The sequence below is a fragment of the Macaca fascicularis genome, chromosome 7 (genome assembly GCF_037993035.2).
Source record: "Macaca fascicularis isolate 582-1 chromosome 7, T2T-MFA8v1.1".
Lineage (NCBI taxonomy): Eukaryota > Metazoa > Chordata > Mammalia > Primates > Cercopithecidae > Macaca > Macaca fascicularis.
In genome coordinates this window covers 168,328,873-168,399,236 of record NC_088381.1, presented here as the reverse complement: position 1 = coordinate 168,399,236, position 70,364 = coordinate 168,328,873, and the positions used below count along the sequence as shown (strand labels likewise).

At 49.9% G+C, this 70,364-nt stretch overlaps 2 protein-coding genes across 22 annotated transcripts; one reads left to right on the top strand and one right to left on the bottom strand.

The window, feature by feature from the left end:
- Positions 1 to 666: 666 nt before the first annotated feature.
- On the top strand, positions 667 to 14,745 carry SLC25A29 (solute carrier family 25 member 29). 21 transcript variants are annotated; one of them, XM_065518459.1, is made up of 7 exons: positions 667 to 973; positions 6,980 to 7,023; positions 10,141 to 10,212; positions 10,816 to 10,911; positions 11,664 to 11,704; positions 12,477 to 12,560; positions 12,822 to 14,745. In XM_065518459.1, exons 3-7 carry the CDS (start codon positions 10,182 to 10,184, stop codon positions 13,578 to 13,580), a joined length of 1,011 nt encoding a protein of 336 aa, XP_065374531.1. In that variant the 5' UTR covers positions 667 to 973; positions 6,980 to 7,023; positions 10,141 to 10,181; the 3' UTR covers positions 13,581 to 14,745. The 21 variants fall into 21 exon arrangements, with proteins under 21 accessions (XP_065374531.1, XP_045252918.2, XP_073854307.1 ...); XM_045396983.2 differs by having other exon boundaries at positions 10,137 to 10,212; XM_073998210.1 differs by lacking the exons at positions 667 to 973; positions 11,664 to 11,704 and adding exons at positions 1,373 to 1,505; positions 3,470 to 3,658.
- Positions 14,746 to 23,903: 9,158 nt separating this feature from the next.
- YY1 (YY1 transcription factor) lies at positions 23,904 to 68,958 on the bottom strand. The gene is made up of 5 exons (XM_065518456.2): positions 67,870 to 68,958; positions 43,730 to 43,892; positions 31,777 to 31,837; positions 29,884 to 30,042; positions 23,904 to 29,087 (listed from the first exon to the last, which is right to left on the bottom strand). The coding sequence occupies exons 1-5, from the start codon at positions 68,546 to 68,548 to the stop codon at positions 28,905 to 28,907; spliced, it is 1,245 nt and encodes a 414-aa protein (XP_065374528.1). The 5' UTR covers positions 68,549 to 68,958; the 3' UTR covers positions 23,904 to 28,904.
- Between the last annotated feature and the right edge of the window lie 1,406 nt (positions 68,959 to 70,364).

The window sequence follows — 70,364 nt, the reverse complement described above, 5'->3', positions numbered from 1 at the left end:
AGCGGTCGCCCGAAAGCCTGGCTGCACCCTTTGCCCCACGGCCCCTTTCCCTTTTAAGGTTCCCTGCTCTCCGCCCAAATCCCAGCCTCAGGCCCCGCCGGAAGCGCCTGTGCGCGTCCGACCCTCAGAACGCGGCAGGTTCGGCCAGGAGGCCAGAAGCCCCGGAGGCCACCGCCGCCTCGGGCGCGCAGGCGGGACGGGCGGAGGCTCCACAGGGGCGATTCCCGCTCGCGGAGTTTCACAACTAGCGGCGTCCCAGCCTGCGGGCCTCGAAGGGTCCAGGCTCTCCACTGCCGTTATCGCGGCAGTGTCCGCACGGCACAGGCCAGGGCGCTGAGGTTCTGCGGCGGCGCCGGACTCCGAACCCAGGGTCCAGTTCCCGGCCCGATCCGGGCCAGCACCGCCCCGCGCACTCCGGGGGGTCCTCGGGGCAACCCCGCAGGCCTGCGCGTCCCCTCCCGCCGGACCAGCGCACCCATCGCGCTCTTTGTCTGAGGCGCCCCCGCGCCCCGCCCGCGCGCCCGCCACGTCCCCCGCGCCCCGCCCGCCCGCGCACGACCGGCCAATGAGGCGCGGCGGCGAAGCGCGGTGCCCGGGGTGTTGTCCGCGCCGCGCCCGCCCATTGGCTTCGCTCGGCGCCCCTGCCGGGGCCCTGCCGGCAGGAGCGAGGGGCGGGGCGCGCGGCCCGAGGTGAGGGACCGCCGGCCGGAGGGTATTCAGCGAGTCCGCCGCCGCCGAGGGACCAGTGCGGGCCCCGCCGCTGCCGCCGTCCCCACCGTCCCCACCGTCCCCGACCGCGCCTGCCCTGGCTCCGCGCCAGGAGGGGCGGCCAGGCCCAGCCTCGGCACCGTGAGCTCCGGGACCCCGACGGCGCCCAGCCCGGCAAGAGGCCTCAGGAGGAGTACGAGGAGGAAGGGCTGCCTCGCCGGGGACCCGGCCATGGCGCTGGACTTCCTGGCTGGATGCGCTGGGGGTAAGGAGGCGGCGGGCCTGGGTCCGGGGAGGGAGGCCGGCCCACCAACACGCCCTGGCCTCGCGCCTTCCCGCTGGCGGGGGTCTCCGCGTCTGTGAATGGGGACCACAGTGCTCTTGCCTCGGGCGGCTCTCGTGGGCGTAAATTGACTTCAGGCCCGGGCTATCCACGGTGGCAGGTGTCTTTATTCTCTCCGGGCACGCTCGGACGGGAGGGCTGGGGCGCCGGGGCAGCACCGTGGCTGGGCGGAGGCCAGGACTGCCGGGAGGATGCCCCACTGCCCCCCGCGCCGAGGTCCCGGACTCATCTCTCCCCTCCCCCATCCCCGTCCGGCGCGCACTGGAAACAGGGTCCCCTCCCCCGGCTGTATATTTGGGGGCTGACTCCACCCCGTCCCTCGCAACTGTCCAGCGGGGTTCGAGCTACGGGGCCGACCCCTTACTCGGCTGGCCATGGAGGGCACTGAACCGCTCTAGCCAGACCCTAGGCGCCGAGTCACGCCTTGGAACGCCGCCCCTTCCTACGCGGTTTTGTGAGCTACTGGGGGCGGAAGGGGGGTGGTAGGTGGGCCGGGCGAGCCGGTGTGGGGCACCTTCTCCGAGGCCCGGCCGCGGCCCTGGGGTTTCTCCCATGCCGTTGTCCCCGGGAGGGCGTGCAGTCCCGGCTCTCCCGTACTCCAGCCGTGGGCGTCGGGCACGGTACTTCTCTGTTGGGCCTCTGGCTTCTCTGCTTTTACCCTGAGGGTTAATTTATTCACCAGGATTCATCGGGAGGCTAGGTTAGATATCGCGGGGCGGGGAGGGGGGGGTGGGGAAGGGTGGTTGGCGGCGGGAGTTGCAGAGAGGACCGGCCGGTTGCCCTTGTTTGGTCCCACTTCTCTCCCCAGCACCTGCCCTTGTTCGCTCTTCATCTACTTGAATTTGGCTTGAATAAAGCCTCAGCTCCCGGCCAGCGCTGAGAGCCCTGGCGGGAGTGGCTAGCGGTGGCCTTAAGTATTTAAACCTGTGGCGTCGGAGCCTGCTTCTTCTTGGGCGAGAGACTCGTTGAAAAGGGAGTGTGTTGGGGAAGTGATGTGCGTTGAAGGGAGTTAGAACTTCCCAGTCGGTCACCCAGTCAGAAGCTGCGGGGCACAAAGCCCAGAGTTTGCTGTTAATCGCTGGAGAGTTTCTCCCTAGCGCCGGGTGCCCTGGAGACAGAGGGGGCGTGTCCTCTGCGGATTCCATTCTCACCTTCCCCTCCCGCTTCCGATCTCGCTGTTTGCTCCACCCTTGCTCCCCACCCACTTCCAGCTCCAGTGGGTGGGGGGTGAGGGGCTGTCCCCAGGCCAACACCTCCTTCCAGCCTTTGGGGAGTGGGGATTCTTTCCCCGGAGGGACAGAGTTCCTTCTGCAGTTGCGCTACCGTCGGTGCTGCTCTCCTGGAAACACCAGGGTTTGGGGCAGGAACACTTTCCCTGAAGGCAGGCCTGCTTGACGCCTCCAGGCACACCTGTGGTCTCCTCTGCCCTTCCTTGCCTGGCCTGCCCTTCCTCTGCCTCCTTGCCTGGAGTGTCCTTCGCTGTCCATCCTGATGGGCCCACCTGGGAGAGATCATATCCATGCCCCCTGCCCCAGGTTTGTGGGTGAGGTCAAGGACTGGCACTGTTTGGTGCTGTAGCACTGGGGCACAGGCCACCCCTCCGCCCTCAGGCCCTACTTTTCGTGCAGGCCCCAGGCACATAATGGCCACCCAGCTAAGGCTCTACAAGCATAAGCCTGAGCCTCCCAGGTGGACAAGGACAGAAGTCACCTGGGGGCTCACTCCTGGTCTCATCAGAGAAACCTAGGCCCAGGGAGGTGGAGGGACTAGAGCAAAGTCACACCACGTGCTCTGCTGATGGCCAGGATGGGCCCTCAGGACAGTGAACTGACCGTGTCCCAGGCTCCAGGTCCCTGGCACAGCCGGGGTCACACTGACAGCCTGCCCAGAGGCACCCCACCTTGGGAACTGCAGGCTCAGGGCAGATGATACCAGTGCTTCTCCTTGGTGGCTGGGGAGGGGGACTATCCACTCCCTACTATTCACCTAGTGTGGGTCATGTGTTTTAACTTCTCAGGGAGGCGGGGCCAGCATCTTGACTGACAGCATCCTTGACGCCTCGCATGGTGGAAGGTTTCGAATGCCTCCCCCCTCTCCCCTGTTGGGGGATCATCCCAAATCTTGAGGCCACATAAACACTGGGCTCTGGATGGGGCATGGACAGAAGCAGGCACAGAGAGAAAAGCTCAGCCAGGGGTGGGAGAACCTGGGAGGAGAGGGAAACCCCGAGAAGGCAGCCACCTCTGCTGCCAGCCATCCCCAGGACAGTGGTTCCTCCCCACCCGCCCCAGCCCTTGAGGACCATTGGGTGGGGATTGCCCCTGGAGCCAAGCTTAGGGAGGACAGTAGACAGTGGCTTTGGAGTTGGGAGATAGGGTTCTGCTTCTGGTGTGACTGGAGGCCTCCTCGTGCGCTCAGGAAGGTGGTGAGGAGGCTGGTCCAATGGAGGCCGGCCCCACAACCCACGCCGTTCCTGAGGATGGGTTCTTCTGGGTGAAGGAGACCAAGCCCCTTGCCGAAGGGTGCTGAAACAAGTCAGAAGAGAAACTGGGAACCAGTGCCTGTCCTGGGAGACCTGAGTGGGGCCTCCCAACAGAGACAAGTGGGGTAAGGGTCTTTCTGCTCTCTCCGTCCTTTGCCCTGTTGCTGTTGCTGTCACCTGGGCAGGTCTGGGGCCAGAGGCGTGACCATGCACCCACAGGAAGGGGACCCCACAGCTGGACCTAGCTTCAGGGGACATGGAGGGGCCTCGAGACGCCCCCCGCTGGAGGGAGAAGTAAAGTCCAGCGGCACATCCTGGGCAAGTGTTCAGTTTCCAAAACCCAGAGAAACCCAGATACTGCCCAAGAAAAGAGGTTCTAGAACTAGGATTTTCAAATTTAGAAAATTAAAAAGCTGAAGTGGGAAACAGGATGGATTTCCTGTTTCCAGGATACAAAGGCCTCCTAGAAAACCAGAAACCCAGATGGAAGTCACGAAAGAAAAGATAGGCTTGGTGGTTGCTTCTTCATCCGCCTGTGAATGTTAGAGGCTCTGGAAGAAGACGGAGCAGGTCTGGAGATGATGAATATGATGAATAAATAATAGTGGAAATTTTCTGCACAGTGAAAGTGTTAGTATTGTTCCAGGAAGGGTTACTTTAAAGGAAAAGACACACCTTTGGCATCTCCTGGTGACATTCTTGAAATCCACAGATAAAATGTCAGTGACCTCCCCACAGAATTGAAAAACACCACCACCACCACATTGGCAGCAGATTTCTCATCGGTAGCACTGAAAGCCAGAGGACCAAGGCTGGCCTGGGCCCAGGATTCTCCACCAGAGTGTTCATACTGTTCCCCAACCAGATTAAGAAAGAGATTTTGAGCCGGGCTCGGTGGCTTATGCCTGTAATTCCAGCACTTTGGGAGGCTGAGGTGGGTGGATCACGAGGTCAAGAGATCGAGACCCTCCTGGCCAACATGGTGAAACCCTGTCTCTAAAAATACAAAAATTAACTGGGCGTGGTGGCATGCGCCTGTAGTCCCAGCTACACAGGAGGCTGAGGCAGGAGAATTGCTTAAACCCGGGAGGCAGAGGTTGCATGAGCCGAGATCGCGCCACTGCACTCCAGCCTGGGTGACAGAGGAAGACTCTATCTCAAAAAGAGAAAGGGAATGAATAGTAATTTTCCCAAACCATCAAAAATATGGAAAAAGGAGTAAAATAAACCATTCACATAAAATAAAGTGGCATAAAAATGTCGGATCCCTCAGTTGTTCCAGCAAAATCAGACTGCTTTAGACAAAATCCAGTTATAGTTGCTTACAAAAAACATCTAAAACAAGATAGTAAGAAAAGGTTCAAAATTACACATTGGGCACGGTGACTCACGTCTGTAATCGCAGCACTTGGGGAGGCTTGGGTTTTCTTGAACCCAGGAGTTTGAGTTTTCTTTTTTTTTTTTTTTTTTTTTTTTTTTTGAGACGGAGTCTCGCTCTGTCGCCCAGGCTGGAGTGCAGTGGCGCGATCTCGGCTCACTGCAAGCTCCGCCTCCCGGGTTCACGCCATTCTCCTGCCTCAGCCTCCCGAGTAGCTGGGACTACAGGCGCCCACAACCGCGCCCGGCTAATTTTTTGTATTTTTAGTAGAGACGGGGTTTCACCGTGGTCTCGATCTCCTGACCTTGTGATCCGCCCGCCTCGGCCTCCCAAAGTGCTGGGATTACAGGCGTGAGCCACCGCGCCCGGCGAGTTTGAGTTTTCTTGAACCCAGCCTGGGCAGCATGGCAAGACCTGTCTCTGCCAAAATTACAAAAATTAGCTGGGTGTGGTGGCTCGTGCCTGTTGTCTCAGCTACTTGGGAGGCTAAGACAGGATGGTCGCTTGAGCCCAGAAGATGGAGGTTGCAGTGAGCCGAGATTATGCCACTGTACACTCCAGTCTGGGTGACAGAGTGAGATCTTGTCTCAACAAAGACACCAAAATTACAAGTTGGACAAAATCATACCAGTCACATGTAACCAAAGAGAAAGCAGAATTGGCAAAGTTAAAGTTAATATCAAGTGGGTTTTAGGGTCCAAGGTTTTTTTTTTTTTTTTTTTTTTGACACGGAGTCTCGCTCTGTGGGTCACCTAGGCTGGAGTGCAGTAGCGCCATCTCAGCTCACTGCAATCTCTGCCTCTTGCGTTGAAGCGATTCTCCCACCTCAGCCTCCTGAGCAGCTGGGATTACAGGCATCCGCCACCACACCTGCTAATTTTTGTATTTTTAGTAGAGACGGGGTTTCACCATGTTGGCCAGTCTGGTCTTGAACTCCTGACCTCAAGTGATCTGCCTGCCTTGGCCTCCCAAAGTGCTGGGATTACAGGCATGAGTCACCACACCTGGCCAGATCCAAAATATTAAAGGATGCAGAGGATGTTAGGTAAAGATACAAAGTTCAATTTGTGGAGATGCATAGTAACTTCCACAGGCATTAAGTGGAAAAGTGAGAATGGGTTGTAATGTTAGTTTGTTACTCAACAGATGCTAGCTGTTTAATTATACATAAACACTACTGGCAGTAAAAGGAGAGCTTGAACAGATGTCCAGGTGAAACTCCAGGGAGAGGAGCAAGGGAGTCAGAGTCAGTTCACTGAGCCTGTTTCTCCTGTGAAATGGATAATGAGGTTGCCTTACTCACAGTGGTGGCAAGACTCAGAGATGATTGCCACCTACACAGTGTTTAGGACTCTGAGAAGTGTTAGTGAGCCGTTTTGGAGGGGTGAACCTTTGTCCTTCAAGAGGGGCTGGATTTTTGGCAGGACCTGAAATAATAACTAAGGATGACCGCACAGTCACAAGCTGTCTCCCTGGGCTCGAGGTGGCTCCCACCCAGGGAAGGGGACGGGGGTGTCAGCCACTGCATCACGACCTGGGGTCGTCACTCCCTGGGGGAGGGAGGTAAACCTTTACAGGTAAGGAAAGTGAGACCCAGAGACAGAGTCATTTGTGAGCACGCCAGGCTGATGCGTGGCAGGGGGAAAATTCAAATCTGGGGAGGGTCTGACCCCAAAGTCCAGCATCCCTGGAGCCTCCTGCTCATGTCAGGTGTTTGGATTAATGGGACCTCCCAGAAATAGTGTGTGCAGCCTCCCAGGGGACAGCTTCCCCTGTCAGGCACCCAGACCAGTCCGCCGTGGAGAGCAGCAGCCTGCAGATGGGTCACCAGCGCTCAATGGGACAGATGCTGGCATGGCATTGGGATGTCACATGCATACCCCCCCACTGGACATGAGGATTCCAGGGGCTCACGGGATCTGCCTGCTGCACCCACAGGTGCTTGGGCAATGCCCCTTTCCCCTGCAGGAGCTCCTGCCAGTCCTCCTTGCCAGCACCCCCTCATGCCCAGTGCCCTGCACTGCGTTTCTGAGGTATGTGGGTCACAAGTCCCCCTCTCCTCCTCCAGGTGTGGCAGGCGTGCTTGTGGGACACCCGTTTGACACAGTCAAGGTGAGTCTCATCGCTGCTTTTTTTTCTCGGCGCGTACATTGGAAAGAGGCTCGCAGGGTTGGGGTGGCTGGAAGCCCGTTTCCGTGGACAGCCCCAGGTGGGCAGCTGCTTTTACACCGCGCCGGGCTGAACCTTCCTGCTGCTTCGTCCTGGCATCTCCCAGCTGGGGCTGATCCACATTCTGGGTTCATGGCCAAGTCCATCCTGGGCTTGGCCAGCTGGGACCGAGGTGCTGAGGTTTCCTCCCACCCAGAGCAAGGGCACCCACATTGTTCCCATGCAGAACTCCCCCAAACACTTCCTTGAAAGAAAGAAAAGTTCAGAGAGAAAATACAAAAAAGCCAAAACTCGTACCTCCCATGAACATGATCTTCACGGAGTGGTGATCATCCTTACGGAGAGTCCGAGTGATAGTTTCCCACGTGCCAGAGGCGTGAGGAAGGGCTCTGTTAGCCGGTTCCTTGACAACACCCCACACCTCCATAAACCGGAGTTCCAGGTTCTCAGACCCCCCTGAACGGAAACCAAGGAAATCTGTGTCCTCCAGCTGGCAATTCCCAAATAAATCCCCCACCCTCCGCTTGTGGTTGGGCTGTATGTTCTGAAAGTAGCGCAGTGGGGCCCTTCCTCACGCTTTTTCCTGGGCCCCAGGGCAAGCTGTGAGTGGCGGGCACCAGACCAGCCTTGTGCTTGCCGGCAGCACTACACGTGGCCCCTCTTCCCACTGAGGGAAGGCAAGGCAGGATGCACATCCTGAGCTGGGTTGGCAGGAGACTTCCGGTCTCCTTTTCTAGTGAGCCCAGGTGTTTGTTGGCAGAGACAGTGACTGCTTACCATAAGGCTGGATTGCATCCAGCACAAGAGTGAGGGCCCGGCCTTATGCATTGGCTGTGACCTTAAAAAGCTCTGTCCCTGGGCCTTGTGCAGGTCCAGGCCCCTCTGCCAGCTGGTTTTCTGCATGACCTTGGGCAGGTCCCTGTATCTTTGGGCTCAAACGTTGTCATCGTGCCAGTGCTCACCAGCATAATTTATGTTGGATTAAATGCTGGCTCTGAAAAGCACAACTCTTCCATCCAATTTGTGGAGGCGGCTGAAGGGCCAGGCTTTCTTGGCAGGCAGCGGCCCCACGTTTCCTGCACCAGCCTGCCGAGAGGGAGGCTGTGCAGAGCCTGCCCACACAGCCCCCGGCCCCAGCCGTGCCCACGCGCTGCCTGGCCAGGCCACCCGTGAACCCTCCCCCAGGCCAGAGCAGCCCAGGACAGCCTGGCAGTGTCCACGTTGCACTGTGTTTATATCTCATCGTCATGTGTTGTGAATGCCTCTCGCAACCAAGAAGTGCCTCGCATTCACTTCCTCTTTCCAGCTCCGTGGAGGCCTAGGCTCTCTGAGCTATGAATCGGCCAGACCTGCTGGGCTCCTGCCCGGCCCCCTCAGGCAGCCCCTGGCAGGCCGGGGAGCACTTTCGTTCTGGTGCTCCGCCGTCCTGAGCCACTGAGCCCGCGAGCAGCATCCCTGGTGTGACTCAGGGACAGGAGTTTCTCCAGCCCATGAAATTTTACTCCCCAGACCCTACTTCACTGTCTGGAGGGTGGTCTTTGAGAAGATCTATTTGTGATCCTTTTTTTTTTTTTTGCCACTGTGTCGCCCCAGCATCACATCTGGACATACCTACCTTAAAAAGCTGAACTTTTTTTTTTCTTTGAGACGGAGTCTGTGTCTGTCACTCAGGTTGGAGTGCAGTTGTGCGACCTTGGCTCACTGCAACTTCCTCCTCCTGGGTTCAAGTGATTCTCCTGCCTCAGACCTCCCCAACCCCCCAAGTAGCTGGGATTACAGGCACGTGCCACCACCCCTGGCTACTGTTTGTTTTTAGTTGAGGTCCAGCACATGTAGAAAGTGCACACATCCGGCCGTGCGCAGTGGTTCATGCCTGTAATCCCAGCACTTCTGGAGGCTGAGGTGGGCGGATCACAAGGTCAGGAGATCAAGACCATCCTGGCTAACAGTGAAACCCTGTCTCTACTAAACATACAAAAAATTAGCTTGGCGTGGTGGCGGGCACCTGTAGTCCAGCTACTCGGGAGGCTGAGGCAGGAGAATGGCGTGAACCTGGGAGGCAGAGCTTGCAGTGAGCTGAGATTGCGCCACTGCACTCCAGCCTAGGTGACAGAGCGAGACTCCGTCTCAAAAAAAAAAAGAAAGTGCACACATCCTAGGTGTACAAGTCATCGCAAAGCACAGGCGTGGGGAGCCGCCACCCAGGAGAAACAGAACATGGCCAGCCCTCTGGAAGTCTTCACTCCTGCTCCTATCAACTCCTCCCGCCCCTTCTTCCGAGGCTTCCACTGGCCTAACTTCCCCCTTTTTTTTGAGACACGGGTTTTGCTCTGTCACCCCAGGTGGAGTACAGTAGCCCACTGTAGCTTTGATTTCCCAGGCTCAAGCAGTCCTCCCACCGCAGCCTCTCAAGTAGCTGAAACTACAGGCAGACACCACCATGTCTAGCTAATTTTTTTAAAGTTATTAGTAGAGATGGGGTCTTGATACATTGTCCAGCTGGTCTCAAGCTCCCAGGCTCAAGTGATCCTCCTGCCTTGGCCTCCCAAAATGCTGGGATGACAGGCCTGGCCCACTGTCCTCACTTCCAACACCACGGGCCCCTTTTGCCTGGTTTGAACTTAATATAATTGCAGCTGTACCCTAGAATCATCAGGGGCGATCTGAGTCCATGTCAGTCTGTACTGTCACATGGCCACAGACAATCTCATGGCTGGGACAGTCACAGTTTATTCCCCCAGACCCTTGGGACTGAAAGAATCCAAGATCTAGATCTCCTCTATAGCGTCCAGAACCACAGCCCCCGTCCTGAAGCACATGGGCCTTCACACGTGGTTCTGCACGAAGGGAATTTTCTGTCCTGCTTCCTTGGACACAACAATAATAAGGAAACAGTCACTTTCATCAGGGAGCAGTCATCTTGACCTGTGATGAGGGGGTGACCGGCTATCCCTGGGCAGGGGATGGGGAGGGTGGGTGGGGGCTGGCTGTGGGGGCTCCGTGCCTGGATGTGATGTTGAAATTTTGTGTTGCTTTAACCGCCTTTACTTTCTGAGCTAGGGGCTGTCTCCATCCATAGCAAAAGTGTAACTTTGTTGTAGATGGGCGTAAGCCTCACCCTGGAGAGCGCTAGTAAGTACAGACCAGGTGAACCAGACCCCAGCCTGGACCCCACCCTGTCGTGCCCATCTCCCCAACCCCAGAGTTCCCTCCGTAGCAGGCACAGGGAGGGTGTGAGACAAGCTTGGGCCCAGCACAGATCCTGGGGTGGGGGCTCGGGCTGGTCGAAAAAAATCAGCCCCCTCTGGATTGGGGGTCCTCATGTGGGGGTCTCTCAGCCCTATGGGGAGCTGGGAGCTTCCTAAACTTGTGTCCAAATGACTAGTTTCCCAGGGGTGGGTCCATTCCCATCAATCCTCAAAGGAGAGCCTGTCATCCCAAGATTTTAAAAGCCTGAGCTGTAGATGACAAGACTTGGGATGCTGGGCCACAGTTCCTCTCCCAGAGAGTGAGGGCTTGTCACAGACTGAGGGGTCAGAAACAAAGTAGGGAGAGACCTCTGCCCACATTGGTGGGAAAAGCTGAGTTGACCTGAGCCTGACATTCCCGAGCTGCTGGACTTGGGCGTTCACCAGTGTATGTGACCTGCAAAGACTTCACAACACTACCCAGGTGGCATTGAGTATCCAACCTGGGAAGGGATAGCTCCACGTCACATCGGTTCTATTCACACAGCCCTCTTAGTCCCAGTGTTGGGCCTGCAGGAGGAACAGAGAGATCCCCCCAGAGACCACAGAACATTGAAGGGAAAGCAGCAAACCTCACATCAAGGTGCTGGCCAAGAACTGGGCCTCCAGGGTGGGAGGGGTGCTTCGGGCCAATCTTGAAGCATTGGCTTCCAGCTGTTGAGGTCCTGGGCGTACTGAGATGGTACTTGTTTCCTAACAAAACATTTTTTGTAAGTGCATTCACCAATAGAGGGCCCACCTATTCTGGTGGAGAGAATTGGAAAAGGTTCCAGAATCTGGGCAGAAGCCTGGCTGTTCCCGGTGAGGGCTCTCCCTTGCCAGCACTCCCTCCCACCCTCACTCTGACCAACACAGCTACTCATATCACTGGAGAAGACAGCTTTGGCCAAGTTGTAAAACATCTCTGAGCCTCAGTCTTCCCATCTTGGAAATGGGGGCAGTTGTCCCAATGCCAAGATAATTGAGTGTGAAGCCCTCCCCTGTCCCGTGCTGCCTAGTACCGAAGGCACTTGCTTTGTGGCCCTGGCTGTATGAATGATCATTCCTGAGTCAGACCTAGGGAATCAGCCCCTGAGAATGTGACTTGACCTAGTTTACTCCCACCCCCCCCCCCCCCCCCCCGCTCTGCAAGTCTGAGCCTCCTGTCGAGCAGAGATAAGCTCATAGGCAACAAAGAGCGCTTTGACATGGAAGAGGTTCTGGGCCACTGGGCTCGGAGGCGGTGGGGCCTGAGCAGTGTCCCGGGCCCCAGAGCTGCTGATGTGGGTCCCCAAGGAGGTTGTTGGCTGTTCTCTTGCCACTGCTCTGTTAACTCGTAACTGCTGTTCTCACTAGAGGCTACTGGCAGAGACCAGGCAGGAGCTCCTGGAGCCAAGGTCATTGCTTATATTATTTATTTATCTATTTATTTATTTATTTATTGAGACGGAGTGTTGCTTTCTCGCCCAGGCTGGAGTACAGTGGCGTGACCTCACTACATCCTCTGCCTCCCCGGTTCAAACAATTCTCCCACCTGAGCCTCCTGAGTAGCTGGGATTACAGGCGTGTGCCTCCACGCTAGGCTAATTTTTTTTACAGACATGATTTCGCCATGTTGGCCAGGCTGGTCTCGAACTCCTGACCTCAAGTGATCCACCCACCTCGGCCACCCAAAGTGTTGGGATTACAGATGTAGCCACTGCACCCGGCCAGGCTCATCACTTTTTGCACCTATTGCCTCGAAGCCAGTCTGATGGGACATTAGGGCAGGGGACCTTCAGCCTGGTCTGGGACATGGGCTGCCCACTCAGCAGTATGACAAGCATCACCTGGAGAATGGGCCGGTCTCAGTAGGTCGTTCATGCCCCACCGGCAGTGCACTGTGCAGCCATAGTGTAAACAAGAGGCTTAACCTCAACTGGTCTGAGATCTTGGGGACCCCCTACCCTGTCTCCAGCAGCCTGTCCCTGTAGCTGTTTGCCCACCGGCACCCCATCCTGAAAAGGCATAGGTACCCGGTCCGCCCTGCCCTGGAATTACAAAAGTCTTAGACTGTGCCTGAGTGCCCAGCCTCCTTAGGAGACCCTCCCAGGCAGCCTGAGTGCCAGACCCGGGAGCTGGGTGCTCTGGCCCTGCCTGCCTGCCTCTCACTGGACCCTCTTCTTCCAGGTGCGGCTTCAGGTCCAGAGCATGGAGAAGCCTCAGTACCGTGGGACGTTGCACTGCTTCAAGTCCATCATCAAGCAAGAGAGTGTGAGTGGCCTGGGCTGGTAGGGCTCGGGAGGCACAGGATGGGGAACCAGTCTCCGGGCTGCCACCACCCCAGACCAGAGAGCCAGGAAGGAAGGTGTCAGGATGGCCAGGAGGCCAATCAGGACCTAGGTTCCAAAGAAATTCTGCTTGGTCCTCAGGAGCCCCTGGGGTGGGCTGGGGCTGCCATCCTCCGACCCCTCTCCGCGTGGAGGGCCCAGGAGGTGCGTGTTGCCGGCTCTGATGGCGTCTCTGCCCCCGCAGGTGCTGGGTCTGTACAAGGGCCTGGGCTCGCCGCTCATGGGGCTCACCTTCATCAACGCGCTGGTGTTCGGGGTACAGGGCAACACCCTCCGGGCCCTGGGCCACGACTCGCCTCTCAACCAGTTCCTGGCAGGCGCGGCGGCGGGCGCCATCCAGTGCGTCATCTGCTGCCCCATGGAGCTGGCCAAGACGCGGCTGCAGCTGCAGGACGCGGGCCCGGCACGCACCTACAAGGGCTCGCTGGACTGCCTCGTGCAGATCTACGGGCACGAGGGTCTGCGTGGCGTCAACCGGGGCATGGTGTCCACGCTGCTGCGAGAGACGCCCAGCTTCGGCGTCTACTTCCTAACCTACGACGCGCTCACGCGGGCGCTGGGCTGCGAGCCGGGCGACCGCCTGCTGGTGCCCAAGCTGCTGCTGGCAGGTGGCACGTCGGGTATCATGTCCTGGCTCTCCACCTACCCTGTGGACGTGGTCAAGTCACGGCTGCAGGCCGACGGGCTGCGGGGAGCCCCGCGCTACCGCGGCATCCTGGACTGCGTGCGCCAGAGCTACCGCGCCGAGGGCTGGCGCGTCTTCACACGGGGACTGGCGTCCACGCTGCTGCGCGCCTTCCCCGTCAACGCCGCCACCTTCGCCACGGTCACCGTGGTGCTCACCTACGCGCGCGGCGAAGAGGCCGGGCCCGAGGGCGAGGCTGTGCCCGCCGCCTCCGCCGCCCCTGCGGGGCCCGCTCTGGCGCAGCCCTCCAGCCTGTGACACTCACCCCGCCCTCCTTCCCCAGGGCCCCTTCTCAGAAACCTGAGACATAAATTGGCCCCTGAGTCGATTGCCGTGCTCCTGCTCGGATGCCGGGGGCGGTGGACTCTCTCAGACCTGGGCTGAATTTTGCTGATCAGCCGGGTGGCTTTGGCCGAGAACTTCACTTGCCTCAGTATTCTCATCTGTGAAATAAGGACCCTCATACCCACATTGTAGAGTCACGAAGGTCAGAGATTATTCTGAGTGGCAGCCAGCACCTGGCCTGGCTGAGGACATTGCACCATTCATTATCCTGGAAATTGAGGCAGACACTCCAGGCCCTTTCTGGGATCCTGGCCACGCCACTGTGCTCCTGCCGTGCAGGCTGGCTCCCAGGGGTCTCTGATGGCCCACCAAGGGGCTGCCCAGGGACCTGACTCCATATACCCTCCACCCGGGAGGCTGGTGGGCCACCTCTGGTCTGTGTTAGGGACAGAGGAAAACTTGGTGTGCCTCCTGGTGTCGCAGAACTGGATCCTCTGCATACCCCAGCTTCTCCACATGCCACTGCTAGGGGTACCCCAGCTGCTGCCACTCCTGCTGGAGGGTGAACTGGGGACCCTCCACCCTCCGGGAAGCCATGGAGTCCGCTGGAGGCACCATATCAGCGAACGGGACTAGCGTGGGGAGCAGACAGACCAGTGGGTGGAGGTCTCGACAGTTCAAGTGTGATGCAGCTGTGGCAAGAGGAAATCCACCTCTGGGCCTCAGGCTGCCTGTCCATAAAATGGAGACATGGCCAGCTGATGGACAACTGAGTCTCTGGTCCACCCATCCCCGCCAGCCAGGATCCCCCAAGGTGTGCAGAGGGCTCAGCAGAGAACAATATGGGATCCCCCTCACCAGGGCTGGATCACCTCCAGCCACAAAGAAGCCAAAGGTCAGTTCCTCTTGCTCCCCAGCAAACGGTGCCTCCTAGGCATTCTCAGAGCCAGGGCTTCATCCCTGTGAAGGCACAGGGTCCGATAGTGGGCACAGGGGTGGCTAGTTGGGGCCTGGGGCAGGAGAAGGCCGTCCCAGGCATCCTGGGGAATGTGCTTGATGAAGATGACACTGGGCTTTTCACAGCCTGGTGTCACTGCACAGAAACTGTCAAGGGAATAAAGTTTTCTTTGTTTTTTAAGTGGTGAAGCTGCCTTTGCATATGGTGGAGGAAAGGGCTTCATTCAACATCCTTGCCCTGGAGTCGAAGGGGCCAGCTCAGAGGTGTGTGTGCCCTCGGATCCTGACAGCGGCCTTGGCCATGTGACCTGGGCAGTTGCGGATACATCTGAGAACCTGTTTTCTCGTCTGTAAGGCAAGCTAATGAAGGGCGAGAGGATTGGAATGTAAAGCTTATGAATACGCTGGTGCAGCCTGGCCATTCAGCAGAAGTGCCTCTGCTATCATCCCAGCAATGAGACGCCTGTGGTGAGGGACACTGGTGGGCGGGGCAGCAGGGACAGGGGGTGTCCCAAAAACAGCTTCCTGGAGGAGGGGAGGTCTGAGCGGAGCTGACCATTTCAGCCACCCGGGCAACTTGGGCACAACTGTACCTAACCTGACCTAGGAGGTCAGAGAGCGCTTCCTGGAGCTTTGCCAAAGGTGTGGTGTGGGGGTCTCAGTCTCACTGCACACCTCACCTGCAGTTCTGTTCAGCCTCCTGGAGTTAGCCCTCGGCATCCTGAGCCTCTGCAACCACCAGCCCTGGAGGCTGTCCCTCCCAGCTGCTGAGCCAAGAAGCTCTGCCCACTGACAAGGGAGAGTCGGGGAGGGGCCCCAGTTCCTGTGCCTGTTTAATCCTAGTGCCTTCCAGGGAGGCAGGAGGCTTCGAGGAAGCTGGCTGTTGACCCCCGGGGTCTCCTTGCCTCTCACTTCTCTTTACTGTGAAATAAACCAGGGGAAGCTCCCAGGGGTGAGGGACACACCCTGGCCATGGGCACAGAGAGGGGCCCCTTCCCTGGCTCCTCCATGTCCAGTTTGGCAGCCCCTTTGCCTCTGTAGGCCTGGGTGGCTGAATCTCTCAGGGCAGCTTTGGTCCGCCTGTGGCTGTGGTCCTCATCACCCTGGATCTCTCCACACATCTGCACTCTCTGGAAAGGCCCCAACGTGACCCTTGTCAGGAACTGATTTGAGCACAAAGCTTTCTCCAGCCCTGCTCACCCTGGGGCTTCTCCACGACCCCTGCTGCTGCCTGCCATCTGGGGACAGCACACAGACAGGCCAGCCATTCGGAAGTGAGGGGTGGTGCGGCAAGGAGCAAGGTGAAGGGGCGGGGGGCTTCCAGCTGCCTCACACTTCCCAGTCCAGCCGCCTCACACGACCAACACATCTGCCAGGCAGGCAGCGGAGCTGCTGCTGTTTTTAATGAATTTCTTTTACATTTTCTTTTCTCCCTGATTTGAACTTTTTTTTTTTTTTTTTTTTGAGACGGAGTCTTGCTCTGCCGCCCAGGCTGGAGTGCAGTGGCCCGATCTCAGCTCACTGCAGGCTCCGCCTCCCGGGTTTACGCCATTCTCCTGCCTCAGCCTCCTGAGTAGCTGGGACTACAGGCGCCCGCCACCTCGCCCGGCTAGTTTTTTGTATTTTTTAGTAGAGACAGGGTTTCACCGTGTTAGCCAGGATGGTCTTGATCTCCTGACCTCGTGATCCGCCCGTCTCGGCCTCCCAAAGTGCTGGGATTACAGGCTTGAGCCACCGCGCCCGGCCTGATTTGAACTTTTTTAAAATTTTGAGATGAAGTCTCGCTCTGATGCCCAGGCTGGAGTGCAGTGGCGCTCTCAGCTCACTGCAACCTCCACCTACTGGGTTCAAGTGATTCTCCTGCCTCAGCCTCCGAGTAACTGGGATTACAGGTGCCCGCCACCACACCTGGCTAATTTTTGTATTTTTAGTAGAGATGGGGTTTCACCATGTTGCCAAGGCTGGTCTCAAACTCCTGACCTCAAGTGATCCACCTGCCTCAGCCTCCCAAAGTGCCGGGATTACAGGCGTGAGCCACCACGTCCGGCCTCTGATGTGAATTTATTTGAAATAAGTGATCTATGAAGGTGATTAAAAATACCCCCAGAACCCAGGCTTATTCAGTGAAGAGGAAAACCTCCTTCACCTCCCTGGGGCCAGCCTCTCCTGAGTCGAGGACAGTCTCCTGTTCCCGGAAGGCATCCAGCACATCTTGCACAAGTGGCAGCATGGCAGGCAGGGGGACATCTGCACCCCCCACGAAGTGTGGCCGAGGTCCTGACTTCTGTTCTTTGCTGTCTTCCCTTGACAGTGATCCTGGAGATTGCATCCGTCTCCTAGGGCTGCTGTAACGAAACACCACACATGGTGGCTAAACGATAGCCAAGTGTCCTCTGGGAGTTCTGAGGGCCACACTCTAGCTGCAGGCAGGGTTGGTTCGTCTGGGGGGCTCTGAGGGATGAACTGTTCCCTGCTTCTTCCAAGCTTCTGGTAGCGGCTGGTAATCCTTGGCTCCCTGGGCTCACAAGCGCATCACTCTGATCGCTGCCACCATCTCTTGCCCCCTTCTCCTGTCTGTGTCTCCATGTCTTCTCTTTGTGTAAGGGAACCAGTCACATGTGATTAAGGGCCCACCCTACGCTAGTATGACCTCATCTTAACTAAAAACATCTGCAGAGACCAGGTTCCAAATCAGGCCAAATTCAGTTGCCTGGAGTTAGGGCTTGAACGGATCTTTTTGGGGCCACAATCCAACCCTCAACAGGGCTCTGTATCAGTGTGTCTGAACTGTCCTCCTTCCTGCTGACAGCTGCGTGGCATATTTCACTGGATAAACTGTGCTTGATTTGCTTTTCCAGTCAGGTTTGGGAACGTAACTGGGAGACACGTCTCAGCAGAGTCTTAGAGGAAGAGCAGCAGCAGACGGGGCCGCAGAGGGACCACAAGGCTGTAGCCGGAAGGGCAGATGTAGCCAAGGTCCCGAGGTAGAAGGGGTCGGTGGGGGCTGGGAAGGGGGGCGAGGCAGGGCCTGGAGGACAGCAGGGCCACATGGCAGTGCCTTGAGGACAGTGGCAGATCCTCCTAAGTGCCAACTGCTCTTGAAATCTCAACTTGTTCTGGGCTTCAGTATGTCCAATCAAAACACCTTCCCAGACTGTCTTTTTTTTTTAGATGGAGTTTCACTCTTTTCGCCCAGGCTGGAGTGCAATGGCACGATCTCGGCTCACTGCAACCTCCACCTCCCAGGTTCAAGCAATTCTCCTGCCTCAGCCTCCTGAGTAGCTGGGATTATAGGCGCAGCCACCACGCCCTGCTAATTTTTTGTATTTTTAGTAGAGATGGGGTTTCACCATGTTGGCCAGGCTGGTCTCGAACTCCTGATTTCAGGTGATCCACCTGCCTTGGCCTCCTAAAGTGCTGAGATTACAGGCGTGAGCCACCGCGCCGGCCCCCAGACTGTCTTGCGGCCGGAGCTGGCCATATGTCTTGACAGCTTCTGAGAAAGCTGTGAAACAGGTAGAACACGCTGTGGCGCACCGCTTGACCTCTGATCTCTGACCTTGCTCTCTGCCTCCCGCTGAAAACGGGATAGGATGCCTGGAGCTGCAGTGGGAGAGACCACAGCCGTAAGCCACCGAGTCAGCCTGGCCTTGGAAGGCTGGTCACATCCCTCTCATTCAGCACACTGTTCCTGTCATTTGCAGCCAAATGCACCACCAGCCGCCATGCAGAACTGAGTTTATTTCATTGTGTCAGCAGCTGTGAGCAGGTTTTACCCAGGGAGTGACAAGATCCAATTTATGCTTTGGAGACCCCACAGGAGGTTAGGAGGCAATAAGAGGCAGGCCAGGGTGGGGCCAGGGTGGGGCCAGAGGCCACGAGGGTGTCTGGGCCAAAGGACATCTTGAGGCCAGGAATGGGGCAGGGGAGTCCAGTGGCAGGTGAGGCCATGCTGGGGAGTAAACAGCAGAAGAAGCCCTTGGAGGTGTTGGGGGTGCACCCAAAGGAGGCGAAACTATGTGGCAGGAGCTAGAGTCTGAACTCCGCAGGGATCTGGAGTTTATGGCTCCTTACTTTTTTTTTTTTTTTTTTTTTTTTTTTTTTTTTTTTGAGACGGAGTCTCGCTGTGTCTCCCAGGCTGGAGTGCAGTGGCGTGATCTCGGCTCACTGCAAGCTCCGCCTCCCGGGTTCACACCATTCTCCCACCTCAGCCTCCCAAGTAGCTGAGACTACAGGCGCCCGCCACCACGCCCGGCTAGTTTTTTGTATTTTTAGTAGAGACGGGGTTTCACCATGTTAGCCAGGATAGTCTCAATCTCCTGACCTCGTGATCCACCCGCCTCGGCCTCCCAAAGTGCTGGGATTACAGGCTTGAGCCACCGCGCCCGGCCATGGCTCCTTCCTTGACCCCTTAAGGGAAAGGGCTACCAAACGGTACTGCCGAGGGATTTGTCTCTGGGATGGGAAAGAGGGAGGCTGAAAGCGTGGAAGGGCAGAAAGAAGGGGACAGGCCCCGTGAGGGCTGGTGCTCAGGTCCTTGGTGCAGAGTTCAGGCAAAGCAGTGGCATTTTGGAGAGTCCAAATCTGAGAAACTGTTTTTCCAATCTCAGAGCCCACACCGGGTTCGCACACAGACTTCCCCTTCCCTTTTCTTTTGATTCCTTTGGACATCAGGTGTCTGGAGCGAATGGAGCGTAAACCTCCTTGTGACCCTCTCATCACCAGCCTGAGCCTTTAGTGAGTCATTTCTCATAAAAAGCACCTGTGAGGCCACACTGACCCAGGACCTTCACCAGCCCTCCCTGTGCTGGGCAGGTTCTTGTGACTGTAGGGACGGCCTAGCCCTTTGCACACCCATCCCTTCATCCTCCCAAGAGCCCTACAAGGTCGGTGCTGGCACTCCCGTTTTGCAGTGCAAGATACCAGTTGGGGAGGACCCCCGTCCAAGGCCACATGGCTAGCTGGTGCTGGAGCCAGTGCTGGGAGCCGGTCAGCCCATCCTTTGCCCTTCAGCAGGATCAGCTGGGGCCGGCAACCCTGGAGCGGCAGTGCAAGCACCAGAGGGGGCCTGGCCAGGGCCAGGGTCCAGGTCCCATGCTCCTGGGTCTCAGCTCCCTTGCTGCTTCTTGCTCACACACCCCTGACCTCATGGTACCCACCTACCCATGGAGAGGCAGACACATTGCTGGGTCCAGAGGCCACTTTCCAGGGAACTGGGAAAGGCTTGGTGGGGCCAGTGTCCACCTTGATCAGGGCACAACAGAGACAGGGCAGAGGCTGAGGGGAATGGGCCTGTGCTCCAGGGACTCCTTGCTCAGCCTCGCTCTCCTGCAACTTGACCTCCCCCAGGCTCGTGGGGAATGCCAGTCCCGCCCCACCAGTGCCCCTCTGCAAGCAACACCCTCCCCAACCATGCTCTGCCAGGCCAGCTGACACCATGCCAGCTGTAATGATGTCCCACAAAGTTTGGGCGAACGAATAAGTTCAGATTTGGTTTGAATGTCCTCGGGGATGGTGGGGACACAGGACAAAGAGCAGACACGGGAACATGGTGAGATCTGTTTGTTGTGGTGACAGTACTGGCCGGTGTCTTGTTTATCTCCCCAACCTCTACCTTAGCTCCATGAGAGCCAGGGGTGCAAAGTCAGCATGCTGAATGAATGAGTGAATGAATGCGTGAGGGCAGAGGCTGCTGAGTAAGTACAGGGCCAGGTTGGGTTTTGCCAGGCAATACAGAGACGGGCCAGGGAAGACAATGTACACTGTGAGGCCAGAACACGCTTGGGGGCAGAGGGTGAAGCGGTGATGGGCTGGAGAGGGGCTGGGGCGGCAGGAGTGGCTCCAGCATCTACAGGAAGGGTGATGGTAGGAGCCCCCGCCACGTCCGTGGTACGAGGAGAGAGGAAAAGCAGCCCCAGCTTGGAGGGCTCCAGAACGCCCCTTCGGGCCGGCACCCCAAGGCCCTGTCTCACCGCTTCCCGGGCCCGCCCCCTAATCCCAAGACGGCGCTCTCCCACCCCGTCCTCCAGGGGGCGCTGTTCCATCAGGATGGTGGGGGAGCGTGTCCCAGGGCCTTGTTCAGCGGGGGCCTCATGGTATGTGGCCCCTCCCTCCTCGGGCGTCGCCGCCGCACCGCCCTGCCCCGCGTCCCCGCGGCCCTGGCGGCGGGAGTGTCCTCCGCCCGAGGCCTCGGGCAGGTCCGCGTCTCTCGGGCCCTGAATGTCCGCGCCGCCGTGGCGCTGAGCTAACTCCGCGCGGGGGACGCTCGTAAGCGGCGGCGGCTCGCGGGGACCCAACACTCAAAGCTTCTGGACAGCCCCCACCGCGCCTTGGGTCCCCGCGAGGTCCGGCCGCTTCGCGGTGCGCACGCGCAGCCCCTCCCCACAGCGGACGCGGCCCAGCCCCGGGGCCGACCGGCACAGCGCCCTCCTGCGGCTGGCGGCGGCAGCGCACCCTGCGGGCGGGGGCCCAGGCGCGGGTCTGAAGGCCCCCGGGGTCGCCCGCCGCCCGCCAGAGCAGCGTGGGGGACAGGCCATGGAGCACTGCAGGGTGGCAGGGAAGGGCTGGGGCAAAGGCGCGGCCCAAGAGCCCAGAAGGGTCTGGGGCGGGCGGGGCTGCCCGCGCTAAGTGCTGGCAAAGGCCAGGCGTGCAGGGGCTAGGGATGGCCACCAGCGACCGGTATATTCCTAAAGTCGGGTACAGACGCACGTGGCAGGCCAAGGCAAGGAGAAGCCATGCACACACCTGAGGAGCGTGCTGAGACCCCGTCCTGCCTCCTCTCCCTCCCTAGCCCGTATTTTTTATTTTTTTGAGACGGAGTCTCGCTCTGTCACCCACGCTGGAGTGCAGTGGCGCGATCTCGGCTCACTGCCATCTCCGCCTCCCGGGTTCACACCTTCTCCTGCCTCAGCCTCCCGAGTAGCTGGGACTATAGGCGCCCGCCACCACGTCCGGCTAATTTTTTGTATTTTTAGTAGGGAGAGGGTTTCACCGTGTTAGCCAGAATGGTCTCGATCTCCTGACCTCGTGATCCGCCCGCCTCGGCCTCACAAAGTGCTGGGATTACAGGCCTGAGCCACCGCGCCCGGCCTATTTTTTGTTTTTTTGAGACCGAGTCTCACTCTGTTGCCCAGGCTGGAGTGCAGTGGCGCGATCTCAGCTCGCGGCAATCTCCGTCTCCCTGGTTCAAGCGAAGCCTCAGCCTCCCGAGTAGCTGGGATTAGAGGCATGTGCCACCACACCCAGCTAAATTTGTATTTTTGGTAGGAAGGGGTTTCTCCATGTTGGTCAGGCTGGTCTCAAACTCCCGACCTCAGGTGATCTGCCCGCCTCAGCCTCCAGAAGTGCTGGGATTACAGGCATGAGCCACAGCGCCTGGCCCCTAGCCCCTATTTATCACGGCCTTACCCTCCTTCCTCCAGATGTCATGCCAGTGCCAGTAGGGCAATGCCATTCCTGCCTAAAACAGGGTCTGGCACATAACTGCATTGATCGCATCAGTGCCCCTGGAGGTGGAGAGGTAAGCTTTGGAAACGAAAACTCCAAGAGGGAGGGGAGGGAAAGGACAAGAGGTGATCGATTAGGAAAGCCTGAAAAATGAGATAGAGCCAGGACTGGGCTCTGAGGGTGGGTGGGATTGGATTTTTCGGTAGGAAGTGGGGAACCGCTGCAGTTCAAATCAAGTGCTGAGAGACCCCGTTAGCAGAAAGGCCCAGTGTGGGGAGGTCAGCAAGGCCCGAGGGGAACGGCCGCAATGGCAGGCAGTCGGGGAGCCCTGAGGGCCCTTCCAAGGCCAGGAGGCACCACTGCGCCAGAACAGAAAGGGCCGCACACCAGGGAGGCCGATGCACTGCTCCATAAACAAGGGCCAGGGCTTTTTTGAAAGGGGACAGGAGGAGAATTCAGGCTAAGGAGCCAGTGGCAAGCAGAGTACCCTGGAAGCCAGGCAGGCTTGGGCTTTGGATTCTGGCTGCCTGGACTTTGCAAATAAATCTGAGCCTGTTCCTCTCTCACAACATGGTGATATTGCTAGCTAATTCATCAAAAGGTGGTTTGGAGGAGGGCACTGGATCCATCTGTATTCTCAACAAATGTTACCGGCTGCGCATGGTGGCTCACTGTAATCGCAGCTACTTGGGAGGCCAAGGCAGGAGGACCACTGGAGCCCAGGAATTCAAGGCTGCAGTGAGCTATGATTGTGCCACTGCACTCCGGACTAGATGATAGCAAGACCCTGTCTCTTACCAAGAAAAAAAAAACAAAAAATTACAGCCAGGCAGAGACACTGGCAAGTATAAAGGAGCGATGCTGGTTTCATCTTTATCTAGGGGTTTCTAAAGAAAGCAATTCCAGGCCGGGCGCGGTGGCTCATGCCTGTAATCCCAGCACTTTGGGAGGCTGAGGCGGGTGGATTACGAGGTCAGAAGTTTGAGGCCATCCTGGCCAACATTGTGAAACCCCCATCTCCACTAAAAATACAAAATTAGCCAGGCGAGGTGGCACACACCTGTACACCTGTAATCCCAGCTACTCAGGAAGGAGGCTGAGGCAGGAGAATCGCTTGAACCCAGGAGATGGAAGTTGCAGTGAGCTGAGATCGTGCCCCTGCGCTCCAGCCTGGGAGGAAAAAAAAAAAAAGCAATTTCAAAGCCTTAGTTCCTTCCCATGTAAAATCTACAGATTTTCCACCCAGGCTCTTGCTCAGCTCAGCCCTACCTAGGGCCTTCACTCAGCAGTTCTGGGCTTGCACAGGCCTGTGACTTGCCACCTCAGCAGCATTCTGTCAGCAGCCCCTTCTGTCACTAGCAAAAAGGGAGTCACATGTATCCAAGTAATAACTTCACGCCTCGCTCTGAACCTTGCTCTGCAGAACATCAGACAGAACATCAGACACCAAGGCCCCAGCCGGGGGGAAGAAGCTCTGCTCTGCATTTTGCTTTTGGCTAAATCCTAAGTAGCTCTCAGTGTATTTGGTCAAGTTCTTGAGAGTTCATCCCTGTTAGCTCCAGAGCTTCCAGGGCTGACATGGGCTCACAGGTCTGGCTGCATGGGCATTTCACTGGGCTGTGCTTTCCAAACAGTAGGTGAGGCTCTCTTTAAAACACCCTCTGGCTCCTGAGCCCACCTTGGAGCTGAAAGGTTACAGAAGCATTGCTTGCTGGTGTGAGACCAAATCCTGGGAGTTCCCATTCCTGTGTGAGAAAGCAAGCCACAAGAACTGCCCCAGGCAGTTCAGGCAACTCTTAGACCAGGAGGGGTTCATGGCCTGGTTTCATGTGCAGTGAAACACTAAAGAAGTAGCTTAGAGGACTGAGGAACAAACAAGAACCACAGGCATTAAAAAGCTTAACATTATGCATTTATTATATTTTATAGAGCCATATTACACATGCTTGGTGCTTCAAACTGAGTTATCAATGTTTTTCTGGATGCAAAGCCATCTGATGCTGGATGCGGATGCCTTAAATACTATATTTCTGCATCTATGACCTATGAGCTAAGGAAAAACCAAGGACAATTCCAGAAATGGCAAAGAACACTTAAGAAAAAGATGTACATGAGACGAAATGCTAAGTCCTTGAGCCAGGGCCTACAGAAGTTACCAGAAAGCGAATAAAAACAGAATTTTTCTCACCACCTGTTGATAATATAGCCTCACATGTTGGGTATGGACATTGTAGAAAAAAGAGGTTACTCCGTTTGGTACTGATGCCTTTCTCCCCTCCATGATGTGTGTGGACATTATGCGGCCCCCAGAGATAGCAGCAGATAGAACAGAGCATGGCAAACTGCCCCCTCAACACATCCCGGTAGTTTTTTACAGCGTCTGGGTGTCTCATGAAAAGTGGTCAATTTGATCGAACTTGCCTGTGGAAAATCAGTGTGCTTCAGGTGAATGTGACGCTATCATACAGTCTCCTCTGACATCCAGAATGCTGGCGGGGAACATGGGGCTGGGTGCCTGCTCAGCCAGGACCAAGCTCTCCATGTGTCAACTCCCGCCTTACAGCACCCAGTTTGTGGGAGGTTTGCTTTGCCTGCTGACCTGATGCTAACGCTCAACTTAAAGGCTCCGTTCCAGATTTTATAAGGGGACTGGGTGATATGTGTCAAGTACCTGCTGCCCATACTTCCTATCAACCCTCAATACAGTCCCAGCTTAAAGATCCTCTCTGGCACCACACTGATCCCTCGGGCCTGGGGTGGATGCCAGGAAGCCTCTTGGCCACAAATCTGCCCTCTTGTGGGTTAGAGGCCAGCCCTCTCCTGCCTGACGTGACTTGTCTGAAGGGCCTGCACTTAAACCATCTTCAGGCAACCAGGGCATCTGAGCATAACCTGAGCAGTAACAACATAAATCAAGGGTCAGTAATATGGGGTGAATGAGACCTAGCCAGCCATCCAGTCAGATGCCGCCGTGCAGGTAAGTATGATTCTGAAGAAGGCGTAGGGTACCTTTTGTCCTGTAAAGTCAGAGAGCAGGCTAAGAAGTGCATGGCCAGAACTCCAAGAAAGTGCAGGTTGGGGTTTCGACTTCCTTCCCCACCACTTGGGTTAAAAGTTCGAGTAGAATGCACTTGCCAGGACCTGCTGGGCCTGAACTCTGAAGAAGTGCTGCGATCACATTACTGTCAGTGGATCCAAGACAAAGGGCCCGGAGCCAGACAGTTGCCCCCTACAGCCGAGGGTCCAAGGCAACCCCGTGACTCAGAGTTGGCTTCAGCAAGCCGGCAGAGCAGCTAGGAGGAAGCCTCATGGCATGGCTGTGGCATCAAGTAGGCGTCTGTGAGCAGCCTGGCTCTCACCAGTTTTCACCTCTGGTATCCTTACTCTTGCTGGGGATCCGATGTCAAGAAAATAGAAGAAACTTAAAGAATTAAAGATCAACAACATGAATATCCCAAGCCAGGCTGATTTCCAGGTCACAGAAGTCAGAGACCCTGGAAGCGATCAACTCTCTCTGCCTCTAGTGGGGGTGGGAGGTGGGTAGAATTATCAGGTTTCCAATTCAAACACTTCTTTTAGGAGGTCAGGTTTTCCTGTGCCGCAAACATAAACTCCGGTCTGAGACCAATCTGGAGCACGTCTCCACAGTAAGTTTTGCAAGGCAGAGTGCAAACGGACGGGGGGCAGTTCTCCAATGTACGAACTCTCAAACACTGCTCAGGGAGGCTTCCCCCGACTGGAAGTGATTCTTATCTACTTGTGAAGACACGAACTTGAACTCTGCTTGGAAACATGGACAGGCATTGTGCACGCTATCCTGTGAAAGGGTCTTATTTAGCAAAATAAGTGACATTTAGACCTTTTACATGAAAACCAAAAAGAAAATTTAAAAATCCCGATTTTCCTCAAGTCCTCAGGCCTTGAAACTAGGCAAAGCACACAAACACCATATGTAACCAATAGCATGAGTTCAGGGTCATCTTGGAAAATAAATGTCACTCTGGGGTGACAGTTCTTTATACAAATAGTATGCTCCCCCTCTCAACCCCACTACCAAAAAGGGGGAAATAATAAGAAATTCAAAAATAGAAAACAACATCTTGTTAAGTGTAAACTTATCCTCTGGAGTTTTTATATTACATATGCTAGAAACATGCATTTATTTCTGCTCAGATGTACGAAAATATGTCTATCAGTATTACTTATAAATCAGATTAATCCTCAAGACAATGGACTCGCTGTTAGAACACCATTTCAAACCTTAGTAAATTACATCGTTAGCAAAGTTATAAGTTCTAACCACAAGCAGAATGGGTTGAAGTTACACCCAATGAGAACTACCTCTACTCTTTATATTGTTGCTCATTTGTTAGTTTCCTATTGTTGCAAAGTCAGTGCTATGTTAACAAGGAACTTGTTTTCCTGGAACCCCAGATTAAACTCCTTACAGAAGTTAACTCTGCAGACTGAGAAGACATGTGAACAGAGAGAGTCAAGGGGAGTGATGACTACTTCAGAGACAGGAAAGGACGGAAGAGATGACCAAAGGCACCCCCAAGGGATCAAGGCACAGAGGAAGAGGGACTTCATCCACACAGGAGCCTGGCTTCTGCAGGCCGTGGCATGGCTCTCGGGGCTGCCAGCGGGGCTCCCCATAACACAGGTATGCTCTGCGGTGGGCCCTTGGGCAAGGTCCTGAGGACAGTGCCAGGGCCAGGCTCCAGTGCAGCACAATGCTGGGCAAAGGACTCCTAACACAGCCATGCTGGGGCTACTCAACCCGACAGTGGGGAGGGAAGGTGTGGGTGCTCACAAAGCAGGCATCCATAGAAGCCCCTGCCCAGGTCGAAGTCAAAGAACGACACGTTCTCATCCGAGCCCTCGGCACTGAAGACCTCCACCATGGGCTGACCTCTCTCCTGACTGCCAGATACAGCAAAGCCTGGCTTACCCAGAAAACAGCTGGGGGCTTCTGCTTAACTGAGTTCCAAACTACCCAAGGGCTAACAGATTCTGGACAATTTTTTAAAGGGTCTCAAGTTAAATGTTTCATTCATGATTCACAAAAGGCACTTCAAAATTCCAGAGCCACAGGGTCACTGTTATTGGGTCTCCAGCCCTCCTGTACGGGACCGATGGAGAAGCTCTAAGACATCGGGCTATGTGTTTCACCTGATGGGGTCCCTGGCCGTTTGTAAATAAATCTCGGATATTAGCTAGTTTGTCATTTATCTTGCAGTCAAGCATACACAAAACAGAAAGACACAGTATGTTTGCACTTTGAATAAATGAGATTTTGCTGTATCATGGCAGTTTATAAAATATTCTCAAGTCTGTTATTTGACCGTAAGATCCAACATTGTAATTGTACATTTAAGAGGTTACAATGTGAGAGGTACTCATTGAGCACAATTTTTCTAATAATCTAATCACCTTGCTGATTTGCACCCAGTGTCCATTTAGAAACATGAAATTACGCTACTGGTACTCAATTGCCACATTGCTAGTATTTAATAAGGACTCCACTAGACGGAGGAACAAGGGCTCTCAAACCAAATAACCAGTGACCACAAGCATTTCCTGTCAAGACAAGCCAAGGCCCTGCTGGAGCTGCCTCTGAAGGCAGCAGGGTGGACAGGCCTGGTCTTCCCTCTGTGTGCCCCACTGCCAGGTGGCACCTTACCTTGCACAGGCGCTCAGGCTGCACAGTGGTAGATGCTTCACTCACACTTGCCGGGGGCTAAAATCACAGCCTATGACCAACCTGGCCTGGGGTGTTCTGAGGTAGTTCCTGAACTCGGGATGCCTGTTACCTACTCTCCTTCGGATGTCAGGACATGTAGGAAGTATTAAAATATCCATGCATCGCTTTCATCAATAATCACTGTAATTGAGTGCAAAATAAAGGAAACTTGAGTTGCTTTATTTAGCTTCCAATTTCTGGGAGGCTCAAGAATTATAAGTATTCTGGACAACAAAAGAAAATAAGACTGTGCTTACAGATCTTGTTCTGCCATATTCTTGCTTTAGGATTGCTATTTTATTGTTGCCCTTTCTGTTACATGGGATGTACACATCAGGTGTTAAAAGGTACAATACATTCTACAACTGAGCACCACTTTCTGTAACTGAACAGGCAAAGAAATTACACTGAACATCAGCATCTGGCAGTATTTTTTGGAAAAAAAAAGTGACTAAAATGGGTTTAAATTGATTAACACTATTAAATCACATCTAATATTTGATACTACATGATTCAATACAGCTATACGATACAATTATACAAAATGTGTTAACATCAAAGAATACAACCAAAATTAAGATAGCAAACAAAACCTATATAACTTTTTTTTTTTTTTACAGGAAAATACTTTTGAAGTATGCATGTAACTGCCCATTCTTTTAAAGAAAATCTACTGCAAGCAAAGTTATCAACCTCCAGAAAAATCACACATAGCATTACTAAGCATATCCCCAAAAAAGTGTACAATATGCACACTTGGAAAATACAAAATTAAAAAAATTGTAAGCAACAGGTGAGCTTCATATTTATAAGAATGTGAAAAGAAGTCCCATTTTTAGCACTGTTGTATAAAGAATTGTCTTTTGATGCGAAGTTCATGAATTGTCCTCCTGTTGGGACCACACTTTACAAAAACACTGTGTTTTTGAAACGAGATTACAGAGCAAGATAGAGCATCTTAGCAATGTCATCTTAGTAAAGTTTTTTTTTTTTTAAATTTTTACTACTTTATCAAAACATGTCCCTTAGGTGTGTAGGATTCATTTTTAAAATTCTTCCTAGAAATAATATACAAAGGAGAGGCATATTTATTCCCAATCACACTTCTGGAAGATGCTTCCCGTGGTCGAGAAGGGTCTTCTCTCTTCTTTTCACTGGTTGTTTTTGGCCTTAGCATGTGTTAAGATGTGAGATTTCAGGTTAGTTGACTGAGCAAACTTCTTATTACAACCATCGAAGGGGCACACATAGGGCCTGTCTCCGGTATGGATTCGCACATGTGTGCGCAAATTGAAGTCCAGTGAAAAGCGTTTCCCACAGCCTTCGAACGTGCACTGTCGAGGAAAGACCAGAGATCAACCCACTCAGCAACTCTGACCAGACCCTGGGAGTCAGTAGCTCACTGCTTTGCTAGAGAACAGCCTATGTATTTTACCAAACCCTTTTCATTCCTGCCCAGGGTGAACTTTGTAGATATATTCTAGAATCAGCAGGCAGGTTGGACAACCCCGAAAACCCAAGGATAGCCCTCATGAACTGTTTAAAACACTTGGCAAAATGGCAAGTCTTCCTAAATGCAGGCTAGAGTGCTAGTGCTGCTGTAAACATCTGCAACGGTAAAGTACAAATGATTAAGGGTTCTGGTGTCAGTTGTCAAAAAGAACCATGTTAGATTTACTAACTGCACTGCTAGTTCTTTCACTTATTTATGGGCTAAAAACAAGACAAAATATTACCTATACTTACACTCATACAACAAAATTTTAGAAACTTTATCAATTAGTAATTATACTATTAACTACCAAAAATAAATTACTTCAATCCTGTAATGAATGAAGTAGAAATTGAGTTTTAGGTATGGTCCTGATCAATCCTGTTCTCCTCCTGCCATAAAGTATACTCCATCAACACCAATACATTCCGTACCCAGGACCGCAGAGGTTATAGACAAGGAAGTCCAGATCCCCAGCAACCCTTCCAAGAGACTCCCCAGGAGTTTTGTTTCTCACTAAGGAGTAATAAGACCCCGAGTCTCTGGGCTGGCACCTCCTGCCTCATCACCACACCACCCTACACTTGCAGTGTTCAGACAGGCAAGGCAGTGTGGGGAAGAGAGGGAACTGGCTCTACCTGAAAGGGCTTCTCTCCAGTATGAACCAGTTGGTGTCGTTTTAGTTTTGAACTCTCAACAAAGGCTTTGCCACATTCTGCACAGACGTGGACTCTGGGACCGTGGGTGTGCAGATGTTTTCTCATGGCCGAGTTATCCCTGAACATCTTTGTGCAGCCCTTAAAACAGAGAAAGCAGCTTAGAGGTTCACATTGCAAACTGTTAGAAAGGATTCAACCATTTAACAGCCTTTACTGACATACTAAAACAAAACCTCCCCCCCAACCTCCCATTTTAATTTTACTTAGTATTACGGTAGAACATTAATATCATTTAAGACAAAAAACAGACAGCTGAAAAAGTCATCATTTAATGCAAACCCTAGTTTTACAGATGAGGAAACTGAGGCTTAGAGATGTCTTTAAGTAGACTTGCCCAAGGTCACACTACTAGTAGTAGCCAAACTGGGAATAGAACCCAACACCCTGGCTTCCAGCTATACCACAGCCGCCTCACCCGACTATGTCCCCCAAAATGAAGTAACAAAAGCACTGCTAAGCAAATGGAGTTAAAATGACGGTAGTCCACCACTACCTTTGGTGGCCCCATATTCTGTGCTGCAACAATGGACTGTCATTCTCCATCGCCTACTGTTCCCTCTTCTCTCTTTGCCTCTTTCCCCTTCTTGACAGAGAAAGAAGCAAGAGGGTCTCCAAGGAATGGCAACTACAGAAGAAATTTATTTTGTGAGACACTAGGAAAAGGAAGAAGCAGGCAAACTGATACCAGTGCAGGGCGGGAAAGGCAGATGGATGTGTGGCGCTCGAGAAGCATGTCCTTAACAATTTCTTCTGCAGTTGTTGCCCAGTAATGGAGTGAATGGGGAAATGGTAAGACAGCATGACAGAAGGACAGCACAAGTCACTAGACAGCTCACAGGCAGAAGAGAGAGGGAAGCCACAGTTTTTCTGCCTTGACCCTTAGAGGTTGAATTTCCATTTAGAAAATGGAAATTTAAAAAATTTAACTGGTACACAATGTATACATGCATTGAAACATCACATGGTACCCCATAAATATGTACAAGTATTGTCCATTATAAAGAAAACTTTAAGAAGTATACAGAGAAGCTAAAGGGATGGCAGGCACTTCTGGCCTAACTGTTTTCAAATGCTTGTTATTTTGGCCCTGATGGAGATAGGTTTACATTGCAAATCGCCACATGAAGAACGCTGACAAACAACAGGAGGGACTTGCTAGTCACAGTCATTACAGGGATGAGACCGTGAGACTAATGTAGGCTGCTCCAATTGTTCATTTTTACATTCTTTCTTCCACTCAATCTCTCCTACTTTGTTCTCTGTACCTATGTGATACTTGATTTTTCTGTTAGTCTTATATCCAATTAAGTTTGAAAACAGCCCCCAACAAATACCTCAAAAGTACTTTTCAGGTTATCCTTTTATTTTAAAGACTAACTACATTTGAAAACAATTAAGTGCCTCTCTAGTAACACAAAATTATTATTAAGTCTTTATTTGGCTTAATTTAGCAACATCCAAAATAATTTCCAAATTTCAGTTACAAGCCTACATTCCCATAAAGGTCAATGGGTGAGACACAACCCAGGATCTTAAGACTGACTTGTTAATATAATCCAAAAAGAAATGAAACACTAACAGTAGAGTCAACACAGTAATCAAGCATCAGCTCCCTGCAGTCATCCCATTTAACAGTATTTAAGTGGGCTTTACTAAATAACAAAACTTCATCTCTTGGATTTAGAAACCAAAGATTCTAATTCCTTGCTTCATTTAAATTATCAAAAGCAGAAACAAAAGTGCAAATTTCTTATAAACTCTCTAAAACTTCATCAACAGTTTAATTAACACTCTCCCCCTAGCATTACTTACTTTATGAGGGCAAGCTATTGTTCTTGGAGCATCATCTTCTTTAATTTTTCTTGGCTTCATTCTTATCAAAAGAAAAAGAGAGACAGACAGATTTGTAGGAGTGGGTAGACTCAACTGGCATAAATCATATAGTCCCTAAAATGCTTTCCTTATAGGCACCCAAACTAAAATGATACACTTCCATGAAGGAGAAAGAATGAGACAACTCGCATTCACTAAGTACCAAAGACTGTGAAGCACTCTTCCCATCTTACAGATAAGGATGCTGAGGCTCAGAAACATCGAGTTGCTGCCTACATTCTCATAGCTAATAAGGTGGTGTAGCTTAGAATGGCACTATGATCTGTGTGATTCACATACCTGTTCTTAACTCCAAACACTTTTAAAAAACACAAAAAATCAACTCAGACAATCACAGACGAATCTCCTCATGAGAGGCAAGGGAAGATATCCAAAAGCAGCTGCTGCAATGATGAAGTGCCTTATGAAAAAGGAGCTGTAAACACAGGAGTGTCCTAAAATATCCATCTCTATACACAAAATGGGTCCAACTAGTACTGACACAAATGATCTTTAAAATGTATCATTTTAAAGGGTACAAAAGAGTCCTTTTAAATCAAGATTTATAGACATTAAATATCAAATATCTCTGGAAGGACACACAACCAACCATTAGCACCAGTTACTTTGGGGAAAGAGTTCCTAGGGCCTGGTGGACAGATGGGAACACCACATCCTCTCATACTGTTACCCTGCTTCTGGATGGGGGCTTGGAAGTTCTCATTTGTATCAAGTGTCCTGGTAATGTGGTAACCGTCTGGCAGAGCCCTATGTGAAATTACTATCCAGAGAGCCTCCTGGTTTGGTAACTTACCTACCTGCTTTTGCCACTGAATCAAGCTTTGGACTTTTGACAAAACTTTCTCTCCAAATATTCCCTATAGATCTGTTTGTGGTAGAAGGGTGAGAAATTAAGGGTTCCTAAAAAAACTGGAAAATAAACTTAAATCTCGGAAACAGATTTTCTTTTTGTCCCTAGTTTTACCCATCTCACACCCCTCCATGATGGTTCATATTTAATGAGTACTAATCAGCCGGGTGTGGTGGCTCACGCCTATAATCCCAGCACTTTGGGAGGCCACAGTGGGAGAACTGCTTGAGTCCAGGAGTTCAAGACCAGCCTAGGAAACACAGTAAGACTCTCTCTACAAAAAATAAAAAAATTAAGCCTGGGCAACATGGACAAAACCCTGTCTCTATCAAAAACAAATGAACAAACAAACCAACAAAAAAACAAAGTCAGCCAGGCATAGTGATGTGTGTCGATAGTCCCAACCACTTGGGAGACTAAAGGCAGGAAGATCTCTTGAGCCCAGAAGGTCACGGCTGCAATAAGCCATGACTGTGCCATTGCATTCCAGCCTAGGTGACAGAACGAGACTCTGTCTTGGATTTAAAATAGCCAAGTGTGGTGGCAGATGCCTGTAATCCCAGCTACTCAGGAAGCTGAGGGAGGAGAATTGCTTAAGCCAGGGAGGCGGAGGTTGTAATGAGCCGAGATCGTGCCATTGCACTCCAGCCTAGGCGGCAAGAATGAAATGCGGTCTCAAAACAAAAACAAAACCTATAAAAAACTAGCTGGGGGCCACAATTTTGAGTGAAGTAACTCAGGAATGGAAAATCAAATGGGGTATGTTCTCACTTATAAGTGGGAGCTAAGCTATGAGGATACAAAGACATACAGAGTGATATAATGGACTTTGCGGACTGAGTGGGGAAAGAATGGTGTGGGATAAGACTACATACTGGATACAGTGTACACTGCTCTGGTGAGGGGTGCACTCAAATCTCAGAATTCACCAATATAGAATTCACCCATGTAACCAAAAACCACTTATACGCCAAAAGCTATTGACATTTTTAAAAAAGTCAAAGTTGGAGGAAAAAAAAAAAAGCCCACTTAAGTGAATCCTTAAAAGCAAGAGCTAATTTACTACCACTCTTTTGTTACCAAAAAAAAAAAAAAAACCTCCTTAAAAAAAATTAATTCTGTGATCTTTTAAGTTTGTGAAGGCCCTAACAATGTCCTTCTTCACTTACAATCTGGGAAAAGGATTACCTGATCTGTAACCTGAACACATGAAATCATTGGTTAAACTTTCCATGCCCTGGAGGAGTATGTGAGGAACAACAGATCTGGTAACTATCACTTATCTCCATGGAGTTGGTTCAAGACTGTACATATTTGCTATTTTAAATTCTACGAGAACATTTTCAATTCAGTGTCCTCCCCTATCCCAACCCTGTAGATACTTGTCCTTTCTTGTAAATGGATTATAGATTGAGCATCCTTGAACATCCAAAATCCAAAATCTGAAACTATCTGAGTGCTAACATGACATACTCATGTGATGGGGTCACAGTCAAAACTTTGTTTCATGTACAAAATTATTTAAAATATTGTATAACAGCCTGAGCAACAAAGCAACACCCTGTCTCTAAAAAAATAAAAAGTTAGCCAGACGTGGTGGCATATGCCTACAGTTCCAGCTACTTGGGAGGCTGAAGAGGTAGAATCCTTTCAGCCCAGGAATTTCAGGCTGCAATCCAACTTCGGTGACAGAACAAGACCCTGTTTCAAAAAAATAAAATAAAAGTATAGAATTGCCTTCAGGCTATGTGTATAAGGTGTAATGAAACATAAATTAAGTTCAAATTTCGTGTTTAAACCTGAGTCCTAGCCCTAAGATAACTCATTATGCATATGCAAAACCCCAAAATCCAAAGTGTTACTGTTCCTAAGCATTTTGGATAAAGGATGCTCAACCTGTAACACCAGTGAGCAAGTATCTCATAAGTGCCTGTTGTAAACAGGACTCTGAACTAGCCTTTCTTATCTTAAATACAAATAAATCCTGGAGTTTTGGTCTGAGTTCACAAAATCAGGTAGGACAAAATTTGGTGCCACTGTGCCACCTTGAGGTTACATCAGTTTGGAAGACAACAGTGATTGATATGCAAGGTTTCTATTCCACTCAAATATTATTTTTTTATTACTGATTGATTGACTGAGATGGAGTCTCGCTCTGTCGCCCAGGCTGGAGTGCAATGGGGCGACCTCGACTCACTGCAAGCTCTCCCTCCCGGGTTCACGTCATTCTCCTGCCTCAGCCTCCCGAGTAGCTGGGACAACAGGTGCCCGCCACCACAACTGGCTAATTTTTTGTATTTTTAGTAGAGACAAGGTTTTACCGTGTTAGCCAGGATGGTCTTGATCTCCTAACCTTGTGATCTGCCCGCCTTGGACTCCCAAAGTGCTAGGATTACAGGCGTGAGCCACTGCTGCCCGGCCTTTTTTTTTTTTTTTTAAGTTTCAATCTTCCCAATTAAGAGTATTTATTCTTTGAAAATTTTTGTTTTGTTTTTGTAGAGATCTGGTTTTGCTATGTTGCCCAGGCTAGTCTCAAACTCCTGAGCTCAAGCAATCCACCCGCCTAGGACTCCATGGAAACATTCTGTGTTGACTGTGAAGATGGCTACATGACTGTGTTTGTCCAAATTCACAGAATAGTACATACATACCTAAAAGGGAATAGACTTTACCATATGCAAATTAAATCTTAGTAAATATGGCTTAGTAAGGGTCCTCTCCCATACATTTTCTTTTTTTTTTTTTTTTTTGAGACGGAGTCTCGCTCTGTCACCCAGGCTGGAGTGCGGTGGCCGGATCTCAGCTCACTGCAAGCTCCGCCTCCCGGGTTCACGCCATTCTCCTGCCTCAGCCTCCCGAGTAGCTGGGACTACAGGCGCCCGCCACCTCGCCCGGCTAGTTTTTTGTATTTTTTAGTAGAGACGGGGTTTCACCGTGTTAGCCAGGATGGTCTCGATCTCCTGACCTCGTGATCCGCCCGTCTCGGCCTCCCAAAGTGCTGGGATTACAGGTGTGAGCCACCGCGCCCGGCCTCCCATACATTTTCTTTTTCTTTTTTTTTGAGATGGAGTTTCACTCTTTCGCTCAGGCTGGAGTGAAGTGGTGCGATCTTGGCTCACTGCAACCTCTGCTTCCTAGGTTCAAGCAATTCTCCTGCCTCAGCCTCCTGAGTAGCTGGAATTACAGGCGTGTGCCACCATGCCTGGCCTTTTTTTTTTTTTTTGTATTTTTAGTAGAGATGGGGTTTCACCATGTTGGCCAGGCTGGTCTGGAACTCTTGACCTCAGGTGATCCACCCACCTCGGCCTCCCAAAGTGCTAGGATTACAGGTGTGAGCCATGGCACCCGGTCCCCCATACATTTTCCTAGAGTTATTCTCAGTAACTTCATTTTTTAAAAGATATTTTATCATGGAAATTTTCAAATATGCCCCCAAAGTAAAGAGAAAGTCTCAGGTACCATTTACCCAACTCTTCGTTTGTTATTATAAGTGGTATTATTTTTTCTTAAAATGTCATTTTCAAAATGTGTGCTAGTATTTAGAAATATATTTAATTTTAGAATAAGAGTTTAAAATGCATTTGGACAAATACCCTTGGATTTAAGGAGTAAGTGGAAGGTTTAAATGCAGCTACTCTTAAGCTCCTTCGCAAATCATCCTCCTTCACACAGAGTGGCAAATGCAGCAGTATACGTTGGTACTTTTTACATTTTATTTGAATGCCAACAATGAAAAAGGTCATTTTCCAAAAATACACTTAGGTTAAAACAGTGTTTCATTTTACAAGTAAAGAGTAAAAATCATATACTACCACTGAGAACACCTTCTCACCCTCCTCAACTATTCAGAAGTAACTAAGATTTAAATCTTCCATTCACCAGCTGAGCACTCTTGAACCCAGAGAGTCCTTTTGAACCCGGAGACAATGATGACAACAGCATAGACATTATGAATGAGGCAGTATGGGATGTGTGACTTGGAGCTGACTTCTACTAGCTTCATGACCTTGAGCAAACTGTAACTTCTCAGCCTCGGTTTCTTTTTCTGTAAAAAGGTATAATGCTACCTACTTAAGAGATGTATGTTAAGCACTTGGGAAATGATAGCTCTTGTTACCATTGGCTATGTGTTAAATGGGTCTAGCTAAAAATGAGTTCACTCTTAACCACCCTTTGATAAAGGGCTGAGAAAGTGGAGAAAGCATGGCACTAGGAGGAACACACCCCTCAATGCAGTACCTGTTACATGGAGGAGTCAGGCACCCAACGACTCAAGTTTCCTGTCAAATAAAGAGAGAGAATACACTCCTAATGACATGATTGCCCGATGTATAATAGCTCATTCTGGCATATGTGGGAAGAACGTTGTAAAGATTGGACTTCAGAACCCAAACTTCTGGCACAGTATCAGCAGAGCACTATGTAAACCGAAGTTCTAACCAACAGATCTGCAAATATCCCAGAAAGGGAGATGAAACATTTTTGGAGCAGTGACTCTTTAATGCAAATAAGCCTCTTCCATACAAAACAAGGTTAGCTGACTTCCAGACCAGAACCATCCTCTCTGATGTGTGCTGTTGGTACAGAAGTTTCTGTGTAATACGGCTGCCATTTGCAAGCATGATTCACCTCCCTTCTTTGTGAAAAGGTAATATTGCCTTAGATAAAGTTTGTTCAATGAATTATCTCTTAAATATTAATATTCATGTGATGATATTGAAGAGTCTTGAGGTATTTTCATTTCCATTATCACATTTCATCTATACGTTAATACTGTGAAAGTCTCAGGGTAAGCAGTGAACGACAACAAAAAAACCCAGTTTGGGACTGGCCTAACCATTCTATTTTAATCTTTCTAGACCAAAGGTTTTCAAAGGTCTAACTTTATTTAGTGAAATACATACAAAGGTGGTCACTTTACAGGAAACAGAACTCACTGGACCCCACTCACTGACCACCTTTCGAAATATTTACTGAACAGACATTTCGGGAAAAAAAGTCATCCACAGCCTGTCCACCTTCCCAATGTCAGATTTTCCAATTAAAGTCATTACTGCTTATATTTTGCCCACGTGCATATGTAACTGATTTACTAGGCAGTCTAGGTTGAGTGTGGCATGAGCCTGAAATACTCTTTGGACAGTTTCAAGTCCAGTCCAGCACCCCATCACCCCAGTGCACAGAGGAGACAGAAAAGCAGCTTACATTCTACCTTAAGCCAACAGCTGCGGCTCTAATGCCACTTTGTGAGTGCAGGAGGCGAAGACTGGAGGCCACCAGGACAAGTTCTATGGGCTGTAATTAGCGAAGATGTGGTCTGGTCCCCAAGAGGTTAAAACTCTTGGTGCCTCTGTATCTTCTGCTTTCAGAGTCCCCAGCATCAATTCCTGAGCCTCCAGAAAATCCCACTCAACTGTTACACACATCCTCAAAATGTGAAGATCTAACAAAAGAGGGCACCTAGGTGCAAACAGTTCTCACCAACACGACTGTGCAAATACAGAGATTTGTTTAGATGAACATAAGCTTCAAGAGCTACTATGTAGAGGCCGGGTGCAGTGGTTCATGCCTGTAATCCCAGCACTTTGGGAGGCCAAGGTGGGTGGATCACGAGGTCAAGAGATAGAGATCATCCTGGCCAACATGGTGAAACCCTGTCTCTACTAAAAATACAAAAATTAGTCGGGCGTGGTGGTGTGCGCCTATTAGTCCCAGCTATTTGGGAGGCTGAGGCAGGAGAATAGTTTGAATCCAGGAGGTAGAGAGGTTGCAGTGAGCCGAGATTGTACCACTTGCACTCCAGCCTAGCGACAGAGCAAGACTCCATTTCAAAAAAAAAAAAAAAAAGAGCTACTATGTAGAATATGGATGAGAGGGAGCCCAACCCTTGACCCACCTCACAGGGCCCAAACTCTGTAACTTTACTTTTTTTTTTTGAGACAGAGTCTCGCTCTGTAGCCCAGGCTGGAGTGCAGTGGCCGGATCTCAGCTCACTGCAAGCTCCGCCTCCCGGATTTACGCCATTCTCCTGCCTCAGCCTCCCGAGTAGCTGGGACTACAGGCACCCGCCACCTCGCCCGGCTAGTTTTTTTTTTTTTGTATTTCTTAGTAGAGACGGGGTTTCACCGTGTTAGCCAGGATGGTCTCGATCTCCTGACCTCATGATCCGCCCGTCTCGGCCTCCCAAAGTGCTGGGATTACAGGCTTGAGCCACCGCGCCCGGCCTGTAACTTTACTTTTTACACTGTCAAGACGAGCAAGATTACATTCTCTTCTATACAAAAATGAAATCTTTTAACAGGTTAATAAAAGAAATGCTATTTACATTCATATTGTGATTATGCAAACATTAAAACAGTGTGCTAGGATCACACTTAATGCTCTACAAGTACAACATAGGAGCTGCAAGGAGAGAATCTTCCCAGAGTCAGGTCAAAGGAGCTCTCTCTTTCAATACTGTCAAAATTAGGCCCTATTTTTTAGGCTATGGCTTTCTTTGCCCTACCCCTTCACCCCTTTTCATGGAGTTTCCAATTGCCTTTTCTTTTTCAGAAGACCCTTTTCCATACCACCAAGCTTCTTACTCACTCTACCCACTACTGAATGAAACTGACTTTTCCTTAAGAAATTCTTGGCCGGGCGCGGTGGCTCAAGCCTGTAATCCCAGCACTTTGGGAGGCCGAGACCGGCGGATCACGAGGTCAGGAGATCGAGACCATCCTGGCTAACACGGTGAAACCCCGTCTCTACTAAAAAATACAAAAAACTAGCCGGGCGAGGTGGCGGGTGCCTGTAGTCCCAGCTACTCGGGAGGCTGAGGCAGGAGAATGGCGTAAACCCGGGAGGCGGAGCTTGCAGTGAGCTGAGATTCGGCCACTGCACTCCAGCCTGGACCACAAAGCGAGACTCCGTCTCAAAAAAAAAAAAGAAATTCTTACAGCCAGCCAACTTTCTATTCTAAATGGAATACATTTTCTAGCCTGCTGCACAGCTGTCCTCTTGGTTGTTGTGCACTAGGAAATCTTCCTTCTGATGTTCATCCTCATTTTCCTATATTGTATCTTCAACTTGCCTCCTCAGAAAGGGTACATGCAACATAAATCCTTGGGTCTCTAAAATTGTCATCTCTTGTTCTTGTATGTGACTTGATAGCTTTGCTGGATCAAGAACTCTATGATGTTTACAGTAATTTTTCCTCTCAAAGCATTGTTTTATTGCCTCTAATTATCCTCTGCTACTGAAGAAAAGTCTCATTCAGGTCTATTATTCTTTCCAGTCGATGGCCTATCTCACTGAAACTTTTAGGTTCTTCAGTGTTGGTGTTTTGGATGGCTAGCTGGTACCCGGGTGCCAGTCTCTGTGGGTGGTCCCCTTCTTAAGGAGTTGCTCTAAGGTAGCCATGTTACCTTCCCCACAGTAACATGTGTCCCTGGATTTTCTGTTCAGAAGACTGGGGACAAACTTTTAGATCAGCTGCTCCAATGCTCCAAGGAGGGTAAGCAGTGCCAAGGGTCACCAACACCTAACAGCTTTACTGCTCACCACACATAGACTCCTTCTCTCTTCAAAACCTTTCCCTCAGCCTCTGCCCTCCACTGCAGCTCCTTCACAATGTATAACCAAAAGGTTTTATTACCCTCTCTAGTACCTCCTGAGTCTCCTTCTACTTGTCTGAATGATGCTTTTACTCTGCCACTGGGCTCTCTTACCCTCTGACATGGTTTCACTGTGTCCTCACCCAAATCTCAACTTGAATTCTATCTCCCAGGATTCCCACATGTTGTAGGTGGGACCCGGGGCGAGGTAACTGAATCATGGGGACCAGTCTTTCCCATGCTATTCTCATGATAGTTAAGTCTCACAAGATGAGATGGGTTTATCAGGGGTTTCCACTTTTGCTTCTTCCTCATTTTTCTCTTGCCACCACCATGTAAGAAATGCCTTTCGCCTCCTGCCAAGATTCTGAGGCCTCCCCAGCCATGTGGACAGGAGAATCACAATTGTAATTTAAAGCTTCAAAAGGCCAGGTGTGGTGGCTCACACCTATAATCCCAGCCCTTTGGGAAGCCGAGGCAGATGGATCACGAGGTTAGGAGTTCAAGACCAGCCTGGCCAAGATGGCGAAACCTCATCTCTACTAAAAATACAAAAATTAGCCGGGTGTGGTGGCGGCGCCTGTAATCCCAGCTACTTTGGAGGCTGAGGCACGAGATCACTTGAACCTGGGTGGCAGAGGTTGCAGTGAGCCGAGATCATACCACTGGCACTCCAGCCTGGGTGACAAGAGTGAGACTCCATCTCAAAAAAAAAAGCTTCAGTGTTCTCGTTTGGGGCTCAGAGTAGTCAGTATTTGGTTTGAGATGCTGTTAATAATAAAACATCCGGCCGGGCGCGGTGGCTCAAGCCTGTAATCCCAGCACTTTGGGAGGCCGAGACGGGCGGATCACGAGGTCAGGAGATCGAGACCATCCTGGCTAACACGGTGAAACCCTGTCTCTACTAAAAATACAAAAAACTAGCCGGGCGAGGTGGCGGCGCCTGTAGTCCCAGGTACTCGGGAGGCTGAGACAGGAGAATGGCGTAAACCCGGGAGGCGGAGCTTGCAGTGAGCTAAGATCCGGCCACTGCACTCCAGCCCGGGCAACAGAGCCAGACTCCGTCTCAAAAAAAAAACAAAAAAACAAAAAAAAAAACATCCATGTTGGACTTGAGGTGGTTTTCAGGAAGTAAGCTGGGGCTAGAGTCATCTAATGAGCAGTGGCTAAAAGCACGAAAATGTTAAGCATGCTCTTACTCCTACCCCACGTGCCCCACCAAGCACACAGTCAATCTGTTTCTAAATCTTTTCCATTATCTTTTGTAGTTTCTTTCCTTCCTTCCTTCCCTCTCCCTCTCTCTTTTTTTTTTTGGAAGGAGTTTCACCCTTGTTGCCCAGGCTGGAGTGCGATGGCGTGGTTAAAAAAGAAAAAAAACAGAACACATGGCAACATTAAACACTGGCGTAATACTTGACTCAACCTGTCTAAAAACTTCACAGTTGACTAAGAACCCTACAGATTCCATTTTTGTTACTTTTTTTGGGGAAAGGGCAGTTAATATTTACGTAACTGTATCTGAAATATGAATGTCAATAAAAGCTGGAATGTCATTAACAAAAGGATAGAGCCTTCACTGTTTTAAGTCATGATAAACTAGAAATAATGCATATATTATAAATTATAGCTATAGTTTCACTGGAAAGAATAAAGGGTTGAGAACCCCCATGTATCAAATCACAATGGAATTCTTAATGCCCATTTCACAAGTGGGGAAAGGAGCTCCAGGTGGCAGGAATTGCCCACCTTGTTTTCGGCAGGGCCAAGAGGGAAGCCAGGACACTGAAGGGTCTCCACCTCTACTACTCTGCTCTCAAAAGAAAAAAAAAATGCAACTCACTCTGTTCTTAGAATGTGCAAGATCAAAAGGATTTTTCTTCTTGATCCTGCCCTTGCCGAAATTTCCTGAGCTATTCCAGGTTCCATTCAACCTCAGGTATGGAAAGGCATTAGGCTTTCTGCTCCAGAGTTTATTTTATTAGTTCATTTAATTTAAAAGTTTACATCTTTGTGGGTATTTTCAGCTCCTTGTACAAACTGCCAAATAGTACTAGAAAGTAATACAAAAAGTAGGCTTCTATAAGAACCCAACCCACTTTAGGCAAAACAAACACACCCAACCAATGGGTTCAGAGTGTCTCCACTGCTCGCCATGTCCCAGTCATAAATAACTTCATCTCCTCCTGTCATGCCAGCTTAAATTAGCATACCAGGAGCTTAACTGATGATAAGACAAATACAAATTTATGAAATCCTTTCCAGTGGTCAGCTGGATGAATCTAGTACAGACCCAGGTCTCCAGTAGCATAGACCAATACAACACACCCAAATTTCAAATGTGTACTACGGGCTGGGCACAGTGGCTCACGCCTGTATCCTAGCACTCTAGGAGGTGGAAGCAGGCGGATTACTTGAGACCAGGAGTTCGAGACCAGACTGGCCAACAGGATGAAACCCTGTCTCTACTAAACATAAAAATTGGCTGGGCGTGGCGGCACACACCCATAATCCCAGCTACTTGGGAGGCTGAGGCAGGAGAATCGCTTGAACCAGGGAGGTAGAGGTTGCAGTGAGCTGAAATTGCACCATTGCACTCCAGCCTGGGCAAGAGAGCAAGACTCTTGCCTCAAAAATATAAAAAATAAGCCGGGCGCGGTGGCTCACGCCTGTAATCCCAGCACTTTGGGAGGCCAAGGCAGGCGGATCACGAGGTCAGGAGATCAAGACCATCCTGGCGAATACAGTGAAACCCTGTCTCTACTAAAAATACAAAAAAATTAGCCGGGTGTGGTGGCGGGCGCCTGTAGTCCCAGGTTCTCGGGACACTGAGGCAGGAGAATGGCGTGAACCCAGGAGGCGGCGGAGTTTGCAGTGAGCCAAGATGGCGCCCACCGCACTCCAGCCTGGAAGACATAGCAAGACTCCGTCTCAAAAAGTAAATAAGTAAATTAATAAATAAATAAAAAATAAAATGTGTACAAAGAAGCCATAAGGCAGTGTGGAAGATATCCATTCCAAAACAAATTATGGGCAATTTTATTTACTCACATGCAATGCCTATAAATAAAGGGTATTTGCTTCATCTTACTGCAAGGATCTAAAATGCTGCCACTTACATTAATAGCATAGCTACTACTAAAACTAAAACTGACTGTTAGAATTGCTTGAACCTGGGAGGCAGAGGTTTCAGTGAGCCGAGATCGCACCAATGCACTCCAGCCTGGGTGACAGAGGGAGGCTCCATCTCAAAAAAAACAGAAACAAAAAACAAACAAACAAAAAAACCCAAAACGGACTGCTTTTGTTTTCAGGAATTGCCCTAGAGAAAGAATACAAACCACCATTTTGACTTAGGCACAGGAAAACATTGCTGTCAAGACTCAAGCACTTTCTATAATTAAAAGAAAGTAAAGTTCTTATAACTTACCTAGCAAATTCTGCCAGTTGTTTGGGATCTGAGAGGTCAATGCCAGGTATTCCTCCAGGAGGAAGTTTCTTTCCTGTCATATATTCTGAATAATCAGGAGGTGAGTTCTCGCCAATGATCTGTTCTTCAACCACAGTCTCATGGTCAATATCTTTTTTTTCATCTGAAACATATCATGAGATTGATTATCTTTAGCTGAGTAAATAGATTTTAAAAACTACAAAAACTGCTTTCACCAGTAACTTCTTAAATGGGTGATTTATAGCCACCAGCTCAATTGTTTTCTTTTTCTTTTTCTTCTTCTTTTTTTTTTTTTAGGGAACGGGTCTCACTGTCACCCAGCTGGAGTGCAGTGGCCCAATCACGATCACGGCTCATTCAACCTCAAACTCCTGGGCTCAAGCAATCCCCACACCTCAGCCTCCTGAGTAGCTGGGACTACAGGCATGTGCCACCACACCCAGCTAATTATTTTTATTTATTGTAGAAACAGGGTCTCACAATGTTGCCCAGGCTGGTCTGGAACACCTGCACTCAAGCGATCCTCCTGCCTTGGCCTCCTAAAGTCCTGATATTACAGGCATAAGCCACCACACCCAGCCTAGATTTCAGCTTTTTACTCACACCACACACATTTCCTGGCAACTACCAATTCTGTGGTGCTGATTCAAATCTGATTTCATAGACCTCTTAGCTAGTCTCTTGCTACCTCTCCAGCCTCCTCCCTCTTCACTCCTCTATTGTGGCCCTTTAGCACCTCAACTATATCATGGCCCATCTACCCTAACCTCAAGGTGTTTATTCATGCAATTTCCATTGACTACAATTTGTAATTATAGCTGTGTGGTTTTGTCAACTTCCCACTAGACTGTAAACTGCGTAAGGACATGAAGATTGGTCAGTTTTGATCCCATGGATTTACAGAGCCTTGTTCAAAATCTGCAGATAGCTGGCCCTCAATAAAAATATGTTCAGCCCAGCACCAGTGGTTCATGCCTATAATCCCAGCACTTTGGAAGGCTAAGGCGGGTGAATTGCTTGCAGTTAGGAGTTTGAGACCAGACTGGACAACACGGCAAAACTCCATCTGCTTAAAAATACAAAAATTAGCCGGGCATGGTGGTGCATGCCTGTAATCCCAGCTACTCAGGAGGCTGAGGCAGGAGAATTGCCTGAACCAGGAGGCAGAGGTCGCAGTGAACTGAGATAGTGCCAATGCCCTCCAGCCTGGGTGACAGAGTGAAATTCTGTCTCAAAAAACAAAACAAAAAATAAAAATAAACAAGCATATGTTCAAACAAATGTACAACATCTCTACTTGCATGACTTACTATCATCTCAAATCCAACAGGTTACAAAAAATAGGCCACGTGCAGTGGCTCATGCCTGTAATCCCAGCACTCTGGGAGGTCAAGACAGGAGGATCACTTAAGCCCAGAAGTTCTGAGACCAGCCTAGGCAACAAAGGGAGAGACCCTGTCTCCACAAAAAAATTAAAATTAGCCAGGCGTGGGGTGCATGCCTGTAGTCCCAGCTACTTGGGAGGCTGAGGCAGGATAATCACTTGAGCCCAAGAGGTCGAGGCTGTAGTGAGCCGTGACCACATCACTGCAACTTCAGTCTAGAGGAAGATTGCCAAAAAAAAAAAAAAAAAAAAAAAAAAAAAAAGGGGGGGGGGGCCCGCGCCGGGTACGGTGGCTCACACGGTCAGGAGATCAAGACCATCCTGGCTAACACGATGAAACCCCGTCTCTACTAAAAATACAAAATATTAGCCGGGCGTGGTGGCGGGCGCCTGTAATCCCAGCTACTCAGGAGGCTGAGGCAGGAGAATCGCTTGAACCTGGGAGGCGGAGCTTGCACTGAGCTGAGACTGTGCCAGTATACTCCAGCCTGGGTGACAAAGCGAGACTCTGTCTCAACAACAACAACAAAACAACCATATATATTTTCTATATATAAGTATATATATTATTTATATATATTTATTCATATATTCAGACCCCATATAATTCATTTTCCACATCTCAGACACCAAATCCTATTGATCCCCTTTAAAAGATCTCTCGGCCAGGGCACAGTGGCTCATGCCTGTAATCCCCACATTTTGGGAGCTCAAGACCAGCCTGGTCAACATGATGAAACCCCAACTCTATTGAAAATACAAAAATTAGCCAGCTGTGGTGGCGGGCGCCTGTAAGCCCAGCTACTTGGGAGGCTGAGGCAGGAGAATCGCCTAAACCCGGGTGGCGGAGGTTGCAGTGAGCCAAGATTGCGCCATTGCACTCCACCCCGGGCGACAGAGCAAGACTCCGTCTCAAAAGAAAAAAAACACACACAAAAAAAACAAAAAACAAAAAACAAAACTAAAAAACACCAGTCTTCTCTTTGATCCACTGCCATCAACTTATTTCCTATTATCTCAAACCAAAATGATTGTAGTAGTTTCTTAATTGATTTTCACAATTATGTTCTCTAGTGATACTGCAAAGGATAAATTGCCACAGAAAATATAGCTGATATATTCTCACCTATGGTATAATCCCTTCAATGCTGCTGTAAATTATTTCAGTCTGGCATTCTGGGTCCGATGCTGTCTGGTCCCACTTTAACAACATAGCTGGTCTTACCTTCTATTTCTCCTTTGCACATGCCTTCTATATTCTAACCAGCTTTTCTCATGGGTTAAATTCACAAGTGCATGGCAGGAGGTTTTCAATAAGTGTGAGTTTTGCTCTCTCTTACCACCTCTCTTCTCAACCCAGCCTCCCCTCCAAAGTATAGCTCAAATTCCAGAGAATTTGAGGGTGTGTTGATTTTATCAGTCCAGTGTTGATTCCTACTTTTTCTTTGAGCTCCTAGATTATTTCCTGACTCAATCACTTCAGTTTAAATTTTTGTTGGTCTTGCCTCTTTTTTTTTGAGATGGAGTCTCGCTGTGTCGCCCAGGCTGGAGTGCAATGGCGCAATCTCAGCTCACTGCAACCTCCGCCTCCCGGGTTCAAGCGATTCTCCTGGCTCCACCTCCTGATTAGCTGGGACTACAGGCACACACCACCATGCCCAGCTAATTGTTTGTATTTTTAGTAGAAACAGGGTTTCACCATGTTGGCCAGGATGGTCTCAATCTCTTGACCTCGTGATCCACCTACCTTGGCTTCCCAAAGCGTTGGGATTCCAGGTGAGAAACTGTGCCTGGCCGGTCTTGCCTCTTAAGGTAGAGTAGAAGTGCCCAAAGGCCAAAAACAAGTCATCTTCTACCTTTGATGCCTAAATTAGAAACAGGTACTCCACAATTTTCAAGGCTAACTGCAAGTTTTTGTTTCTCAAACAAACTGTCTGTCTCACCAAAAGTAGTAAAATAAAATCGTTCAGAAGTGAAACTGGCTTCAACTCTTACCTTGAATTACCTTTCCACCAGTGTTAAAAATCAAGACCAAAAACCAAACCAAAACGAAATCTACAACCACCAAAAACTACATATAACTGCTTTAACACACAGCTTTCTGACCTCAGAGCAAAGCTGGAGTATGAGAGGAAGATCAAGATAGCACGGAGCTTCCATTTGATTCAAGTGGTCATTATCAAGTTCAATAACTCTCAGCAATGAAAAGCACTGAATGCAACTGTAAACTTTAAATGCCTCTCTAATTCCACCACTCTTCATTCTAGGAAACATAATTATACATCGTTACAAGGAATCACAGATTTTTTCATTTTACTGAGGAGAATGTGCAGGCACAGAGATGTTAAGTAACCTGCTCAGGGTTAACTGGCTAGGAAGTGGCAGATGTAAACTCATGAAGTCTACCCCTAAGATTTATATGCTTAACTGTTAAGCTCTGCTGCCTCTTGTTCGGAACCAGAAAGAACACTAGTGATAATATACCCAAGGTTATCTATTCACAGATGAAGATTATCTATCCACACAGATGGATGGTGGGGCCTAGGAAAAAAAATAACTGGATGTATTTAGAAAAAGGGACAGGAAATGTGGTTACTGACCCTAAGTCACAAAGTCAGGACTCAAATACCTTTTTTTTTTTTTTTTTTACCGAGACAGAGTCTCGGTCTGTCGCCCACGCTGGAGTGCAGTGGCCAGATCTCAGCTCACTGCAAGCTCCGCCTCCCAGGTTTACACCGTTCTCCTGTCTCAGCCTCCCGAGTAGCTGGGACTACAGGCGCCCGCCACCACGCCCGGCTAATTTTTTGTATTTTTTAGTAAAGACGGGGTTTCGCCGTGTTAGCCAGGATGGTCTCGATCTCCTGACCTCATGATCCGCCCGCCTCGGCCTCCCAAAGTGCTGGGATTACAGGCGTGAGCCACCGTACCCGGCCCAGCCTCCACTCTTTTTTTTTTTTTTTTTTTTTGAGACGGAGTCTTGCTCTGTCTCCCAGGCTGGAGTGCAGTGGCCGGATCTCAGCTCACTGCAAGCTCCGCCTCTCGGGTTCACGCCATTCTCCTGCCTCGGCCTCCTGAGTAGCTGGGACTACAGGCGCCTGCCACCTCGCCTGGCTACTTTTTTTTTTTGTATTTTTTAGTAGAGACGGGGTTTCACTGTGTTAGCCAGAATGGTCTCCATCTCCTGACCTCCTGATCTGCCATCTCAGCCTCCCAAAGTGCTAGGATTACAGGCGTGAGCCACTGTGCCCGGCAGGACTCAAATTAGTTAATTTCATTCCTGTTCCCAGGGCTGCCTGCTCCTACTGACACCCCCTTCACGTGCCTATCCCTCTAGCCTGGGCACATCTACTTCTATATCAAAACTTTCAAGTGGTACAGAAATACGTTGGTGGCCAAGGGAGCTATTTGTCCTCATGTTTTATATTTCTGTTGTTTTTTCTTTTCTTTTCGAGACACAGTCTCGCTCTGTTGCCCAGGCTGGAGTGCAGTGGAGCAATCATGGCTCACTGCAGCCTCGACCTCCAAGGCTCAAGCAATCCTCCCACCTCAGCCTCCCATGTAACTGGGACCACAGACAGGCTGGGCTGATTTTATTTTTTGTAGAGATGTGGTCTCACTATGTTACCTAGGCTGGTTTTGAACTCCTGGGCTCAAGCAATCCGCCTTGGCCTACCAAAGTGCTGGGATTACAGGTGTGAGCCATGTTTCGTATTTCTGATACAGAATGATAGCAATGTTGAGAATCAGTACTACTCTGAATAAGCTACTGATGAAAGTGTCTTAATCCATTTGGGCTGCTACAACAAAAACATAGATTGGGTGGCTTAAGCAACATTTATTTCCCACAGTTTGGAAGCTAGAAGTCCAAGATCAATATGCCAGCATGGTGGTGTTTTTGGTGAGGGCCTACTCCCTGGTTTGCAGATAGCCATCTTCACATTGTCTTCTCATATAGTGTAGAGAGGACCAGAGAGCTAGCACTCTGGGGTCTCTTTTATAGGGCACTAATCCCATGCATTAGGGTTCCACCCTCAGACCTAAATTACCCCCCAAAGGACCTACCCTCTAATACCATCACATTGAGGGTTAAGATTTCAACACATGAATCTGGGAGAGACACAAACATGCAGTCCACCCCAGAGGGCATGTCTCAAGTGTGCTGAGACAGAAGACTGAACTCATGGCATAAAGGAATCACAGGCTAAATGACTTTCTTCATTAGTTCTACATATATTGAGGGCCTCCTATGTGCCTGGCATTGTTCTGGGTACTAGGAATAAAAGCTGGAAACAAAGAGTCTGCTCTCAAGGAACTTACAGTCTAGCGAGGGAAGTCAAATGAGGAAATACTTGAGTGGGGCTCAGAACCCAAATGTGAGCAATTCCAATATTGAGAGACTGAGGAAGACTTTGCAAGGGTACTGAAGAGGTATATCCGCAGGTAGGGAGACAACTAGCTCTGTCTAAAGAGAATTTAACTCAGCGACATATCAAGTGCAAGTGGCGTACAGTATCAACACCGAAGAGTATCAAGAACCCTCACGATGGCCACTAAAATAATTCAGAATCAGATACCAAAAAAACATATGAAAGAAGCCTAAAGTAGATGCTGACAAGACTTTATGACCTATATCAGGAATCAGCTAGTAGAGCCAGTTGGCCAAATCCAACCTCTGTATTTCCACGGTTTTCATTAAAAAAAAAAAAAAAAGGTGGTAAAATACACATTACCATAATACTTACCATTTTAACCATACGTAAGTGTACAATTTAGTGCCATTAAATACATTCAGAATGTGTACCCATCACCACTATCTATACTCAAATGTTTTCTTCATTCCTGCAAAAAACTCTATATCCATTACATAAGAACTTTCACTTCCCCTCAGCACCTGCTAACCTCAATTCTACTTTCTGTCTCTATAAATTTGCCTATTTCAGGTACCTCATACCAGTTGAATCATACAGTATTTGCCATCCATGCCTGGTTTATTTCACTAAGCATAATGTTTTTAAGACCCACCTGTTGTAACACGTAACAACATTCCATTCCTCTTCATGGCTGAATAATATTCTGTACATACATACCATTTTGTTCATCCATCTGTTAATGGATGGAGAAATAAACATGGCTAGATAATGAATCAGATGGGTTGGGGAGGAACAGGGATGCCAAGTATGCCACCTGAGTTTCTTGCTTGTAATTCTTAGAAGATTGTGGTGTCATTTGCTGAGATGGAGGACAAGAGCGGGAAAGAGATGACGTGCAGAAGATTTAGAGTTCCTCTTTGGTTTGAGGTATCTGTGCAAAATCTAAGGGGCAGACCTCAAAAAGGCAACTAGATATGCAAGTACAGAGGACAAGAAACCTAGGTTACAGAGAATTATATGGGAATCTGTGAGAATCACTGGCATATAGATTTTTTTTTTTTTTGACAGGGTCTGGCTCTGTTGACCAGACGAGAGCGCAATGGCACGATCATAGCTCATTGCGGCCTCAAACTCCTGGACTCAACTGACCCTCCTGCTTCAGTCTCCCAAGTAGGTGGGACTATAGGCCCACAATACCATGCCTGACTCAGACTGCACTGAAAGCCACAGAAAGACATTGTAAGATTATCTACTGAAAAAGAAAATAGTCAGAGAGGAGAAGGCTTAGAACCAAAACCTGAACAATTCTAATATTAAGAGAATCAGGAAGACTTTGCAAAGGAGACTGAAGAGAGATGTCCACAGGTAGGGAGACAACCAGTCCTGTCTAAAGAAAATTGTACTCAGTGATGTATCAAGTGCTAAGTGGCATACAGCAAAAGCAGTCTGCCCTAAGCACAGAAAAGAGAGGGCTGCATGGTCTGTACATAATTTTAAAACCGTAATAAAACTGGCTGAAAATAAGTGTACTCTTGATCATTACCACATTACACACTTACCCATCCATCCATCCATCCATCCATCCATCCATCCATCCATCCATCCATCCTGAGACGGAGTCTCCCTCTGTCCCCCAGGTTGGAGTGCAGTGGTGCGATCTTGGCCCACTGCAACCTCCGCCTCCCAGGTTCAAGCAATTCTCCTGTCTCAGCCTCCCAAGTAGCTGGGATCACAGGGGCACACCACCACGCTCAGAAATTTTTTGTATTTTTAGCAGAGATGGGGTTTCACCACATTGGCCAGGCTGGTCTCTAACTCCTGACCTCAGGTGATCCGCCCACCTCAGCCTCCCAAAGTGCTGGGATTACAGGCATGAGCCACTGTGCCTGGCCCTCCCACACTTTTAAACAATATCAGTTTCTTGCCTTAAAAAAAAAAAAACTTTTGTTGGTCTAAGTTTGAAATAATTTTTGTGGTTATTGTATGTTTTCATAAGATACAGATTTAAGACACACACTATCACATGTTTATGACTTATTCCTTAAAAAAGAGTGTTTCCTGCAAGGAAGAAAACTAGAGGAACTCTCTGAAGACCAGTGCACAGAAATTGTGAAGAGGGTTAACAAGAAAATGTAAGAAAATAGGCTGGCTGGGCACAGTGGGTCACATCTGTAATCCTAGCACTTTCGGAGGCCAAGGCGGGTGGATCACGAGGTCAGGATTGTTTGAGACCAGCCTGGCCAACATAGTGAAACCCCATCACTACTAAAAATTAAAATAAAAAAAAAAAGAAAAGAAAAAAATTAGGGCCGGGCGCGGTGGCTCAAGCCTGTAATCCCAGCACTTTGAGAGGCCGAGACGGGCGGATCACGAGGTCGGGTGATCAAGACCATCCTGGCTAACACGGTGAAACCCCGTCTCTACTAAAAAAATACAAAAAACTAGCCGGGCGAGGTGGCGGACGCCTGTAGTCCCAGCTACTCGGGAGGCTGAGGCAGGAGAATGGCGTAAACCCGGGAGGCGGAGCTTGCAGTGAGCTGAGATCCGGCCACTGCACTCCAGCCTGGGCAGCAGAGTGAGACTCCGTCTCAAAAAAAAAAAAAAAATAGATGGGCGTGGTGGCAGGCGTCTGTAATTCCAGCTACTTGGGAAGCTGAGGCAGGAGAATCGCTTGAACCCGGGAGGCGGATGTTGTAGTGATCCGAGATCACACCACTGTACTCTAGCCCAGGCAACAGTGTGAGACTTCGACTCAAAAAAAGAAAAAAAGAAAAAAAAAAGAAAAAAGGGGGGAAAAAAAAGAGGAGAAAGAAAAAAAGAAAAAAAAAGAAAAAAGGGGGAAAAAAAGAGGAAAAAAAAAAAAGAATAAAGAAAAAAAGAAAATAGGCTGGGCCCGGTGCCTTGCACCTGTAATCTCAGCACTTTGGGAGGCCAAAGCGGGCTGATCACCCAAGGTCAGGAGTTCAAGACCAGTCTGGCCAACATGGCAAAAATCCATCTCTACAAAAGTCAGCAGGCATAGTGGCACATGCTTGTAATTCCAGCTACTCGGGAGACTGAAGCAAATGAATTGCTTGAACCTGGGAGGTAGAGGTTACAGTAAGTTGAAAGCACGCCACTGCACTCCAGCCTGGGTGACAGAGTAAGACTCCGTCTCAAAAAAAAGGAAAGGAAAGGACAGGATAGGAAAGGAAAAGAAATGAAACATACAGGAAAAAAATCAAGCTGCAAAGAAGACTTCTAGAGAAATGACAAAAGACACTAGCTTTTGTTGCCAGAAGAAACCAAAAGGACAATATTTGACCTGCCTCATTTTCAAAAGCTGGACACACAGTAAAGCAATACATTAAATAATGTCAATATTTGCTATCATTTGGCCATTTTACTAATTTTTGCAAAAAGAAAATCAGAAGTTTTTACCAGATAGAATAAAAATTTATGATGCTATAAAAGAAGCTAGTAATTTTTATTTATTACATTACAGGCCATACGTACATGTAAGTTTCTTTGTTCAAAAAAATATCTTGGCCAGGTGCAGTGGCTCATGCCTATAATCCCAGCACTTTGGGAGGCCGAGGTGGGAGAATCACTTGAACCTGAGAGGCAGAGGTTGCAGTGAGCCGAGATCACGCCACTGCATTCCAGGCTGGGCAACAGAGCAAGACTCTGTCTCAAAAAATAAAAAAGATGAGCCTGGCTAACAGGGCAAAACTCCATTGCTACTAAAAATACCATTCCCTTCATAGTTACTACTGAAAAAGATTTTGCTACATAGAGGAGAGTGTTTATTGACCCACTATGAATGTCAAATTATGCTATGAATGTTATTGATTTCTATTGACTAGCAATGGGGTAATATCAAATGTACATCTAGGTAAAACATGTTCAGGAAGCAAATATCTAAATCTGCTTTAAAAATTGTCTGGAGACACTATAGGTCATTAAAAATTGTTGTATATCTATTCCTTGCTGGAGTTTCCCTTGAGGACAGGACCTAATGATCCCTTTTAGTAGGCCGGACACAGTGGCTCAAGCCTGTAATCCCAGCACTTTGGGAGGCCGAGACGGGTGGATCACGAGGTCAGGAGATCGAGACCATCCTGGCTAACACGGTGAAACCCCGTCTCTATTAAGAAATACAAAAAACTAGCCAGGCGAGGTGGCGGGCGCCTGTAGTCCCAGCTACTCGGGAGGCTGAGGCAGGAGAATGGCGTGAACCTGGGAGGCGGAGCTTGCAGTGAGCTGAGATCCGGCCACTGCACTCCAGCCTGGGTGACAGAGCGAGACTCCGTCTCAAAAAAAAAAAAAAAAAAAAAAAACAAGATCCCTTTTATTGTTTCACAGGACATAGTTAGCCCCTATTAAAAGTTTCTATGGGTTTCTTTCTTTCTTTTCCTTTGAGACAGGGTCTCACTCTGTTGCCCAGGCTGGAGTGCAGTGGCACTATCGCTGCTCAAAGCAGCCTTGACCTCCCTGGCTCCAGTGCTCCTCCAGCAACCCCATTCCACCAGTAGTTGAGACCACAGGTCCACCACACTACCACACCCAGTTGATTTTTTTTTTTTTTCCTGGTGGAGATGGGGTCTCACTATGTTGCCCAAGCTAGTCTTGAACTCCTGGGTTCAAGTGATCCTCCTACCTTGGCTTCCCAAATCCCTGGGGTTAGAGGTGTGAGCCACCATGCCTGGCCTGAAATGGGTTTCTTTAACCAATATAACTTAAGTTGACGATTGTTAATTACCAGAACACAACTGGGTAAGGCAAATTAAAGCCAATCTCAGAATTCCTATTTGGAAAAAGCTGAGAATACAAGTCATTGATTCAAGGGGGTAAGGTGATGTGGGCAACCATCACGTTAGGAACTTCTACCCAAAACTGTCCATTAGGTAACTACAGTGCTCACTAACACTCTGGCTAAATGCAATGACCTAAAACAACTAGACCAAGACTAAATTGGCCTAAGATAGAACGCGTGGAAAAACAAAATCTAGCCAACACTAGTCATATATGGGGAAGGACAATTAACTCACATTTAATAGCTTCTATTTCTGCATATGGTACTATTCAAAAGGTTGAAGGTATTATATAAATAAACCCCTGGCCCATCCCAATCTCCCAGCTGCTCAGTTTCCTTCTATGTTACCAAAGCAATAATCACTCCCAGTCTAGTTTGAGGAGCAAAGCAAAAGACTGAGTTTGTAGACTCCAATTTCCAGTCAAAAAGATATAATTAAGGAACTAAATAAATGGAAAGGTGAGAAGCACTCTACAAGTCCAGAGAAGTAAAAAGATGGAGTCTCACCTCCCCTCCAAGCTCCAAGCAAAGTGATTTTCTCAGTGTCTAGTAAAAGGTACTCAATACAATTTACCCTCCTGCCTTCCTCTCGTGACCTATCTAAGCCCAGTCCACTCTCCAAAACCCAAATTAAGGTATCTTCCCTTCAAGAAGCCATTCATTCCTGTCACTCCAGCCTCCACTGTTTTCTTTTCTTTCTTTTTTTTTTTTTTTTGAGACAGAGTCCCGCTCTGTCTCCCAGGCTGGAGTGCAGTGGCAAGATCTCGGTTCACTGCACGCTACTCCTCCTGGGTTCACACCATTGTCCTGCCTCAGCCTCCCGAGTACCTGGGACTACAGGCGTCCGCCACCACGCCCGGCTAATTTTTTTGTACTTTTAGTAGAACGGGGTTTCACCCTGTTAGCCAGGATGGTCTCGATCTCCTGACCTCATGATCCGCCCGCCTCGGCCTCCCAAAGTGCTAGGATTACAGGCGTGAGCCACCGTACCCGGCCCAGCCTCCACTCTTTTTTTTTGACACGGAGTCTCGCTCTGTCGCCCAGGCTGGAGTGCAGTGGCTGGATCTCAGCTCACTGCAAGCTCCGCCTCCCAGGTTTACACCATTCTCCTACCTCAGCCTCCCAAGTAGCTGGGACCACAGGCGCCTGACACCTCGCCCGGCTACTTTTTTTGTATTTTTTAGTAGAGACGGGGTTTCACCGTGTTAGCCAGTATGGTCTCGATCTCCTGACCTCGTGATCCGCCCGTCTCGGCCTCCCAAAGTGCTGGGATTACAGGCGTGAGCCACCGCGCCCGGCCCCAGCCTCCACTCTTAACTTGCCTGGTTTCCTCATTTATTAAACAATAAAGCCAGGCACAGGAGCTCACACCTATAATCCCAGCACTTTGGGAGGGTGAGGCAGGAAGATCTCTTGAGGCCAGTAATTAACAGACCAGCCTGAGCAACAAAGAGAGACCCTGCCTCTACAAAGAAATAAAGATAAGAAAGAGAGGGAAAGGGGGGGCGAGGGGAGGAAGGATACCACCAATCTTACAAGGCTAAAACAAGGTAATGTGTTAAATGCCAACCATCATGTCTGGGAAATTCAGTAGTGTGCAAAAAAAAAGCCCATTTATTCCACTTCCCCTCTCTCCTAGTTTTAAGGGGGGACAGTAAGTCTTGTGCCTTGCACATTAATAGGGACTTGCCAAGGTCAAGGGGTGCTAGCACATGTATTACTTTCCTAATTTGGTGGTTTGAAACAACAGGAATTTATTCTCTTCTAGTTCTAGAGGCCAGCAGTGAGAATCAGTTTCAGAGCTATAAAGTCATTGTGTGGGTTCCTTCTGGAGGCTTCAGTGGAGAACCTGGTCCCTCACATATTCTAGCTTCTGAAGGCTGCCTACATTCCTTGACCTCTTCTCTTCACCTCACTCCAACCTCTTGCACCTCTCCTACTTCCTCTTTGGCAATCAATCTCCCACTGCCTTCCTGTGAATACAAGGACATTGTGTGATTACATTTGGTACCCACCTAGATAATCCAGGCTACTCTCCCTATTCCAAGAGCCTTGGTTTAATCACACTTGCAAATAAGGTTAACACCCACAGGTTTCAAGAATTAGGATCTGGCCATCTTGGGAGTCATTATTCAGTCAACCACAATATGTTAATCAGAAAAATCAAAGGCCTTATATATTATTTCTCTCTCTCTCTCTTTTCTTTTTGAGGCAGAATCTCACTATGTCATCATCCAGGTTGGAGTGGAGCTCACTGCAGCCTTGACCTCCGGCGCTCAGGTGATTCTCCCACGTCAGCCTCCTGGGTAGCTGGGGCTACAAGCACATGCCACCACGCTTGGTTTTTTTTTTAAATTTCCTGTGGAGACAAGGTCTTACTATGTTGCCCAGGTTGGTCTCAAACTCCTGGCCTCAGATCCTTCCACCTCAGTCTCCCAAAGCGCACCATGCCCAGCCACGTTCTATAATACATTTTTTAGGCATCTCTAAGAGAGCACTGTGAAATTTGTCATTATGTTGGCTGAAAAATGCCAGCACTACCACTCAGTGGCCCCCTTCATACACGAAGGGAATTCATTGCTAAGAAATGCTTTATTTACTCAGAATTAATATCAGATAAAGGTAATATAAGTTCCTTTTTTTTTTTTATCTTGACTGCCAGGAACCTCATTAGGGTTGATGGTAATTTTTCCTGTGATCCCGATCTTCTATTTTCACCTTCACCAACTGACATATTTATCTATGTATGTATGTATGTATGCATGCACGCACATATTTGGCTACATTTTATTTCTCCACACCTTCTATCTTAGGCCACTCTAGGATACTTCTGGCAAAAAAGACAAAACAGAGTCACAGCTGCCATCAGCCAACCTTTCACTGAAATGGGGGAGAGCTAAACATTTGTGATTCACTGCTAGGCAATAGGTAAAAATCAGACATAGGTTGTTTCCCAGTTTTTCCTACTAATAAAGACCTTAAGAAACGATACTATCCTTTATTAAGTACCTATTTCATTCTGGCAACTATCACATTTCTCAATCCAAACACTATCTTTAAGGTATTAAACCCTATGTTTTGGCTGAAGAAACTGACCTCAGAAATGACAAGCCATGTATCTAAAGAGCAGTAAGTAGGCCAGGCGCGGTGGCTCACGCCTGTAATCCCAGCACTTTGGGAGGCTGAGGCAGGCGGATCACCTGAGGTCAGGAGTTCAAGATCAGCCTGACCAACATGGAGAAACCCTGTCTCTACTAAAAATACAAAATTAGCCAGGTGTGGTGGTGAATGCCTGTGATCCCAACTACTTGGGAGGCTGAAGCAGGAGAATTGCTTGAACCTGGGAGACGGAGGTTGTGGTAAGCCGAGATCGTGCCACTGCACTCCAGCCTGAGCAACAAGAGCAAAACTCCATCTCAAAAAAAAAAAAAAAAAAAAAAAAAAAAGGCTGGGCGCGGTGGCTCATGCCTGTATTCCCAGCACTTTGTGCGGCCAAGGTAGGCGGATCACAAGGTCGGGAGTTCGACAGCAGCCTGGCCAATATGGCGAAACCCCATCTCTACTAAAAATACAAAAATTAACTGGGCGTGGTGGCAGGAGCCTATAGTCCCAGCTACTCTGGAAGCTGAGGTAGGAGAATCGCTTGAACCTGGGAGGCGGAGATTGCAGTGAGCTGAGATGGTGCCACTGCACTCCAGTCTGGGTGACAGCAAGACTCCGTCTCAGACGAAAAAAAAGCGGTTAAGTAGCAAATCTGGGATTTGAATCGAGAATTGACTCTAAAGCCCATGCTGCTTCTAAAACAGAACGCTTCTCCACCTTCTCTCGATCCCTAATACTCCTTTTCCACCAATACAGGAATAGACCAAAATAGCATTTTGGCATAAGCCCTGATTCTGCCTTACAGCACAAATTCCATCCATTCATTTACTCAATATTCAAAGTTCAATACTCTCCTGAAGACAGATCCTGACACCAAACAGAACAGCTTCTTGCACAGCAATGGCAGCCCCTTTCCCTGCCTCACAGATCTTCTATTTGAGGAGGGGAATTAATTTACACAAGAAAGCCGGGCACAGTGGCTCACGCCTGTAATCCCAGAACTTTGGAGGCTGATGCAGGTAGATCACTTGAGGTCAGGAGTTCGAGACCAGCCTGGCCAACATGGTGAAACACCATCTCTACTAAAAGTACAAAAATTAGCCGGGTGTGGTGGTGCAAGCCTGTAATCCCAGCTACTGAGGAGGCTGAGGCAGGAGAATTGCTTGAACCCAGGAGGTGAAGGTTGCAGGTGAGCCGAGATCATGCCACTGCACTCCAGCCTGGGCAACAGAGCAAAACTCTTGTCTACAAAAAAAAAAAAAAAAAAAATTACATGAGAAGGAGTCTATCACAAATAACCATTTATATTGTTTTAATGTTTAACCACATCTGAAACTACTGTGTAAAACTAAAGTAACTGAATGGCTATTAAGAATTTAACTGGCCGGGCGCAGTGGCTCAAGCCTGTAATCCCAGCACTTTGGGAGGCCGAGGCGGGCGGATCACAAGGTCAGGAGATCGAGACCATCCTGGCTAACACGGTGAAACCCCGTCTCTACTAAAAATACAAAAAACTAGCCGGGCGAGGTGGCGGGCGCCTGTAGTCCCAGGTACTCGGGAGGCTGAGGCAGGAGAATGGCGTAAACCCAGGAGGCGGAGCTTGCAGTGAGCCGAGATCGCACCACTGCACTCCAGCCTGGGGGACAGAGCAAGACTCCGTCTCAAAAAAAAAAAAAAAGAAAAAAAAGAATTTAACGTGGTCGGGCGTGGTGGCTAACCCCTATAATCCCAGCACTTTGGGAGGCCCGAGGCGGGCAGATCACAAGGTCAGGAGATCAAGACCATCCCGGCTAGCACGGTGAAATCCTGTCTCTACTGAAAATACAAAAAATTAGCCGGGAGTGGTGGCAGGCACCTGTAGTCCCAGCTACTTGGGAGGCTGAGGCAGAAGAATGGTGTGAACCCGGGAGGCGGAGCTTGCAATGAGCTGAGATCACACCACTGCACTTCAGCCTGGGTGACAGAGTGAGACCCCGTCTCAAAAAAACAAAAAAAAAAAAGAAAAAAAAATTTATTCAAGCTGGGTGGAGTGGCACACACCTCTAGTCCCAGCTACTAGGGAGGCTGAGACCGGAGAACCACTTGAGACCAGGAGTTCAAGGCTGTAGCGCACAATGATCACACCTGTGAATAGCCAGTGCACTCCAGTCTGAGCAACACAGCAAGAACCTGTCTCAAAAATTTTTTTTTTTTTTTTTTTTGCTCAAGGGTTCCTAATATCTCATTTGCCAGGTCACCTTAAAATGGAAGACTCTTGCTTTAAGAAATTGAGTAGGCTGGGTACAGTAGCTCATGCCTGTAATCCCAGCACTTTGGGAGGCCGAGGTGGGCAGATGACTTGAGGTCAGGAGTTCAAGACCAGCCCTGGCCAACAAGGTAAAACCTGTCTCTACTAATACAAAAAATTAGCTGGACATGGTGGCGCACACCTGTAATCCCAGCTTCTCAGGAGGCTGAGGCAGGAAAATTGTTTGAACATGGGAGGCAGAGGTTGCAGTGAGCCAGATCAAACCACTGCACTCCAGCCTGGGCGACAGAGCAAAACTCTGTCCCCCCCGCCCCCCAAAAAAAAAGAAAGAAAGAAATTGAGTATATTGTTCTGTTCGTAAAGGAATAGAATAAGGATACTGCTACCCCAACTCATTTTACAAAGATCCCAAGGTCAGGCCCCTCTAGAGAGGAAATATGATGCTGCTGGCTTTCTGTTCTTGATAATTATTCATGAAGTTAAACAGAACAGAACCTACTGAGAAGATACTTAGAACTAGGAAATGGCTTGGCTCCCCTTATGTGCTGTTACTGAAGTCCATCACACATGAAAAGGTGCAAGCCTATCCAACAGTCAGCTAACTTCTAAGATCACCCTTGGCTCTTCCTAATACTCTGCAGTAATTACATTAATGTTATTTTCTACATCCAAGCCATGATTCTGATAACCCTGTCTCTACAAAAAATTAGCCGTGCCTGGTGGTGTATGCCTGCAGTCCCAGCTCTTGGGGGACTCAGGCAGGACTGCTTGAGCCCAGGAGGTTGAGGCTGCAATGAGCTGAGACTGTGCCACTGTACTCCAGACTGGGTGAGAAACTGAGACCCTGTCTCAAAAAAAAAGAAAAATTCACTTTTGCTTACTCTTCCTATTGTAAGTAGTAACAGCACAGAGAGAATAAAAATGGTCACCTGAGCAGATCAAGAGTTAAACAAAAGAATGCAAATATTAAGTAATATTCATTGCAATAATTGTTTTTGCTAATATAAGTTTCCCAGCCTTAAAACAGACTGACCTTGTTAAGCAGGTTTCAAAAACAAAATAGAAATGCCTTTTGTAAATATCCACCTAGGAGTCCAACATGGATGTTTTTAAAAACTTACCCTCTTGCAAAAGCCTAAAATGCTAACTGTAGATAGGACAGGAACCCTGACCTTTTCCTGATATGAATTTTTCTTTTCCCACTAGGGGGAGTCAGTTGTTGATAGTGGGAGGGAAAAGGCAAGGTTAATAACCTGGAGTGGAGAGTCTGACAGCACAAGAGGTTTTATTAGGAAGCTAAACTTTTCAGAGCTACTAGATCAGGATTCGAGATCTATGACTTAGGCTGCCCTATGTAGGTCATGAGGTTGAAGTGATTACTTTGGAGGGCTTTTTGAGCTTGGCTCCACAGAAGTTCATGTTTATTGCATCTCTACTTAGTGATAAATAGCAGTTTTTACTGGGGAGGGAGGGTGTGAAAAACCGGAATGGCAAACGGTCATGACTAGTGATTTTTGGCAAACCTGCATCTTCCGAACGTATAAAATTGAGAAAAATTCAATGCATTTCAACTTCCTTGCATTTACTGATTTTATATCAATTGTTTTCTGGTATTACAAGTTTTGCTTAATCCAGCACAAGCCGCTTCTCTATTCAGTGTAACAGAATAATAATTATTATTTTTGCCTCTCCTTCAGCAGTTTAATTTGTCTGCTCTCAGGTCACAGCTCAGGTGGGGTCTCACCACCCCACATCCCAACAAGGTCCAAGCAAGGGTTCTCTACCCGGAACATGAGGCCGACCTGGGCACACCAGGGGAGGGCCTTGACTCCCAGGCATGAAGGAGGTGCCACTCAGCTGCCAGCACTTTGAGAAGGCACAGGTCCCCCCTGTAACCCAAGCTGTACTGACTGGCAGGGGACAGAATGGGGGGAATACTGTCCCCACACCTGTGCTATCCTCATTAGCCATGGGCAGGCAGTATGCACATGCTGGCCTCGCCTCACAAAACCCATGTATGGAAATGGAAACGGGGTGGGGGTGACCGTGGACATGCTGGCTTGTTCCCAGGATTCCAGGCATCTATGTAGCAGTTTTGCACAGGGCAGTGCAACTTCTGCTCTGAATTAAAATATCAACAGCCTTAGAGAGGGTCAGTTTCTCACCACCTGAAATCTCAAGATTTTAAAATCACCTAGATTTATCTCTGAACTAAACGTTTTAAATTTCAGTTTTTATCATTATCTTCCCTATTAAATGCAATGGTTAAGTGGCTTAGTCTATAATTAACTAAGTTATAAAACAGTTGTTCCTGGCTGGGTGCGGTAGCTCACATCTGTAATCCCAGCACTTTGGGAGGCTGGGGTGGGAGGATCACCTGAGGTCAGGAGTTCGAGACCAGCCTGGTCAGCATGGAGAAACCCAGTCTCTACTAAAAATACAACGATTAGCCGGGCGCGGTGGCTCAAGCCTGTAATCCCAGCACTTTGGGAGGCCAAGACGGGCGGATCACGAGGTCAGGAGTTCGAGACCATCCTGGCTAACACGGTGAAACCCCGTCTCTACTAAAAAATACAAAAAACTAGCCGGGCGAGGTGGCGGGCGCCTGTAGTCCCGGCTACTCGGGAGGCTGAGGCAGGAGAATGGCGTAAAAACCCGGGAGGCGGAGCTTGCAGTGAGCTGAGATCCGGCCACTGCACTCCACCCTGGGCGACACAGCGGGACTCCGTCTCAAAATAAATAAATAAATAAATAAAAAATACAACGATTAGCCGGGCGTGGTGGCACATCCCAGCTACTTGGGAGGCTGAGGGAGAATTGCTTGAATCTGGGAGGCAGAGGTTGCGGTGAGCCGAGATCACGCCATTGCACTCCAGCCTGGGCGACAGAGCAACACTTCGCCTCAAACAAACAAACAAAAAACCCCACAACTGTTACTCCTATGTAATAGCATTAATATCTAGGGAAAAAATATATAGTACTGTGCCCAAATCTGTTAATACTGAAATGTTTTTTAATTATATATAGTGAAAAAGGCCAAAGTAAACACTGGCATCAAAGCAACTGATTAAGATTATTCAAAACATAGTTGAAGCTGAGTGTCTATAGTCCCAGCTACTCAGGAATTTGAGGCAAGAAGATAGTCTGAGCCCAGGAATTTAAGGCCAGCCTAGGCAACAAGGCAAGGCCCCATCTCTAATTTAAAAAGCAACAACTAAAAAACTCCCAGATGCAGAGTTCTCTTGACACATTAAACAGCTAAGCATATTCATTCAGGTTAAATATAGAAGAAACTGGCGGGGTGCAGTGGCATGCCTGTAATCCCAGCACTTTTGGGAGGCTGAGGCAAGCGGATCATGAGGTCAGGAGATCGAGACCATCCTGGCTAACACGGTGAAACCCTGTCTCTACTAAAAATACAAAAAATTAGCCGGGCATGGCCGTGGGCGCCTGTAGTCCCAGCTACTCTGGAAGTTGAGGCAGGAGAATGGTGTGAACCCGGGAGGTGGAGCTTGCAGTGAGCCACTGCACTCCAGCCTGGGTGACAGAGCAAGACTCCGCCTCAAAAATAAACAAATAAATAAAGAAGAAACGAAACATTTGTATGAGAATTAAAAATTTAGGAAAAAATAAAGAGGCCAGGCGCGGTGGCTCACACCCATAATCCCATCACTCTGGAAAGCTGAGGCAAGATTATTGCTGGAGCACAGGAGTTTGAGACCAGTCTGGGCAACATAAGGAGACGCCATGTCTGAAAAAAATTAAAACATTAGCCTGTGGTCCCAGCTGCTTAGAAGGCTGAGGTGGGAGGATTGCTTCAGCCTGGGAGGTTGAGGCCCACTGCACTCTAGCCTGGGTGAAAGAATGAGACCCTGTCTCAAAAAAAAAGTGGGGGATGTCGGGGGGCAGGTAGGTCGGTAATCCCAACACTTTGGGAGGCCAAGGTGGGTGAATCGCCTGAGATGAGGAGTTCAAGACCAGCTTGGGCAACATGGCGAAACCTCGTCTCTACCAAAAATACAAAAAAATTAGCTGGGCATGGTGGCACCTGCTACTTGGAAGGCGGAGGTTGCAGTGAGCCAAGATCTCTCCACTGCACTCAAACGTGGGTGACACAGTGACCCGTCTCAAAAAAAAAAAAAAAAAGCCAATCTCTTAAGGATCCCATAAGGCCTAAAACTACGAAAAACTACTAGATTCCTATGCTGATATTACATTCAAAAGATGCCCGCCAGAGTGTTGTTACTGTGGGAAATTAAAGGAAGATGGCATGCAAGCAAAAGAAACCCATTTGGTTTCCAGAAATATGGTGACTCCCACTATTTTTTTTTTTTTGACACAGTGTCTCACTCTCATCCAGGCTGGAGTACAGTGGTGTAATCACCGCTGACTTGCAGCCTCGATTTCCCAGGCTCAGGCGATCCTCCCACCTCAACCTACCAAGTAGCTGGGACTGACTACAGGCATGTGCCACCACGACTAGCTAATTTTTTTTTTCTGTTTATTTTTTATTTTTTTTTCTTCCCAAAGCGGAGTCTCACTATATTGCCAAGGTTCGTGTAGAACTCCTGGGCTCAAGTGATCCTCCTGCCTTGGCCTCCCAGAGTTCTGGGACTACAGGTGTGAGCCACTGCACCCAGCCTGATTTTTTTGTTTTTTAAACCAAGAGGGTCTAAGAGGTAACTAGACCCTCAGGGAATACCCTGTATGTACAACTATTTTTATAAGGACTTCAAGTAACTCAGCTTGGGGCTTATGCAAAACTGTTACTTCATGGTTCATTCCAAACTAAAGGGCTATTTTAGTGAAACTATAGTGTGGTTAAAATCTTCATGCCTAGGATCAAATGAGATCAAGTACATGAAAGCAGTAATGCTGCCCACCATGCTCAACCTGTATGTACACATACATACAGATTTATCCAACAATTAACCCACTTTCATTTCTCCACGTTATGGAATTATACTGATTATATCATGTCATTTCAGTTCTGAAAATGAAATCATTTTCAGAATTTGAACTTGGGAAATGCAGTTATCCATAAGCTCTTTAGCTTCTCTTTAGTAATAATTCCAAATCACAAGGAAAAGGGGGATAGTTTACCACAAAACACATGTCTGACAAACAGACAATCCTATGTTACTGCCATCAAATATTTATAACCACCTTTATGCACAGCATACTCTACCACACTAACTAGACAACCAACGCTTTAAAGAAATGGACATTATAGCCAGGGGTGGTGGTGGACACCTGTAATCCCAGCTACTTGGGAGGCTGATACATGAGAATCCCTTGAACCCGGGAGGTGAAGGTTGCAGTAAGCCAAGATCATCACACTGCACTCCAGCCTGGGCGACAGAGCAAGACTCTGTATCAAATTTAAAAAAAAAAAAAAAAAGAAATGGATGTGAAAACAACCCCAAACTGTGCCACCTTAAAAGCAGCCACTTGGCTGAGGGGGGTGGCTCACGCCTGTAATCCCAGCACTTTGGGAGGCCGAGGCAGGCGGATCACAAATTCAGGAGATCGAGACCATCCTGGCTAACACGGTGAAATTCCATCTCTATTAAAAATACAAAAAATTAGCCGGGCGTGGTGGCGGGCGCCTGTAGTCCCATCTACTCGGGAGGCTGAGGCAGGAGAATGGCATGAGCCAGGGAGGCGGAGCTTGCAGTGAGCAGAGATCTCGCCAGTGCACTCCAGCCCCTGGGCAACAGAGCGAGACTCTGTCTAAAAAAAAACAAAAAACAAAAAACAAAAAAAAAACAAAAAAAAACCACTTGCACAGGGGAAGTAATGACTTTTAAAATGCTCACTTAATTGTAAATTGACTTCCATCAGTCAAGCCCCTCAGACTTTCTCTAACTGGCTGACTTAATACACAGCACTTCAGCACGCAAAGCTATACACTACACCAAGTTCTCTGGATGTGGAAAAGTGGACCAGTAATTTGTTAAGATAAAATGCAGAACATATAAAAATACGTTGGTTTTCTAAATTACTCTAATTCCACACACTATGAGAAAAAAAATAAATTTATTTTTAAGTGGTTAATGTATCTTTACCTAAATATCTAATTTCAAATCATATTCTGAATTCTGCAAATTAATCCATAACTAAAACCCCCATCCCTTACTCACTGTTAATAACAAAAAAAAAAATGGCCCCCTCCTTTTTCTTTTTTTGGAGACAGAGTCTCGCTCTGTCGCCCAGGCTGGAGTGTAGTGGTGCAATCTCGGCTCACTGTTAACCTCTGCTTCCTGGGTTCAACCGATTCTCCTGCCTCAGCCTCCCAAGTAGCTGGGATTACAGGCGTCCACCACCAAGCCCAGCTAATTTTTGTATTTTTAGTAGAGACGGGGTTTCACTATGATGGCCAGCTGGTCTCGAACTCCTGACATCAAGTGATCCGCCGGCCTCAGCCTCCCAAAGTGCTGGGATTGATTACAGGCGTGAGCCACCGCGCCACGCCAAAACCATGACTTTCAGTTCCAACATGATCAGTGTGTAATCTCTTGAGCTACCAAAATACATGGAAGTTATCTTTTGATAACCATTAAGTACTAAAGTATTCATGTTTCATTTAAAAACAGTTTCTGCTAAACTCAAACTACTATGAGTTCTACAACGCACCGTGGATGCAGGACAGCGCCTGTTAGCACTTCCTATTAGATTTTGACAGCTCCTACGTCCCTTTGCTCAGGCCTCTTTCAATCACAGATCCTTCCAGCTGTAGTTGTCTCACCTTGAGGCTTTCACCAGATACAAACAAACTAGCTTTTTCAGTCCAGCGTTTTCATTTGTTTCGTTCATTCCTCCGAATTTTAACGATCTTTTAATACTCAAAGGTCACCATATTTTGAGTCTCCATTCAGTTCTGAGAATTTATGAAATAGCTTTAAAGTAATTATAAGGGAAGGGACTCCACCGCTTATACGGAGTACTAAACGTAACCATCACAGGCATTAGATTAACTATGATGGCAGGATTATTCTCAGTCTATTTAGTATCTCAGCAATTCAGCTAGGTAGCATATGAATATACTAATACAATACCCTAAAAACCAGCATTGAATAATTGCCTTTGTGAAGTAAAAACAAAGATTTTACACATGCAGATAGGATCCTTTTGCTGTAGATGGGTTTTCCGGCCTTCGTTAAAAGTAGTATTAAAACAGTAAAACAAAACCCAAAAAAACCCGCTTTCTAGAATCTTTCTTTTCGTGGGGAAAATAGATACCTTTCTACAAAGTAAAAAGTATACAGGCTTAAAATTAAACTACCCGATTTTATTTACGGGCAAATGTCCACAGTTGAGTAACCCAATCTACTCACAAAGAGCTAAATACTTGGGGTGGGGGGGGAAGCTTTCCCAAAACGTAAGTGACTAAGAATTATCCGCTAAGATTCACAGGCCCTTCCCACTAGGTACCGCAGGAAGACTAAAGGGCCAGGAATTCGCTGGCAACGGCGGTGACAGGCTACGACTGACGCTCGGAGCTCGCACACGCGAGCCCTACGTGCAGCCCCAAGTCCCGCCCCGCAGCAAACGACGCCTCGGGGCAGCGTGACCGCCGGGGCAGGGTCCAGCCCGGCGCTGGGTGGGCGGGGAGCAAGGAGGCCGGAGGCGCCCACGCGTGCCACGACCCCCCTTCTGGAAGGTGCCTCCCGGGAGCAGTTGGGAGTCCGGGGAAGTGGGGGCCGGGCGGGGCAAGAGCCCGCGGCGCCCTCCAGCGGCCGGCGGGGTAACGGCAGCGCCGGGAGGGGGCGCGCGTCCCGGAGGCAGCAATCCCTGGCCCGCGAGGCCGCGGCGCAGCCCCGCCAACGCCCGCCCGCCTCCCGCCCGGGCCGGGGGCGCGCGGCTGCCGCCACAACGGGCCGGCGGGCGCGCCCGTTGATGCGGGCGCCGGGGAGCGAGCGCGCCGGCCCCTCCCCCGGCCGTCCCCGCCCCGCGCGGCGCTTCCCCCTCTCGGAGAAACTACGCCATTGCGGCCTAGCCGGGCGGCGCCGGCCCCTCCCCCCGCGGCCCGCCGCCATCTTCGCGGCCCGCCGCCGGCCGCCGCCGCCGCCGCGCCCCCGCCGCCGCACGGCCCGCCATCTTTTGGGGCCGCCATACTTGCCCTGGCGAAGAAGATGGCGGCGCCCATCACACACATAAAACATGGCTTCCCTTCAAAACAAAAACATCCCGGGGCCGGGGCGCGCGGCCGGCGCTCACCTGAGGACCACATGGTGACCGAGAACTCGCCCTCCAGGGTCTTGATCTGCACCTGCTTCTGCTCCCACTTCTTGTTGCCCGGGTCGGCGCCGCCGCCGCCCGCCGCGCCGGCCCCGCCGCTGAGGTAACTCTTCTTGCCGCTCTTCTTGCCGCCGCCCTTCTTGACGCGGCCGCCGCCCGACGACGAGGAGCCGCCGCCGCCGCTCTTGCCGGCCGCCGCCACGGTGACCAGCGTCTGCTCAATGTAGTCGTCGTCGCCGCCGGCCGGCGCGGGCACCGGGATGAGGATCTGATCCTCGAAGCCGTCCTCGGCGCGCAGCCCGTCCGAGTCGTCGCCGCCCACCACCTCCTCGCGCGTCTGCACCAGGATCACCTCCTGGTGGTGGTGCACCTGGGTCGGGTCGTCGGTAACCAGCGGCTGCAGCGCGATCATGGGCGGGTGGTGGTGGTGGTGATGGTGGTGGTGGTGGTGGCCGGCGTGCCCGTGGCCGCCCCCGCCGCCGTGGTCGCCGCCGCCGCCGTCCTCGTCGTCTTCGTCCTCCTCCTCCTCCTCGCCCACCACTGTGGTCTCGATGGTCTCCACCGGGATGGTCTCCACCTCGATCTCGTGCAGCTCCACGATCTCGGCCGGCATCTCCGAGCCGTCCGTGGCGATGTAGAGGGTGTCGCCCGAGGCCATGGCTGAGAGCTCCGCCGCCACGGCCGCGGCGGCCTCGGCTCCTCGGCTGCGGGCGGGCGGGCGAGGAGGCGGCCGGCCGTGGGGAAGGAAGGCAGAGGGAGGAAGGCGGCGAGCGGGCGGGGGGAGAGGGGGCGGGCGGCGGGGGAAGGGGCGGGCGCGGCGGCCGCGGCGGCGGCGGGGCTTCCCCGCCTCCCTCGCCTCGGTGCGCCCCGCGCTCGCTCGGCCGCTGCTCGTCCCGGCTCCCCGCCTCGCCTCGCCGCAACCGCCCGCCCTGGCCGCGCCTCCTCCCGCCCTCCGGGCCGGCGCTCCGCTTCCCCCTTCCTCCTGCGCCTCCGCCTCCTTCCACACAAATACCAACTCCTCAACCCGAGCCCAGATCTCGCCGCCGCCGCCGCCGCCACACTCTGCTCGGGCCCGGCCTCGCGAGACTTCCGCGCTGGCCTCAGCCCGCCCCGCCTCGCTGCCACTCGCCCGCTCGCCCTCTCGATTCTCCCTCTCGGCCAATCGAGCTATCCGCTGGCCTCCGCGGCCCCGCCTACTCGCTGGGCTCCTCCCGGATTGGGGCCGGTGGGACCGGGGGCGGGGCGGCTCGCACGCGCGCAGGCTGGCCCGCGGCGCGTGACGTCAGCGCGCCGCCGCCGCCGCCACCGCCTCCCGCAGCTCGGAGTCGCGCGGCTCCCGCCCTTCGCGGTGCTACAGCCACAAAACACGCCGCCTCGGGCCGGGGCCGCACTCGGGAGCGGGGCGTCGCCGCTGCAGCCGCCGCCTTGGGAGCCGGTGAGCGGTCCGCGCGGCCCCGGGCACCACGGGGGCGGGAGCCTGAGGAGAAGGGAGGGAGGGGCCGGCCGGGCGCCGGGTTGAGGCAGGTGGGCGGCCCGGGGACCGAGCGGGGAGCGGCCGGCGCGTGCAGGGCGGCCCAGTCGCCCCAATAAAGTCTGCTTTGACGAGAAACGCCTGTGCTTCCTTTTTCGCGTCGGGCGGCGTTTGCTCTTGGCGCCTGGCTTCGGGCGAGCGATGGCCGCGGGGTGAGTGGAGGGCCGAACGGATAAAGACGGGCGACGCGGGCAGCGTCCCGCATTTCGCCGCGAGCTCCCGGCTGGGTGCGGGGCCGAGCGCGGGGTCGGCGCGAGCTCGGCGGAAGCGCCCGCGGAGCCCCTGGGCCACCGTTGGGAGGATGTCCGTTATTGTTTTGTGACCCGCGGAAACCTGAGACGCAGCCGTTGGGTGCCTGTTTCCCCGTAGATCTTAGAACTACAGGGTCCTGGCGGCTTTCTAAATTTCCTTTTGAGCTTCCCCTTCTTCGCTCTCCAACCAGCCATTGTTTTCCTTGCCCACCATTTCCCCCTATTTGTCACTTTCATATTTACTCCTCCTTACGCCCGCCAGGTTTTGCATTTGTCTGGTTGAAAAGTCCAAAGTTTTTCGGCCGTGTCCTCCATTATACCTGCAACAGAGCATAGATTTGTTTATTTATTTATTTTGTGGCACGGATTAGCGGCGAGTTAAACCTTCCTGAATGAGGTATACTGCAGCGAAGTGTTTTTGCTCTTATCTGTCCTTTTGGTCGACCTGACAGTTTGCCTTAAAGCAAAACAAAGATTTCCTGATTTTTAAGGAAACTATGACAATTGAAGATTTGGACACGTGTGTCTTTGTTGTACTCGTTTGGCCGATTTAACGCCTTTGTGAATTTGTTCAACTTGAATATTCTCAGCGTTTACTGTTTTGTAATAGTGTTCATGCAGTTGAGGCCCATGATTATTCTGAACTGTACGCAATACATTAATCTTAGGCTCAACTTGTTAAAACAAGTAGA

Excerpts from the sequence above, each read along its gene's own strand:
- YY1 (XM_065518456.2), bottom strand. The coding sequence starts at position 68,548 with ATGGCCTCGGGCGACACCCTCTACATCGCCACGGACGGCTCGGAGATG. Across the intron at positions 43,893-67,869 it reads GGTCACCATGTGGTCCTCAG|ATGAAAAAAAAGATATTGAC; the intron begins GTGAGCGCCGGC and ends GATATGTTTCAG. Across the intron at positions 29,088-29,883 it reads CTGGAGAGAAGCCCTTTCAG|TGCACGTTCGAAGGCTGTGG; the intron begins GTAGAGCCAGTT and ends TTTCCTCGACAG.
- SLC25A29 (XM_065518459.1), top strand. The coding sequence starts at position 10,182 with ATGGGCGTAAGCCTCACCCTGGAGAGCGCTA. Across the intron at positions 11,705-12,476 it reads CAGGAGCTCCTGGAGCCAAG|GTGCGGCTTCAGGTCCAGAG; the intron begins GTCATTGCTTAT and ends CTCTTCTTCCAG. Across the intron at positions 12,561-12,821 it reads CCATCATCAAGCAAGAGAGT|GTGCTGGGTCTGTACAAGGG; the intron begins GTGAGTGGCCTG and ends CTGCCCCCGCAG.